This window comes from Acartia tonsa, chromosome 14 (genome assembly GCF_053477335.1).
Source record: "Acartia tonsa isolate MP-2025a chromosome 14, ASM5347733v1, whole genome shotgun sequence".
NCBI lineage: Eukaryota > Metazoa > Arthropoda > Copepoda > Calanoida > Acartiidae > Acartia > Acartia tonsa.
In genome coordinates this window covers 34792602-34863507 of record NC_137273.1, presented here as the reverse complement: position 1 = coordinate 34863507, position 70906 = coordinate 34792602, and the positions used below count along the sequence as shown (strand labels likewise).

Sequence of the window (70906 nt, the reverse complement as noted above, 5' to 3'; positions counted from 1 at the left end):
AGACCTCTTTCGTCTGCTTCTATTTTTTTTCTGCTACTTGTCTGTGTTTATATAAGCGACACCATTGGTTGATTTTCAATGACCCAATAGAAAGGTTGCACAAGGTGGTTGCGATGGGGAGATACAATTATTTAACCCTTTCTCCCTCTAGTGATTTACTCTAATGTAAATACTACAAATTGTTTCCCCCCAAAATCACAAAAAAACAGCTGAAATTACCAAATATTTTTAAAAATTAATTCTGTTGTTGGTTCTATCCTTGCATTTATACAAATTGCATTCTTAGTATTGATTATTTTGGTGTCTGCTTTTAACATAATCTGTAGATCTATTTTAAGGGCAATTATGTCCATCAGAGCTGGATCTTTAAATGTGTACCTGTTACCGTTGCTGTTGCCAGAGGTACAGCCACTAATTGGCTAAGCGTGGCCACGGCTTTAAATATTTAAATCACAACAACTTTTTGAATTTTCAGTAAAAATATGAAAAATAATTCTATTAATAATACGTAAAAACTTCAAACATTTAAAAATCCATGTTTGATTGGCAGCACTGGCAGTGGCGTCGGCTACAGCTACGGCTACGACGACGGCTATGACTACAGCCACGACTACAGCCACGACTACGGTTAAAGATCCAGCTAAGACGTAAACCAATATCAGGCTAACAACAAAGATGGTAAAAATGAAAAAAAAATGGGACAAATGTTATATTTATTGAATGCTTCTTTGTATAAGGAATTTTTTTTTTAAATCAGATACATTGATCATTAATAACAGCCTATAAAATCAAATTTACCATTTAGCTGTACATACTGTCAGCCAATATAAATTATAGAGTTACTTTACCATTAACAACAATTTATATAAGTCAAAAGAAGAAAAAAAATTGTCATACTATTAAAACGAAGCTAGTAAAAGTGGAGGCACAGATTATGACGTAAAAAAAATTAACCAATGAGAGAACATTATAAATTTTAAAATTGGTCAATTACAGTGCATACTGGCCTCTCATTGGTTAATTTTTTTGACGTCATAATCTGTGCCGCCACTCTTAATAGCTTCTATTAAAACAATCAAAGTTTTAATTTTTCATTCAAAGCAGTAAAATTAAAACTTTATTCTTTCAATTGAAATACAGATTTTAGCATTTTGTTTAATTAAGAAAGGAAGTATAGATGTAAATGAATGATACAGGGTTATTGCACTATACAAACAGACATTAGTATTAAATATATCAGGGATCTTGAGGGATAAGACAATGGCCAAAAAATTGATATACATCTCTAATGATGATCCACAAAATTATACTTCTGTAAATTACAGTTCATAGTTGAAACGTTTAGACATTCAACTTAAGAAATCAACCAATCAAAATTTAATGAAGTCCCAAACGTTGTTGAGACATCAAATAAGGAAATGTTATCATAAAACTTTGGGGACCAGTGTAATATACAGCCCAATGTCCCCTCCCTCCCTGCAGCAAATATATACTCAATGTTCTCTATGACAATGACGTAGAAATTTTCCTAACTGTAATGCTCTAGTGATCACTTTAGAAATTTACAATTGTTAACAAATCCTTTCAAATTATAGCTTAAAATCATCGAAAATTCATTTTTTTTACTAAAAATAAAAATACCAGGTTAAAGCATAAAATCATTCATGAAGTATTTTTAGCTTCTGTTAGTGGATATAAAGAAAATTTGAAATCCTTTAGTTATTAGGCTTAAAAATACCCTATTAGTTGCTTCAGCCCTAGCTTCTAGAGGAGGGCGAAGAAGAAATAAATAGCCTAAACCTAAAAGACATTTATAAAAACTCTTGTGAAAAGAATAATCAATCTCAAGTTTCCAATATTTTTAGCTTCAGACAAAAAAACTTACTACCTTTATTACAGGATAAAGTGTTTAAATAGTTTTTCATGTCCATTTTTTATAAACAAATTAAGTACAAAGTTAATATGTAGTAAAAGAATACAAAATGCATTTATAATACTCCTTATTTATAAACAGTGAAATTACATCTTTTGATAAAACTCAGATTTTTTAAGCAGCATATCTAAAATGCCTTTTTTTAATGGTTTACTTTCAACCTCCAAAAGAATTATTATCTGTTATCTATTAAGGGAGGTAAGGGACATTGCACTGGTACCCAAAGTTTTTAATTTCAATACTTTATTCGTTTGCTTAAAAACATTAGTACTTTAAGTTTGATTAAAATTGGTTAGTTCCAAAATAGTAGTGTCCAAACTTTCCAACCAACAATTTTTATCAATAGAAGGGGCAATTTGGTTTATTATCATTAGGGGTTGTACATTAATCTATATTCCATTGACTTATCCTTTAAGATCACTTTAAATTTTTTTGAATATCTCACAATAGTGTTTGAATTCAAAACCAAAACTCCAAACAAAAAGACTAAATTGACTTTTAAAAAATAAAAAGTCAGAGAGTCCTTTGAAGTATATAAATGACTGGGCAATTTAGAGAAAAAAAAATTGGAAAAAACTGGCACATTTTTTAATGTAAATATAGCTTTTTATAGGGTTCAGTAAGGATGTAGCTTCCAAAGATAGGACGTGATTTGTAAAAGCAAATTTTTATGTAATGATAATAAAACAGGTCGATTCTTCAAAACGGCAGGAATACAGTTTACTGAAAGAAAGAAATGAAAGACATGTCTGAAAGTTTTGAAACTTGGCAAAATTGATTTCTTCCTTTTGGATCATTTGTTTAATTTAATAAGACAGATGTGCTCTCCTTCAAAGTGCCCATTGAGTGCAGAAACCCCCTCTCTTTTTAAAAATGAAAATAAATGTGGGTATTGGGCTATCCATGTATTAGGCGTTACTTGCGGTGCCTCAACCCTACAGGGCTAACCTTTACTCAACATAACCTAACCTATCCCTAAAGTTAAAAACAAACAAACGAAAAACTACCACAAACCTCCTAATTTACAATCTATTTTTATATTAGTTAGGTACAAGTTAGAAAGCGAAGCAACTCTATAATTGTTACCAGAAAGTCCATATTAGGGAGTAGTGAAGGGGGGGGGGGTGACCAAAAGAAAACGGTGAGGCCATATTAAGTAATATTAAATACGTTGGTTCTCTATATTTGTTCATGTTCATATGACTTGCTTTTTATTTTGTTTAGCTTCGATTGTTTGGAAGTTCTCGTCCTTTATATTTTTTTCGGATCTACTGCAGTTCACGGTAAAATATTGCTGGTAAGCAATATTTCCAAAAATCTATAAATTTTAAAGGCTGATAGCTGCCAAACGACTGAACATACAGATCATGCCCGCACACTGTTTTAAGCGGCATAAAAAGGCCTACAAATAATCTGGAATAGCCATAAATCAATAATGCATAGTTATCTCGCAGTGCAGAGAAATGCTCGAAAAAGACCTATTTTACGCGTTTTTTCTTCAGTGAAGCTTTCCCTGTGCATCATTGGATCTTGGCTATTACAGAATATTTGTAGGCCTTCTTATGCCGCTTAAAAGAGTGTGCGGGTATGATCTGTACGTTCAGCCGTTTGGCAGCTAGCAGCCTTTAAAATTCATAGATTTTTAGAAATATTGCTTACCAGCAATATTTTACCGTGAACTGCAGTAGATCCTTTTTTTCTAACCAAGTACGCAACAAAAATAATAATTATTACAGAACACGCATAAAAAAATAATGACTTATAATGTATTTATTCTATAACATGTTCATACTACAACTTATACAATTACATATACATTTCCATGAGTAACGCAGCAATATAAGATAACAATAAAACAAGAATAACAACATCCATAAGAGCGATGAAACGAACATAACACTTAATAAGCAGAATATTATTGAATCAAGTCTAAACAAAATTGTAAGTAAATTTGATGCAAAACTTCCTAGATACAAGATACTGTTTAAGGACATACTTTAATTTTTAGGACTAGATTATAGAGATGCTTCGCTTATTATATTGTACCGTGTGGTAATATGAATCAGTATTCCAAAAATCACATGACTTACGTAATGAAGTACGGAGTTTTCTTTCTTTATGGAGATGCATCGCTTATAACATTATACCGGTGAAGGCGGCCCTTAATCAGAAAAAGAAAATGAAAAATGGTTAATACTCTTTCCTAAACATATGAGAAGCTTCACTGAAAAGGATAACCACGTCGGTTCAGCGGTTAGTGAGTTTTTTTCTGTTCACACAGACAGACTCACATCCTGTTACTTTTAAAATCTTTAATAATCTATTTCGTTTTATTCAATATTTACACAATTACCTAAAGTATGAAATTGAATATGTAATAAAAATACTTATAATACTTAAAATGTAAATAGGTCATTGTTTTATAAAATACTGCATTTATACAAGAAAAAAATACCTCAGTTTCGTTGAGGCTTTTAAACTAATAACAAAATCAATTATATCCATAAGTGGCGCACCAAAACAATAAATAATTTTTTATGGAATTGTATGGAAGAATCAAGAATCTATCTTTACATAAAATAACCACGATGACTAACTGTAGATGCCTCTAGAGGCATAACTTCGTGTACATAATATAGCAAAGATTAGTGTAATAATAATTTAATGATATGAAGATTTATAATTTTGTTGAGAAAATTTAAAAGGCAACAAATATACGGATAAAAACATATCTTACTCTGTTAGTTTATGTACATACTATAAGAAAATAAATAAAAAGGACCCAAGGAAATCTACAAAAAAAAATGGGGGGGGATTTTTTTTGTTTTGGGGGGGTTTGGGGGTGTCCCACCCCCCAAGTAAATAGCCTAAAACCACCACAGGACCAGTAGGTATACTCCCTGAAGAGTAGAATCTATACATACAGTGTGTTTTTATTTAAAAAAAAACAAAAGTATTGCTTTATTTAACCCACTTACCATTGACTTAGCATTGACTTCAAACTTAGCAGCTTGTGTTGATAGAAGAAAAATGTTATGCATTAGAATCGTCATAAAGTCTAGTTTTTGGAAATATAAGTACCATTTTTGTGCTATTTGTAATGTAGGAGCTACGTTGAAAAATGTGAAAAAGGTTGAGAAGGTTTTAGTCAGTTGGGACATTTTACCACTTAGCTTCTAATCTATAGGTAGCACAGGAATGGTTCTATATATCCAAATACTGGCTTATGAAGGTTCTAATGGTATGCATTAGATCTTTTCATGAAAATACCCTTTCTCGAATTTCATTCTTCTGCTAACCTAAAAAGTTACTTTAGGGGCCTAGAAATACATGTGCAAAATTTCAGCTCTTTATCTCTACTGGCGACCTAGCGCCAGGCATGTAAAATATCAACAGATAACGGTAGCACGGCGGTTTTAACAATATCTCAGTAATGTGCAGGTTTTAAGCTCTTCTGCATATTTCAATTTAAACACATAAGGCCAAAGATATTATATCCAAAAAATCTTTTGTCAAAGTCTACTCTACACCTAGCGCCAGTCAGTTTTCTAAAATCATGCATTTTATACCTGTGAAAAATGAAATCGCCAGCGCTTGGTGTAGAGTAGACTTTGACAAAAGATTTTTGGGATATCATATCTTAGGCCTTATGTGTTTGAGTTGAAATATGCAGAACACCTAAATTCACCTTCCAAGCCATTCTCTAAGCATTTTAATTTTTTTTATGAAATAACGGGATTTCAAAACTGCCCTTTGAAAAGGCCTAAAAAATATCTTTTTTTGTCCCTTTTTTCACTGTTTATAGTTACAACTTATTAAGATATTATTCTCAGTTAAAAAAAAATTGGCGCTTCCAGCACCAAAAACGGCACAAACAGGCAGTTAAACTTCTGTACCCCTACTTAACCCCCTAACAGACCCCCCCTCTATCTCGGCTCTTGTTACATAAAAGAGACATAAAACTTTTTTCTGGTGTTTCATGTGTATTTTTAGAGAAAATTACTTTTTCTAGTCATAGCAGTCAGACCGCTCCTTATCCGCTTTTTAGCGGCCAGCCGCTGAATATTAAAACTGCTGTAGAGCAGCCAATTTTAAAGCTAAGAAAACCAAATTTTATGACGAACTATTATTTTTTATAACAAAAAAATACGTTTTCTGATCATCGCCGAAAAACGACAAATAACGGAAACCGCCAATTTTGGCGGTAAAACGGCAGTTGGCGGCGCTAAATGATATTTTTATCTGTTTATAGTTAAAACTTATTAAGATATTATTTTCAGTTAAAAAAAAATTGGCGCTTCCAGCACCCAAACCGGCAAAAATAGGCAGTTAAACTTCTGTACCCCTACTTAACCCCCTAACAGACCCCCCCTCTATCTCGGCTTCTGTTACAGATAGAGACGTAAACTTATTTCTGGTAATTCATGTGTATTTTTAGAGAAAATTACTTTTTCTAGTCATAGCAATCAGACCGCTCCTTATCCGCTTTTTAGTAGCCAGCCGCTAAATATTTAAACAGCTGTAGAGCGGCCAATTTTAAAGCAAAGAAAACCAAATTTTATGACAAACTATTATTTTTTATAACCAAAAAAATACCTATTCTGACCATCGCCGAAAAACGGCAAATAACAGAAACCGCCAAAATTGGCAGTAAAACGGTGGTTGGCGGCGCTAAATAATATTTTTATCTGTTTATAGTTACAACTTTTTAAGATATTATTCTCAGATAAAAAAAAATTGGCGCCTCCAGCACCAAACCGGCAAAAACAGGCAGTTAAACTTCTGTACCCCTACTTAACCCCCTAACAGACCCCCCCTCTATCTCGGCTTCTGTTACAGATAGAGACGTAAAACTTATTTCTGGTGGTTCATGTGTATTTTTAGAGAAAATTACTTTTTCTAGTCATAGCAATCGGACCGCTCCTTATCCGCTTTTTAGCGGCCAGCCGCTAAATATTTAAACAGCTGTAGAGCGGCCAATTTTAAAGCTAAGAAAACCAAATTTTATGACAAACTGTTATTTTTTATAACAAATAAAATACCTATTCTGACTATCGCCGAAAAACGGCAAATAACAGAAACTGCCAAAAGTGGCAGTAAAACGGCGGTTGGCGGCGCTAAATAATATTTTTATCTGTTTATAGTTACAACTTTTAAAGATATTATTCTCAGTTAAAAAAAAATTGGCGCCTCCAGCACCAAACCGGCAAAAACAGGCAGTTAAACTTCTGTACCCCTACTTAACCTCCTAACAGACCTCCCTCTATCTCGGCTCCTGTTACAGATAGAGTTGTTTAAAAAAAATTGGCGCTTCCAGCACCAAAACCGGCAAAAACAGGCAATTAAACTTCTGTACCCCTACTTAACCCCCTAACAGACCCCCCCCTCTCTATCTCAGCTCCTGTTACAGATAGAGACGTAAAACTTTTTTCTGTTGGTTCATGTGTATTTTTAGAGAAAATTACTTTTCCTAGTCATAGCTGGTCAGACTGCTCCTAATCCGCTTTTAAGGAGCCAGCCAGCCGCTAAATATTAAAAAAGCTGTAGAGCGGCCAATTTTAAAGCTAGGAAAACCAAATTTTATGACAATCTATTATTTTTTCTATAAAAAAATACTTTTTTTGACCATCTCCAAAAAACGACAAATTACGGAAACCACCAATTTCGGCAGTAAAACGGTTGGCTGCAGCTGGCCGCTAAAAAGCGGATAAGGAGCTGTCTGACCGCTATGACTAGAAAAAGTAATTTTCTCTAAAAATACAAATGAACCACCAGAAAAAAGTTTTACGTCTCTATCTGTAACAGGAGCTGAGATAGAGAGGGGGGGGGTCTGTTAGGGGGTTAAGTAGGGGTACAGAAGTTTAACTGCCTGTTTTTGCCGGTTTTGGTGCTGGAAGCGCCAATTTTTTTAAAACTGAAAATAATATAGTTGTAACTATAAACAGATAAAAATATTATTTAGCGCTGCCAACCGCCGTTTTACTGCCAATACTTTTTCTAGTCATAGCGGTCAGACCGCTCCATATTTGCTTTTTAGCGGCCAGCTGCGGCCAACCGTTTTACTGTCGAAATTGGCGGTTTCTGTAATTTGTCGTTTTATAAACAAATAAAAATATTATTTAGCGCCGCCAACTGCCGTTTTACTGCCAATAGTTTTTCTAGTCATAGCGGTCAGACCGCTCCTTATCCGCTTTTTAGTGGCCAGCTGTGGCCAACTGTTTTACTGCCGAAATTGGTGGTTTCCGTAAATTGTCGTTTTTTGGAGATGGTCAGAAAAAGTATTTTTTTTATAGAAAAAATAATAGATCGTCATAAAATTTGGTTTTCCTAGCTTTAAAATTGGCCGCTCTACAGCTTTTTTAATATTTAGCGGCTGGCTGTTAAAAAGCGGATAAGGAGCAGTCTGACCAGCTATGACTAGAAAAAGTAATTTTCTCTAAAAATACACATGAACCAACAGAATAAAGTTTTACGTCTCTAGTTGTAACAGAAGCCGAGATAGAGGGGGGGTCTTTTAGGGGGTTAAGTAGGGGTACAGAAGTTTAACTGCCTATTTTTGCCGGTTTGGGTGCTGGAAGCGCCAATTTTTTTTTAACTGAAAATAATATCTTAATAAGTTTTAACTATAGACAGATAAAAATATCATTTAGCGCCGCCAACTGCCGTTTTACAGCCAAAATTGGCGGTTTCTGTTATTTGTCGTTTTTCGGCAATGATCAGAAAACATATTTTTTTGTTATAAAAAATAATAGTTCATCATAAAATTTGGTTTTCTTAGCTTTAAAATTGGCTGCTCTACAGCAGTTTTAATATTTAGCGGCTGGCCGCTAAAAAGCGGATAAAGAGCGGTCTGACTGCTATGACTAGAAAAAGTAATTTTCTCTAAAAATAAACATGAAACACCAGAAAAAAGTTTAATGTCTCTATCTGTAACAAGAGCCGAGATAGAGGGGGGGTCTGTTAGGGGGTTAAGTAGGGGTACAGAAGTTTAACTGCCTGTTTTTGCCGGTTTTGGTGCTGGAAGCGCCAATTTTTTTTTAACTGAGAATAATATCTTAATAAGCTGTAACTATAAACAGTGAAAAAAGGGACAAAAAAAGATATTTTTTAGGCCTTTTCAAAGGGCAGTTTTGAAATCCCGTTATTTCATAAAAAAAATTAAAATGCTTAGAGAATGGCTTGGAAGGTGAATTTAGGTGTTCTGCATATTTCAACTCAAACACATAAGGCCTAAGATATGATATCCCAAAAATCTTTTGTCAAAGTCTACTCTACACCTAGCGCTGGCGATTTCATTTTTCACAGGTATAAAATGCATGATTTTAGAAAACTGACTGGCGCTAGGTGTAGAGTAGACTTTGACAAAAGATTTTTTGGATATAATATCTTTGGCCTTATGTGTTTAAATTGAAATATGCAGAAGAGCTTAAAACCTGCACATTACTGAGATATTGTTAAAACCGCCGTGCTACCGTTATCTGTTGATATTTTACATGCCTGGCGCTAGGTCGCCAGTAGAGATAAAGGCTGAAATTTTGTACATGTATTTCTAGGCCCCTAAAGTAACTTTTTAGGTTAGCAGAAGAATGAAATTCGAGAAAGGGTATTTTCATGAAAAGATCTAGTATGCATAACATTTTTCGGGTATAGTCCTTTCCACAACATCCCTCCATAAGGAGCGATTAGTCGTATTTTTATAATATCTTTTTATAGGTTATTTTAGGTTAGGTTAGGTTATATTGTGTTAGGTGATTGCCCCACCGGGTTAGGTAATTGGCCCCGCAGGGTTAGAGCCCCCCGCAGGGGCTAGAAATAGGAGAAAAGCTACTGTGAAAAATACGAAGAATCGCTCCTTATGGAGGGATGTCGTGGAAAGGACTATACCCCATTTTTCTACTGTTAACACAAGCCACGCAGTTGAATTTTAGGAATTTACACATTTTTGGCAAGGCCTTAAATTGGTTATGATTCATTAATCTTAAAAAAATAGGCTCTTTGGAAAAACCGGATATTAAGTCAGAATTTGTTAAAAATCTTTCTGATATCTGAAATCTCCCCACTTCAATGAAGAAAGTGAGATATTGATCATCAAAGATAAATGGGTTCAATAAGGCAATACTTTTGTCTCTTTTATAAAAACACCCTGTGATTCTATATTGGCACAATCTAAATAGCACAATAATAGTTGATTTAACGTCATTGTTATAGTGTTTAAACAATGATTCTTTGAAAAATTAAACTAATATTTAGTTTTAAGAATATTGTAGTTCTCTAAATTTAAGTAAATAAGCACATTTTAAAGATTTTTTTGAACATTTTTGTACAAAATAACTACTGTACAAAATCTCACCCAGAATTGGCCTGTCACCAAGGGAGGGAGAGGACACTGGGCTATTTATTACACTGGTCCCCAAAATTTATATGTAGTCACAATTCTTATTTTTTGACTTAACAGCTTTGGGGACTTTAATTGAATTTTGATTGATTGGTTCTTAAGTTGAGTGCCGACACGTTTCAACCACTTATTGTAATCTACAGAAGGGGTAATTTTGTGTATAATCATTGGGGATGGACATAATTTTTTTTTGATATTGTCTTATCCCTTTAGATCCCTGTTGTCACCCCTGCTTCCATACTAATTTATTTTTCTATAAATCAGGTGAAAAGAAATTAGAATGTTTAAAATGGAGATATCTCCAACTGTTCGAGGGATATTATGTGTTTTTGCTGGGTTTATCATTCAAATGGTTGTAGGTAAGAATTGGAACTCCACAAGGTTTAATCAAGCAGCATTGACAAGGTTATTTTAGTCAAATTGTAGTCAAATGAAAGTAGCAGGAAGTCTATGTGTACGAAAGAATTTTGCTAACTTCTGATCCTATGTGATTCTGCTTTATCATAAGCCCTGGGGAAGTTTTAACTATTTTGAGGGAGGGTACAACCACCCTCACATGAGATGTTGCTCCTAGAAAAAATTACCACCCCTCAAACTTTTACTTATTCTTTTACAAACTAAAATTTCAATTTTGGGGAGTTGAATCCCCCTCCCCTTTTCACCATTAGTGCTCTAAGAAGCCTTCATTTTGCTTTTATGTTTGTAAGTTTGTATCATATTTATGATTTTTGCATGTAGTGCTCATTTAATTTTCAGCAATTATTTCTTTTATTTAGGCAGTTATTTTGCACTCTTTGGAAATTTTCTTCCCTATTTGGTATCTTATAAACGGCAGGTAATACCAGGCTAAAAATATATATTAATTTTGAATTTCAAAAGAGAATATTATAAATCTTCATATGCTTTAATGATTTCTAGGTGACAAAAAATAATTGCAAAATGTCATTAAGTTCATTCACAATAAGTTTTTATTTACAAATTACCACCCTTATTCACAAGAATATGCTTTGTGTCTAAGCATTTTATCATTTTCATTCATCAACAATTTAAAGAGAAAATAAAATAAAATGACATTTTTTTATATAGTGAAGCAATATTATGAGTTTACTTTTTGATTAATAAAACAATGTAAATTGTTTTGTCTAAGTTTGATGAAACTATATTAATCATTTTGTTTTAGTTTCATAAAACAATATAAATTGCATAGTGTTTGTTTGTTGAAACAATACTAATATTTTAATTTGGACCAAAGACACAATATTGAATGTTTTATTTTACAACGATGTAACAATATTGATTGTTTGTTTTAGTTTGAAAAACACAATGTTAATTGTTTTGTTTTGGATTGATGAAAATGTTTTTTAAAATAATTGTTTTGTTTTAAATCGGTGAAACAATATTAAGATAACACACTATTTATTGTTTTGTTTTAGAGTGATGAAACAATATTGATTGTTTATTTTTTAAAATATAATCGTTTTCTTTTTTAGTTTGATAACAATAATAATATATTAATTAAGTTTGATGAAACAATAACTTATGGAGAAGCTGCAATATTACTTCCTGCTGGGGGATTAATTACTGGAATATTCTCACTTCTATGTAGGTACTTCAGGGGTTTCATTTATAAAAAAATTATTTTACTTTAAATTATGAATAAGCCCCTGATATCAAATAAGGAAAGCATGTACTATAAAGCTTAGCTATCCTCACTTCATGTACCCACGTGTGTAACGTTTTGATTAATACATAAGTTGGAGTTTTTAAATATTTTTTGTTTGTTTCACATCCTATAACATAATTTTCTCCTAACTGTTTTAGATCACTATTAATTATTTACTTTGTTTTATTTAAAAATTTATGTGAAATTTTTACAAGTACAGATTGTATATAAGAGTAGGTAGGTTTGGATGTTGATATATTATAATCTTGTATTTTAAGATATAACCTAATATATAAAGTAGAAGCCTAAGATTTGATAAACTACTGAACCGATTAAGTCTCCATTTTAGGGAAGCTTCACATAGGTTCTGGGATGGTTTAAGGATATTTAATATAAAGTTTTATTTTTTTTTCATTCCTTCCACTTCAAATACAGAGCTGCTAGATGCTAGGAGCGCAGCTAACAAATAAGAAATCTAAAGTAGAACTTTTATGTATGTTTTTTTTGCACAAAATTGATTACTTTAGCTGGAAGCCTGATAATCCCGCTGGTAGGACCTAGAATCTGCCTGTTCATTGGATGCTTCATGTACACGCTCTCTCCAATACTTGGATATCTGGCTCTCGATTCCTCTATTCATCTACTTGCTTTTTGGTAAGTGTTGCTATAAATCTTTAGAATGGCTGGACAAGAGTGAATATTTCCTATATCCCAATCATTAGCGTCACACAGCTTTAAGAGGATAAATTACATCATAAGATCTCAGTTTGGTGTATCTCTAAACCTAAATCTAGCCAATAATTTCATGATTATTATGCCCTTCATACATCCATCACTTTAATTGGACAATCTTTGTCTGAAAGTCCCAACTGTACAGGGCAATGAGTTGCCCCTGTTTTTGGTCAAGACATTACCCCTACCACAATACTATAAGAAGCTATCACCTTCCAGGCAATGAATTACGCCACAGTCAGGGATTACTCCCCAAAAATACTTATTTTGCTAAATTTTATTGCTCTAGCTTGAGCTGCTCATTCTGTTTAGTTATGGAGTAGTTCCAATTGCTTCTATGAACATTGTGGCTATACCTACCATGATTTTTGCCCGTTCCTGGTTTCCAAACAGGTAGCTTCATATTTGGCAGTTGAACAATTAGAGGAAGTATAAGTGGCAAATGCCTTATGCAAATATAAAGCTAATGCAGTTAGATCTCCAGCTGCTCTCAGCTTATGCCAGAGCCGTTTGGCTTCTGGACCCTGTTTTATTTCTGGTTTAAATTTAGTTCAATCTTTTCTAGAAAAAAATCTGCTTTTAGTAGCTAATAGTTGATTAAAAATACAAGGAATTTTGATCGTCATATATCATGACGGCTGAAATTATCAGGGATTAAATATGCTTATATTCTACATATTTCCATCAAGTTTCATTAAGATTTATCTATTAATTGCGGTGCTAGATCGATTCCAAGTTTTCATGATTTTAAAAGGTTGCATGATTTTAAAGGGTTTATTGTTTTACCTATTTTATCATGTTAAATGTTTATTGTATGACACGGCTCTATTGTAATTTTTTTCCATTAATAATTTTTGAGCTTCGCTACTTATGGATGTTGTCATCATTGTTTTAGTTATTTTTCATGAAATTTAAATTTCTAGTCGGGGCACTGTAGTTGGATGTGTGATGGCAGGAATGGGTTTTAGTTCTACAGCTTTTATACCTCTACAGACATACCTTGTTAATCCAGGTATAAATATAGGCTAGGGGCAACGCACCTAGCATTTAGGGACTCTATTCTTTGGGGTAGGAAGAGAGCAGAAAATAGCATAGAACCACCATGGGACCAATGTGAAGCTTCCCTTTAATAGAAAACTATCAATTCAGCAAATATTATAATCTTAAGCTTCAGAGAAAAAACCTTACTACTTTTAAACAAATTTTTATATATAGTTTATTTAATACTTATACAAAAGTAGTAGGATGTTTGACTGTCCGTTTTTCAAGATTTTGCACAAGGTCCAGGAAAGGTTCATAACTTTATAGTGGATATTACTTCCTACCTCCCGATAAAAAGCATGATTTTTTTCTTTTTTTTTTTAAAGTTGAAGGTCAATTCTCCTTCCTCCCCACTCCTATCCCTTATGTGCCCCTTTAGGCCTCTAGGAGCAAAGCAAGTAGTTCTAATTCTTTTCTGTAATTTCAATAACATAAAAAAAAATTACTTACTTTTCTTTTTCATCTATGTGATGGTAACTACCAAAGCTGTGCTACTTAAGGAAAATAACATAATTCTCCTTGTTTTTATTTAGATAATATCGAAGCCGTGCATGGAAACGAGACAGGCTTTACATATTTCGACTCTCAAGAAGTTTTAGACAGGTATTTTCTATAAATCTATTTTAGTATTTAGTAGTTTTTATTTTTTAGTATCGGAGTTACTCTATTTTTTGTCAGAGAGAGAAAGGGGACAATGGGCTGTTTATTACACTAGTCCCCAAAGTTGATAACGTTTTCTTATTCGTTGGCTTAAAAACTTTGGGGGCTACAGTGAATTTTTATTGGTTGGTTTTTTAACTTGGTTGCTCAAACGTTTTAAACACTAATTTTAATCTATAGAAGGGGTAATTTTGTGTATCATCAATGGGGATGTATGTCAATTAATCGGCTATTGTCTTATCCCTTCAGATCTCTGATATTTCGTAATGTTAGTCCGTCTGTCTGTTAATGAATGACGTGATTTTTACGGTTGTTATTCAAGACAGACGGCTGAAATCTAAAGGGTGTGCAAAAAAATGCGGACATTTTAAAAATTGAAATTGCGCGGCATGTGTTAATAGTAGAAAATTCTTATGCATATCGTTAGAACCGTTATGAACTCTAGTAAAGAATTCTATGTAAAGATTTCCTATACGGTATTAGTCTAGTATATGGTTTACTGTCCTTTGGTCTGTCGGTCATGGTACAAAAGACCAAAGAAACGAATTTTAAACCTACAAATACATAAAACATAAAAATGTATATATCCACCTTTTTTTATAAAGAGGGGGGGGTCTTCTACTATAAAACTAAAAAGTAAATTCCAATCAATTCAGTGGTTACCAAGATCTTAAGCTTCAGACAGACATAATCGTTCTGCTTTGTACTATAGAGAAATCTGCAATGACGACAATGTGCTAAAAATCCGCAAAATCATGCTATATATTTAATTGTCATTCAGTGTATATTTGCAGTTTATTTGTTTAAAAACAGCTGTTTTTAAAAGCGAAGCTTTTCTATAATTAGGGTCGGTCCGTACGTCCGTCTGTCCGAGATAGATAGCTTTTAATAGTTAATTTAGGCATGTTAGAATTGTCCTATCGATTCCAAACTTTGCATGATGATTCCTGTAGTAGTTAGGTAAGATTTAGAAAGCGTAGCAACTCTATAATCATTACCAGAATGTCCGTATGTCCATTTTAAACATGTTCATTTTCTACTTTTTTAACAACAAATTTTTATGTGATTTAATTATCCGTTTAATCTGATTTTTGGTATATTGATTCCTGGGGAAAAACATTATTATAAGCGAAGCAACTCTATAATCAATTCCTAAAAATGTAAGTATGTCCATAAACATTATTCTGTATCAAGCAGTTTTTCAACAAATTTACTTACTATTTTGCTTCGACTCTTATACTTTTATATTCTAATTATTCAGTTTAGACACTATACAAGTGTTAATGTCCGTTTGTCCTACCTTTTCAGTGCTTCGCTTTTATGGATGTTGTCATCCTTGTTTTTCAATAAGTAAATGTACGTTTAGATGTGTTTTTGATTTGTTACAGCTGGCCGTAAAAGGACAAACGGACAAAAAAAATATAGAAGGAATGATTATTGGTTAAATAAATCAAAAAGATTAGTTGTCTATCTTTAATAAATCAGATACATAAATAGTAACATAATGTTGGAACTTTCCGACCACATTATTAGTTAGAAAGTGTACATGCACAATTTTTTTCATGCATATAGTGAGTCAGCAACAGATCTATAGTATGTATAAACAGTTAACTACCTCCCTTCCGCTTTCAATGAACTTTTACTTCTGCTACCAAATTGTTTTCTTTGCTGTATTAATTTTCCTAACACCATTGGTCAATTAACAATGACCCAATTGAGAGTCGGCACAAGAACATTGTGATGGGGAGACACAGTTATTTAACCCCTTCCCCCTATAATGTTTTACTCTAATAAGTCAGCTATAAATAATTAAATTTTTAAAGATAAAGCATTACTCTAGCAAATTATATCTTTAAAAACTTTATTACTCATATTTTGATATTGTCTGAATGACTATCTATGGTAATACATCTATTTGAATAATCAACGTTTTGCTTTCAGAGTACCAAATTCATTACTGTGGTTAGCACTCATTTATGCTGTTCTATTTGGTAATTTTATGTATAATAAGTAACAGAGCTGGATCTTTAAATAATTTTAGTGGTGAGCCAACTTTCCAACAATGAGAGCACAGCATTTTATGAAATGCCGCGCTGTGATTGGCTGAAATTCGGCTCACCCCGATCTGGCTCAACACTAAAATGATTTAAAGATCCAGCTCAGGATGTATGTCTGTCTATTTGTAGCAAAAGATTTTGCTATCCGTTGAACCGGTGTGGTTCTCCTTTATTGTAAAGCTTCTCAAATGTCAAGGGTGATTTTGTAACTTTAAAAAAATCTTTCTGTTAAAACAAAAATCAAATAGACTTCTTGATAAGAGTTAAAAATTGATTTGCCTTAAATAACAAGGTCGATTTTACAACCAATAGTATCATAGCAAAAACAGAGAGAGAAAAGGGGGAAAATTATAATAGAAGGGAGTATTTTTAACCAAACTTTAGAAAATAAATATATATTTAAATATCAATGTGCAAAAGAATAGAAATTATATAAATTATAAATAGAAATTAATCAAACATAAATAGGACAATTCTAACATTAATGACAGACAGAAGAACAGACAGACAGACAGACACGAACACTTATAAAGTAGTTTTGCATTTAAAATTTACTTATAAAAAAAATATAATTTTTAAATTGTTCCATTATGGCTTTGAAGCCTATTAATGATATCCGCTGTATTAGAACCGGTTGTTGGCCATACTGAAAAATCATATATTGCATAGTATAAATGACTATTATTGTATTTTAGCCCCTAGTCTGTTGGTCTGTACTGAAAAAGTTGAAAAGACTGAAGATACAAAGAAAGAGGAAGAAACTGCATCCAAAGCAAAATCAAAACTCAATGACATCAAGTAATATTAATATTTCAATATTATAAACTGTTCTGCCCCTAGAGGCCTCTAGAGGCTTTTGTTGGAGATGGGGAAAGAGGAAGAAACTGCATCAAAAGCTAAATCAAAACTCAATGATATCAAGTAATATTAATTTTTTTTAATATTATAAACTAGATCTGCCACTAGAGGCCTCTGACTTATAAAAGAAATTTTTTTTTGGTGTTTTTTTTCTAGGGGCAAGTAAAAGTTTTTAATTGGAGGGTGTGGGTAATTTTTTCGAGGGGCGATTTTTCTTGGTAGGGTGGTGGACGTGGTACCCTCTCTTAAAATAGCATTAAGCCTTCGCAGTTCCTCTCCTACAGATTTTCAGACAGAAAAACAGAAAGACATCCTGTTGCTTTTATAGACAATAGCGGCTTCGCCTCTAGCCTCTAGGGGCTTTCCAGACGGATGGACATCAAGCTACTTTGTATTATGGATATAGAATAGAAGATAGAATTAGTTCAGTATCGTAATTAGAAATATATGTTTTTTTGCATAGAACATATGTTTATGAGTAATGTACTATGTTTGTAGTTTAATAAAAGTTTTAGTCATTATTATCATGATATAATACACAATGTCATATATAATATTTTTAATGATTCATACTTTTTTGCTTAATTTCAATATAATACGAACATCAAAGTTTGAATTTTTCCTTTTTTCATTCGAATATGAAGAAAAAATAGCCTTAAACCATCTCATTTTTTAGCGAAGACCTAACGAGCATCCTGCATTGGTCTGTCAGTATAGCAGACATGCTTCAAAAATATAAATATTTAAATTTTTTAAATAGATATGACAGGTTTCGTGATTTTTTTCTTGATTTATATGCGTAGCTGTGTTTAGTGCCCTAGGAAAATGGGGATAGATGTCACCGCTTTTGGCCTATTTATTCTATTGACGTCATAGTAGAGGGAAAGAGAAAGGGGAGGGGGAAAGAACACCCCGAGAAAAGAGATGAGGTATATGGTATTTCCTGACGTCAATAGAATAGGTAGGTTTAAAAGCAGTGACATCTATCCCCATTTTGCAAGGGCACTATGAACAGCTATGTTATATGCTTTTTAAAGCTCTTAATTTTTTGTGCTTTGCTACTAATAGATGTTGCCATCCTTGTTTGTCAATGCTTTTTAAAATTATTACTTTTCAGGGAAGCCTTTGTGTTTTTGAAAGAGACTGGACTGAAAACTAGGGAATTATACATTCTTTTCTTGTTTAGGTAAAAAATTATAATCCTTATATGGTAGTAACAGGATGTTAGTCTGTGTGTCTGTTTCAAAAGATCTCGCTAACCGCTGAACCGATATGGTTTTCCTTTACAATTTAGCTTCTTTTAGGTCCTGTGATAGTATTACTATTTTGGGAGAGGGTACCACCACAATTCCAAGAGATTGCACCCATAGAAATAAATATCCCCTCATTTAATTTGAAAAGAATTAAATTAAAAGGGATGTACTTCAATTTATCATCCATTGTCTTATCCATTAAGATCCCTGCCACACATAAAATTTCTGACGTACTTTAATTTCTGTAAATAATATCATTAAAAGCGAAGGTTTTCTATAATTAGGGTCGGTCCGTCCGTCCGTCGCTTAGCTTTTTTCGTGTAAATGTTAGCTATTTTTGTTGATTTAGACATGTTATAATTGTCCTATCAAGTTAAAACTTTTTATAATGATTCCTATAACAGCTAGGTACAATTTAGATAGCGTAGCAACTCTATAATCGTTACCAGAAAGTCAGTAAGTCCATTTTTAATATGTTGAAATTCTTTTTTAAAGTGATGTAATTATCTTATTCATCTGATTTTTGGAATACTGATTCGTATTACAACAAGGTACAAAGTAATAAGCTACGCATGTCTATAGTCAAGTTCTAAATATGTAGGCATGTCCTTTAACGGTATCCTGTATTTAATCAGTTTTGCAACAAATTCATTTACAATTTACAATACATTTATTTTATACTTATTCAGTTTGTTTGTATGTCATTTCAGAGCTTCGCTTTTATTCATTTATTTTTTACTAGCGGCTACGCCCCTAGAGGCCTCTAGTGGCACTTTAAATTTTTTTGTTTGTTAAAGTCTATGTTAATTATTTATGTTACGATACCTAACATATGTTACGTTAAAGTCTCCTTATTTATGTTACGATACCTATCATATGTAACGTTGAAGTCTCCCAATATTAAAATTTTTTTCGATTTTTTTGTCATTTCTCTTGGGAGGGTGGTGGTACCCTCCCCCAAAATAGTTATGAACCTTCCCAGGACACATGAGAATCTACCCTGTTAAGGAGAACCCGATCGGTTCAGCGGTTAGCGAGATCCTTCGGTACAGACAGACACACAGACAGACAGACACACAAACATCCTGTTACTTTATTATAAGGATTTATTTACTAAGTATATTTGCGATAACTTTTATTTAATAGATTCTTCCAATTTTTAACATTTACAAAACAGCCTGCTTTATTGCTTCAAGATCCATGTCAGATCTATATAGGAAATAAATGTCTATAAATGAGCTCAAGTTTTCCAAGAAATAAATGTTTAAAACTCATAGTGCTCCAATAATCCTCATTAAACTCTCATTGACCAAAGCGATAAGACCTTTATTCTATTTGTTTATGGAATGAATAAAGTTTTTCAATCCATGTTGATATTTGAATTACATTGAAGTATTTAATCTTGATTTAATAAACAAAAAATATACGTTCATAATATAGAAAATCTAAGAAAACTCTGTTTTAAAAGAATTCGATTGTGGCGACACTTCCGTAGTGTTCAAATATTAAAACTAAAATTTTAATCATTTTAACCCTTTGGTGATGGTAATGTAAATAAAAAATATAATTGAAGAAATCTTTTTAAAATCATTTGAAATATTAAACATTTACTTCTTTCTTTTGAGTAGTAATGGCGAGGGAGGAAAATTTAAATAGATATGTACTTATAGAGAACTAGCCAATAGTGAGATAGTTATATCGAGCCAACTCTAGTTTTTTAATATTGTCCTCCTTCTTGTTTTAGAATACTGATGATAACTGTTGGGCCCTCAATTCTTTCTCAATGGAAATCTTTCAGGAAAAAAAGTCAAATTATAACTTACTTAGTTTTCACCAACGACGAATTTAATTTTCAGCTGTCGTTGTGGGTCAAAACATCGTAGAATTGATGACCTTTACATCTGCCAACCCCCCCCCCCAAAAAAAAAACTAATTTAGATTTATTTCGCTTGTTGGTTATACCTATTTCCTGTAACTTACAATGTACATTAAAACTAGGATTTTCACTCAAGTATCCATAAATGCCTCTAGGGGCGCGTACTCGTTAGATACATTAACAAATAACTAGAGGCTACGCCCCTAGCATATAGGGCATAGAAAATTAGCGAAAACCATCCCAAGACTAAAATCTAAACGTAAAATAGCCTAAAACCATCATAGGACCTGTGTGGAGCTTATCTCAAATGGACAACCAATCAGCTCAGTAGTTATTGAGATCTAAAGCTTCAGACAAATCCCCTATAGGATAATAATTGTTTTTTTTTGTAACAGTTTGTTATTGAGTACTGATGATAGATTACTGTCTTTAATAGGAGGTATTTTATTCTTATAATAAAGTAACAGGATCTGTGTGTACCTAAGGATCTCGATAACCACTGAACCGATATGTTTCTAATTTACATAGTAGGTCCTGGGAAGGTTTATAAATATTTCAGGGGAGGGTATCACCACCTTGCCAAGAGAAATAACCCCTTTTAAAAACTATAATTGATTGAGAGTGCGGAGGTCGACTTCTCCCTTTTCCTCAAGGGCCCTAGAGGCCTGTAGAGGCGTAGCCGATAGTTTTTGATTTTTAACAAGGACAATTTAATCCATAAAAAGCTGTATTTAAATCAATTTATCGGCTATTGTCTTTTCCCTTCAGGTCCCTGGACTAAGTGAACCTTTTTATGAGATAAGGGTCTGAAATATGATAAATTTCAGGAATTGGCGGAATTTTCACCACCGTTGGAAGATTTTTATTCAGTGCCTTAATAGATAGGTAAGATAATATAAAACAAGGATGACAACATCCATAAATGCGAAGCGTTGATACGGTAGGACAAACAAACATTGATACTTGTAGAGTGTCAGAACTGAATAATCAGACTATAAATGTATAAAAGTCAAAACAAAATTGTATGTTAATTTGTTAAAAAATGCTTAAAAACAGGATATAGTTAAGGACATACTCTTGAACTTGATTATAGAGATTCCTCGCTTATGACATTGTACTTTGTTGTCCAAGGAATCAGTATATAACAAAAAATTGTTGTGAAAAAAGTTATAAAATCAGCATGTATTACAGAGTTGCTACGTATTCTAAATCATACCTATCTACTACATGAATCACCATGCAAAGTTTGGAACCGATAGGACAATTCTAACCTTTTAAGCTAAAAAGTTAACTATCCGTGCTATTAAAAACAAAGATGATAACATCCATTGGTAGCGAAGCACAAAATCATGTGACACAAGGACAGAGTGAGTTATAGATAGAAAATACGCGATGATTTATATAACGAAACCTTGAAAAATATCTTTGTCTTCAAAGAATGACCAACAGACAGACGGACATAGTAAAAAATATATAATATCTGATACGCCCCTAGAGACCTCTAGGGGCAGTTAAGTATGGGAGAGTTGAAAAGTACACAAAGTTTTTAAGCTTCGCTACAATTGAGAAATGGTGTCCCTAACTGTACTCAAAGTAGTTTACTACGTTCTTCGTTGCATTAAAAACTTTGGGTACTTAATCAAAATTTATGGATTAGTTCAAACTAGCTATGTCAAAAAAATTTGCTCTACAGAAGGTGGTGATCTTGTTTATCTTCAATGGGGATGTATATAGATTTTATTATGCAATGTCTTATTCCTAAAATCCATGTGTTTTTTAGGTTCACGTTCAAACAAGTAATGAGTGTCCAAACTCTTGTTTTGACGAAGATTTGGTAGAAGGGGTGATCTTGTTTATCTTCAATGGGGATGTATATCAATTTTATTATCTATTGTTTTGTCCCTTAAGATCCCTGTCTTTTTAGGTTCACGTTAAAACAAGTAATGAGTGTTCAAACTCTTGGTTTGGCAGTAGATTTTACTCTTCAGAAGGGGGTGATCTTGTATATTTTCAACGGGGATGTATATCAATTTTATTGTTCATTGTCTTATCCCTTAAGATCCCTGTATTTTTAGGTTCACGTTCAAACAAGTAATGAGTGTTCAAACTCTTGTTTTAGCAGCATATGTGTCAGAAGGGGTGATCTTGTATATCTTCAATGCGGATGTATATCAATTTTATTATCTATTGTCTTATCCCTTAAGATCCCTGTCTTTTTAGGTTCACGTTCAAACAAGTGATGAGTGTCCAAACTCTTGTTTTGGCAGTAGATTTTGCTTGCATCTATTGGGTGGGATTTGCTTCTTTTCCAGGTAAATGTTTACCAGCGGTGCTACTCAACAATTCGCCTTGTCTGTCCGACATTATTGCTATGTCGTAATCTGATTTTCTCAGCTGCTATTTAAGATAGAAATTTTGGTTAAGATGTAGCCCCGCCAGGATTTGGACACCGCAGCTGGTCAGTCAAAAAGACAAAACTGTCCTCTCCCATATTTCCAGTTTATTTTAAAATTGTGTGGACGGGAGAAAGAGTAATTTATATACTCGCCATGTCCTTTGAGGGAAAGCGTTGATATCTTTGTTATAAACCAGTGTCGTGCAAAGGGGTGTGTGGAACCATTACTATTAGGGGGTAAAAAAGGCGAAGATGGTCTTTTCAAATTTCAATTTTAATAGGCGTGTTTACAGTATACAATTACATACCCCTTACTGCACTGTTTTTTTAGGATTCTGTGTTTTGATCCTGCTGGCCTACTTTCTGGTTTTCTCCTTTATATCAGCTGTTCCTGCTCAGGTTAGCCAGTGCAGAGTAATACACAACCCTCTGTGTCATACTAAATATATTAAAAAGTGTTGTGATCCGTTTGGTTCAGCTAGTTTGCGAATAAAGTTCCTTAATAACGTCATAAAAATGAGGGATGAGTAGAGGAGGAGTTCGAAAGAACACCCCTAAGGAAGAGATGGAAAATCCCTCGTCTTTATGACGTAACATGCTGATTTTTTGAGGGACTTTCTTCGTCTTCCTAGTTTGCACTTTGTATATTCAAGACATCCATTACAAAGGACTTGGCCGAATGGATGTAGAATATACGTGGATATTATGACAGGAGAAACATTGTCGATTTGGGGGATCGTTCTATTGGCCAGCTACAAGTTTTACTCTATTAGAGTACATGGTAATATGGTGTAAGATCCAAGTAATGATAAATCCATTCTTGAAAACAAATAATGGAGGGGCCGGGAGGCGTTTTGTTTGTATGTTTATTAGTTTAGGTCAGGTTGAATTAGGTTAGGTTATATTGGGTACAAGGTAGCCCCTCAGGGTTAGGACACAAGGTATTCCTTAAAATCTCTTAATTTTTACATTTCATACAAAATATGAATTTTTCCAGTATGGCCTCGAAACTTATTAATATCCGCTGGATTATAACCGGTTCTAGGCTATAATAAAAAATCATGTATCTTGTTATATCCAGTTTCTACAAATATAAAAATGTACAATCATAATATTAAAACCAGTTTTAATATTATAATTGTACATTTTTAAATACGCGAAAAGCTGTTTATAATACGATGCTAAAAATAACTATTCTAGATAATGAAACTGTTTCCTGGAAAGCATAGTGGTGTTATAATCGGGGCCGTAGGTAATGTATACTTTTTGGTGGCGAAGCTACCCTACAAATCATGTGTGTTGGTTTGTCTGTCAGTCTGTACAGTTTAGTTTACTTCCAACATTTTAGAGTTGCTGCGCGTGCTTGGTCATACCAAACTGTTACAGGAATCATCAAGTTTGAAATCAATAGAACAATTCTACCATGCATAAACTTATGAAAAGAACTAACCGTTACGCACGAAACACATACACTAATTATAGAAAAAGCTTTTTTCGTATTCATTCGAATCCGGTTTTCTCCAGCTTTCTACGAATATAAAAATGTACAATCATAAGATTAAAACCAGTTTTTTTAGCCCGTGCCTTCGGCAACTCGGGTCTGAAAAACTCGTTAATAATACGATGAAAGAAATAACTATTCTCGTATTCATTCGAATCCGGTGGATAGGAACCGGTTCTCATCCATACGAAAAAACTATGTCTTGCATCGTATTATATCCAGCTTTCTACGAATATAAAAATGCACAATCATTAGATTAAAACTAGTTTTTTAGCCCGTGCCTTCAGCACCTCGGGTCTAAAAAAACTTGTTTTCATCTTATAATTGTGCATTCTATATCCGCGGAAAGCTGTTTATAATACGATGAAAGAAATAACTATTATAAATAAATATTTAGGGTTAGGAGACACTTTTGGATTTACTGCAATATTTGTAATCAGTAAAACTTTGTTCAATGGAAACTCAGAACCTTTCCTAACTTTCTTTATAGTGTAAGTATGACGTCATACAATACAAATGACAAATGATAGACCAGTATAAATTTTACCATTGTTCATTTTAAATGAATACTGGCCTATCATAAGTCAATATAAATGTATACAGGCCTATTATTGGTCAATATAAATGAATACTGGCCTATTATTGGTCAATATAAATGTATACTGGCCTATCATTGATCAATATAAATGTATACTGACCTATCATTGGTCATTTGTATTGTATGACGTCTTTTTTTTATTGGCACTATAAGCTGCCTCTGTTAGTATACTTTTAAAGGGCAATCTACTCTACAACTAGGGCATGTCCGACTATCTTCCGACCAAACTACGGTCAGCAAAACCACGTACTTACATATGAGAAAAAAATATTAACAAGGATGACAACATACATAATAAGCGAAGCACCCTTCATACATGTTCTTCATATAATTTAACAGACCAACAGACCAAGTAAATTACATATTAGAGGCTCATTGGTAAAGCAAATCTTCACAAAAAAGCATCCAAGCAATTTTCATTTCCCCCATAGCGCTAAAGATTTGAACTACTGTCGGACATACAAAGTGATTTAGTAAATAGCATCGCTACTAAAAAATTCCTTATTACGCTATACGGGCGGACCGAACCTAATTAAAAAAAGCTTCGCTTTTAAAAATTTATTTCTATTTTTAGGTTGGCACTTATAACATTGACAGCGGCAGTACTCTCTTTATTTGTTAGAGAATCCAGCTCTACTGAAAATATTAACAAAAATCAACATGAAAAAATGAAAATTGAAACTAAAGATGCAGAAAAAAGTCATCAAAATTCTGGCTTTGAAATGGATAAACCTGTATGATTTAGTAAATATTATATAAAAAATAAAAAATAGAAAATAGAAATTCTAAAAATCTTTGTTTTTAGGTAACTTGACAAAGTGACTCAAACATCAGCCATGTAACGTTATAAAAATCAGGGAGATGAGAGGAGAAGTGGTGAAGAAAACCTCATTTCTATGACGTCACATGGCTGATTTTTTGAGAAACTTTGTCCAGTTACGTTTTTTCAACCACTTTGCAGAATAAGTGATTGAGTTGTTGTCCAACTTAATTTAAAACAGCGAAGCATCTCTACAATAAAGTCCTAAAATGTGTCTATGTTCTTACACATTACTCTGTATTTAACAGTTTTGCATCAAATTTACTCACAATTTTGTTTTGACTAAATACATATTCTTCTTAATAAGTCGGCAATTCTACTAAGTTTTGCACCCGCCCCTCTCCCCAAACGACATCTGAAAATCATGTATAGGTTTCGTGTTTTTTTCTCGAATTAATTACGTTGTTGGTATAGGCTGTATAGGGACAAAACCATTTAAAATGGCAATTAATTTATTTCGGAAATTTGTAAAGGCGAAGCTTTTCTTCAACTATGTAATCAAAAGGTAGGACAAACGAACATAATCACTTGTAGAGTGTTAAAACTTGATTAGAATAATATATATTTTATATAAATTTGAAAAAAGATTATATTTGATGGACTGATTATAGCTTTTAACAGTGTATTTTGTTTATTATTGGACAATTCTAACATGTCTTAAAGATAGGATTAGTTAAAGAATTTAGAATTTCTGACGGACAATACCAAATATGGAAAAGCTTTGCTTTTAAAAAACAATTAAAATAAGTAAATAAAGATACCAAATTTATTTATTTTGTTGAAATTACTATTAGTAAATAATAGTTATTTACCTCATCGTATTATAAACAGCTTTCCACGAATATAAAAACGTACAATTTTAAGATTTATACCAGTTTTTTAGCCCTGAGATGCCGAAGGCACGGGCTAAAAATCGTTTTCATATTATTATTGTATATTTATATATTCGTAACTGGATATAATACGATGCTATACATAATTTTTCAGTACGGCTTAGAACTGTTTTCTAATCCACGGGATATTTACCGGGTTAGAATTGATACTGGAAAAAATAATAATCATATATTAAGATTCAACATTGTTTCTTCTTTCTCCAAGGATCTAAAAATATGAATATTAGTTTACCGTTAATTATTATACTTATCATATAATAAAAAATAGCGGCTATGCATCTAGAGGCCTCTAGTGGCACTTGAAGAAGAGGTGCAATTTTTTTCTAGGGGCGATTTGGAATGGTGATGGTAAAAACCTTTCCATGACCTAAGAAAAGCTACCCCGTAAGGAGAACCCGATCAGTTCAGTAGTTAGCGAGATCCTTCGGTACATACAAAGATCCTGTTAATATATCATAATGATATATAAAACAAGTATGCCAACATCCATAACAAGCAAAGCACAAAAATCTGAAGAATACGATGATTTAATGAGCAGGTGTTCAGAGGTCATAAATCAAGAATATGTTTATTAAAAAATCTTATGAAAACTTGCACATGTTTTTAAAAGCAAAGCTTTTCTATAATTAGGGTCGGTTCGTACGTCCGTCTGGAACGGATAGCTTTTTTCGTTAATTTAGGCATGTCAGAATTGTCTTATCGATTTCAAACGTTGCATGGTGATTCCTGTAATAGTTAGGTACGATTTAGAAAGTGTAGCAACTCTATAATAATCATTACCAGAAACTCCCTCCGTCCAATTAAAAATGTCGATTTTAATTTTTTAACAACAGATTTTAATATGATATGATTATTCGATTGAACTGATTTTTAGAATCTAATTTCTAGGACAATAAAGTACAATGTTAGAAGCAAAGCATCTCTATGATCAAGTCCTAAAAATGTACGCATGTCCTTATCACATTATCTTTATTTCAGCAGTTTTGCAACTAATTTAATTAAAATTTTGTTTATACGTATACATTTATATTCTGATTATTCAGTTTTGATACTCTATAAGTATTAATGTTAGTTTGTCCTACCGTTTCCGAGCTTCGCTTTTACGGATGTTGTCATCCTTTTAAAAAAATATTTTTATATTTATATTATATAGCATGACTGTTAAACTCAAATTATATACTGTTTGCTTATTGGTAAAAGAAATCTTCACTAAAAATCAACCGTCTAACTTGAATAGCAGGCTAAAAATCATTTTTCCCTTAGCGTTACGGACTGACGGACAGACAAATTGAATGATTTAGCTTTGCTACTAATAAAATTAATTTAATTTTTCTTTTCCATTATGGCTTTGAAACTGATTAATATCCGCTGGATAGAACCGGTTCTAAGCCATACTATAAAATCATGTATAGCATAGAATTACAGGCAATTTTCGACGATTATTAAAATAAAAATCATACAATTTATTAGCGCGGATCTTCGGCCTCTTTGGGGCTCACAAAACTAGTTTTAATCTTATTTTTTTTCTTTACTGTCCGTGGAAAGCTGCCTATAATACGATGCGATAAATAACTATTACCACATTCTTGTTTGAATTTGTTGACAAAATATGAGAGTCATGATTGTTAGAGTAATCACCATATCTATTTTTCTGAAAATATACAAAATATGAGAGTTAGGTATGATTGTTAGTGTAATAACCATATCTACTTTTCTGAAAAGATACAAAATATGAGAGTTATGATTGTTAGAGTAATTACCATATCTACTTTTCTAAAAAAAAATACAAACTATGAGAGTTATGATTGTTAGAGTAATCACCATATCTACTTTTCTAAAAAGATACAAAATATGAGAGTTATGATTGTTAGAGTAATTAACATATCTACTCTGAAAAGTTAAAAGATATGTAAATTATTAAAAAAAAACAAGGATGACAACATTCAAAATAGCGAAACTTTGAATCGGTAGGAGAAACGAACATTAACACTTGTAAAGTGTCAGAAAAAAGCAGAACAATAATTTCTAAGCCTAAACATAAATTTCATGCTATATTGTGGAAATATGCATAGGATATATATGTACAGTAAATGGACTTACTCTCATTTTTAGGATTTAATTATTGAGTTGCCTCGCTTATAAAACTATACCATGTGTCATAAGAATCATTATTCCAAAAATCAGATGAATACGATAATCATATCATAAAAAACTGAGGTGGATTCTTAGAAAAAATTTGCCCAACTAATCGCTTAGTGGGGCAAAATTGTTTTCGTAAAAATCCACCAAAATCACATTAAAAATCTACAAAAATTAAACAAAATCATAGAAGGGTTATTAACATAAGATTTAATTTAATTTTTGTAGATTTTTTATAAGCGATTAGTGGGGCAAATTTTTTCTAAGAATCCACCTCTGTTGTCAAAATGTAAAAAAGACAGAATGTTACAGGAATCATTATGGACAAAGGGACCGATCCTAATTATAGAAAAGAAAAATAAACTACTGTCTTTCTAGATACTATTGTCTAATCGATATGAAAACTTGGATGTTGCACTATGTTTTCATGTTCTCTAATAAGTAATACTCCTAGCTGGCTAAAATAATGATCCATCCCCTTAACACCATCTAGTCCTCTCCTACTGGATAAAGAAACTAACCATTAAATTAGGTCCATATTAGCACTGTCAATAATCAATATATTCACGTATACTGTATTCATTTCATAGCGGTTACGCCCCTAGAGGCATATAGGGGCACTAGAGGAGGGGGAGTTGAATTTGATAACCCAATATTTATTTTTTAGATTTAAGAAGAAAAAGTAAATTTAAAAAAAAAATTTGGAGGGAGTGTCCAATAAGTATATACACTACCTTTTTTGAAATCATTTGAGTGGTCTAAAATTTAACAGTGTAATGTAAGTTCGACCAGCAGGTCTTGCTGTGTTCTCTATTAATAATTGTGAAACTTACAGCTTTATTGATCAGAAGCGTGCAAAAGGGGGATGTAAAATTTTTTAACCGAACAAAGTATCTAAAAATTAGCCATGTAAAGTCGAAAAAAATTGTGGAGATCAGAGGAGAAGTGGTAAAGGAAACCCCGAAAAAAAGAGATGGATAATTCCTCATTTTTATGACGTCACATGGCTGATTTTTCAGACACTGCACTTTGTCCGGCTTAAAGATTTGTGCGCTTGGCGCATCAATTCACCAATTTAGGGACGCATTTTGCCTTTTTATTAGTTGGGTGGACACCAAGGGGGGTGTCCAACCCCCTGACATTAAAACAAGGATGACAACATCCATAAGTAGCGAAGCACAAAAAATCGTCGATGGGAATACGTACAGGTAGATTTAAAAGGTTTTTACTAAAATCAAGAATAGATTTATTGGATAAAATAGACATGAAAGCTTGTTTTATTTTGCATGATGACGATGGTCAAAGTAAATTATATTAAAGATGCTCATAACAATGGGAAAAATTATTTTGATACTGATATCCCATAAAAGTTTGAAAATTGCATCAAAATAAACAAAGATATGGGGAAATATGTAAAACATATAAAAATAGCCAAAAACCTGATAAAAGGCAGTCTGGCCGCCATGGTTGTTTTATTAAAACGTCAAAATATTTTAATTTTTAAATCCTTAACTTAAAAATTTGGAAAATCGGACCATATACACTGAAGATATGGGAAAAAGTGTTAAATATATAAAAATAGCCTAAAACCTGCCAAAAAGGCAGTCTGGCCGTCATGGTTATTTTGTTTAAAAGACGGGAAATTTAATTTTGATATCTATAACTGAAAAATTTTGAAAATCGGACTATAAACACTGAAGATATGGAGAAAAATGTTAAATATATAAAAAAAAACAGCCTAAATCCTGCTAAAAAGGCAGTCTGGCCGTAATGATTGTTTTCTTTAAAAGACGGGAAATTTAATTTTGATATCTATAACTGAAAAATTTTTGAAAATCGGACCATAAACACTGAAGATATGGAGAAAAATGTGAAAAAAATAAAAATAGCCTAAAACCTGCTAAAAGGCAGTCTGGCCTTCATGGTTGTTCCTTTAAACGACGGGAAATTTAATTTTGATATCTGTAACTGAAAAAATTTTGAAAATCGGACCATAAACACTGAAGATATGGAGAAAAATGTGAAAAATATAAAAATAGCCTAAAACTTGCTGAAAATCGGTCCGAACGCCAATGATGTTTTATAGTCAATTGTGCTCCTTAATGATGGGAATGTTGTCAAAAAATTTCAGCATTCTATCTTTTATAGGAGCTGAGTAAATCCCATATCCCCCATAGCGTTACGGACGGACTGACTGACTGACTGACGGACGGACGGACAAAGTGAATTATAGAGTAGCTTCGCTACTAAAAATACACCAATCTTTTTGTTTACACCCCCTATACCCCACTTGATTATGTCAAAATTTTATGATTTATTAAGATAAAAAACTCATTTAGGTAAGGCTAAGTAGGGATCTACAGTAATAAGACAAAGGCTCATAGATTGATGTAAATCCCCAATGATGATACATAAAAATACCCCTTCTGTAGATTAAAATTAGTGGATGCCACGTTTGAACACTAAACTTGATCAAGAATCACCAAACTAATTACAGCCTCTTACCTTTTATTTGAAAACAGTCAAAAAATCCATATTATTTATTTATCGCATCGTATTATAGACAGCTTTCCGCGGTTATTAATATGAACAATTATACGATTAAAACCAGTCCTATTAGCCCCAATGCGCCGAAGGCCTGGGCTAACACAACTGGTATTAATTTCTTATTTTTATATTAATATTCGTAGACAATTGTCTGTATTACGATGCAATACATAATTTTTTAGTATGGCTGAGGACCGGATCTAATCAAGCGGATATTAATCGGTTTCCAAGCCATAATGGAAAAGAAAAATATTTAAATCAAATCATACCAGAAATAGCAAATCATTTAATTTTCTTGTTAACGGATCTAATTGTCTCCTGGATGCTACTATTGAATCCACATCTATGACTAAAAATATAACCAATGATTATCAGAATAACTGAAATTTTAGCTTTCCGCGGATATTAAAATGAAAGATTATAAGATTAAAACCAGTATCGTTAGCTCGAAGGGCTTGAAGGCACGGTCTAACAAAACAGGTATTAATTTTCTATTTTATTTTCATATTCGTGTGTATTTCATATCTGTAATTCAATGCTATGCATGATTTTTCAGTAAGGCTTCAAACCGGTTCTAATCCAGCGGATATTAATCGGTTACAAAGCCATACTAGAAAATGGAAATAATCAATAATCATTGTCCATATTCCTTTGTTTTGAACTCTGACAACATTTGTCTGAGGAACAATGTTGCCAGTATGTCTCACAACAGACATGTTGCCAGTATATCTCCCTCCAGAGATGTATAAAAGCAGAAAAAATGCTCCAATCAACAAATAGACCTTTAGTTATAACATTAATTTGAAACTTTTGATTTTTTCCACTAAAATCAACCAATCACAAATCCCATTTCAAAAATTCATCCACCATATTAATTTTTCGAGGGGTATTTAGATTTAAGTACTCAATTTGAAAAGACTTATACATTCCAAAATAATGTAACCAGGTTTTTATAATTATTGGGTACCAGTGTAATTTACAGTCCAATGTCCTATTCCTTTATGGAGAAATTCAAATCTATGTCATCCCTTTATCTTTTCTCTATCTAACATTTGCTTAATATTTATCATTTTTATAAAACATAAATATTCTCTGAAATATAATGTTAAAGTTGTCCTATCGATTTCAAACATTGTATAAAGATTTATAATATAATTATTTATATGCTACTTAGTTATCCAAAAGTGGGACAAAGTGACTCAAAAAGCAGCCATATGACGTCATAAAAATGAGGTAGATGAGAGGATAAGTGGGAAAGAAAACTCTTTAAATAAGAGATGGTTAATCCCTCATTTTTATGACGGCACATGGCTGATTTTTTGAGTCACTTTGTCCCACTACAGTTATCCATTTTAACCATGATGATTTTTAGCAATTTAGACAAAAAATTATTGTCACTACAGAATTATGCTGTATTTCACCTTTCAAATGGGTAAGGTAGTCGGCATCCCACTTTCAATTTAAGTTTAAAAAGAAAAAGTAAATAAATATGGGGGGGGGCGGGGGGATGGTGTAAACTCCCCCAAAAGGGTTGTACACCTTTCTAGGACCTATGAAAAGCTACACTGTAAGTAAAAATGATAACGGTGCAGCGGTTAACAAGATCCTTTGGTACAAACAGACAGACAGACATGCTGATACTTTAAACAATTTTGAACACATTATTCCAGTTGGCGTTATTTGCAAAAACTGTGAATACAATCAAATTATTATAATGATATGAATAATTGCGCAGGAGGATAGGGGATATGATTATGATATAATAAGTTTTCTCGTATTCATTCGAATCCGGTGGATAGGAACCGGTTCTCATCAATACGAAAAAACTATGTCTAGCATCGTATTATATCTAGTTTTCTACGAATATAGAAATGTACAATCATAAGTTTAAAACTAGTTTTTTTAGCCGGTGCCTTCGGCACCACGGGGCTAAAAAACTAGTTTTAATCTTATAATTGTACATTCTATATCCGCGGAAAGCCGTTTATAATACGATACGAGAAATAACTATTCTATTCGTTGGCTTCACAACTATGGGGACTTTCATTGAATTTTATTTTGTTGGCTTATTAGATTGAGTGTTCAAACGATTCAACCACTAATTGTAATCTACAGAAGGAGTACTTTTGTTTATCATCATTGGATATTTATATAAATTATCGGCCATTGTCTTATCCCTTAAGATCCTCGAGGGTTGGTTCTTGTTTCGAGGACAGAAACCTGATCAGGGATCTACAGGGATAAGACAATGGTCGATAGATCGTTGTACATACCCAATGTAGATTACAATTAGTGGTTGTTGAGACGTTTAAACACTCAACTTAATGAACCAATCAATAAAAGTGCCCAAAGTTGATAACCCAGCGAATAATAAAACAATAATATAAAACTAGTGTAATAAACAGCCTAATGTCCCCTCCCTCACTGCGCTAGGTACTTAAAATAGTTCATTATAGGAATAAGATCATTTCGATCAAATCAACAGTAAGGTTTAAACTTTACTGAAATGTTTAACTATAAGACAACCAATGTGCGCGCCAACGCGCCACGGTCTTGCTCACTCTCACTTTTTTACTTTTTACCTTGGTGTACTTTCACCACACCTTTTTTTTCTACCATTTTTTCTATCTTCTATACAAAATAGTGAGTTCCTTAAGACAAATTTTCTAAAGCAAATATTTTTCTTTGTACACATTAACCAGAAAGTTTCTCTTTTTTATATCTAGTTTTAAATTTTAAATTTAAGTGTAATTATGAAGCAAAACTTTAGAGTGTAATTTTGGAATTTTTGAGTGTAAATGACTACAATTAGACTAACTTAACTTAACTTAACTTTTCTTATTTCCTTTAGAAAATTTGTATCCTATATGAACTTGGCTTGGCAACTAGGTGGAGACGAAGTTCGGCCAATTCCATGCTAGGTACCTAAATAATTGTTATTATGCAATTCTCTATATTATTTTGTTCAAACTCGAAACCACATCAGAAGAACCAAACCAAACAAAGCATAGTAACCTTTAAAATACCATATATCAAATAAAAATATGTTGTACCTTTGAGGAAAATAAATCTTATCTTATCTTATCTTAGGAATATTTTGAACATAATCAATGGAAAATTAACCCCATCTAATTAAATTTGTGGTTGTAAAATCATTTAGAAAACATGGATGACAACATCCATAAAAGCGAAGCATATCATAATATGTAGAAGATCAGACAAACAAAAACTTACATATGTATATGTAGAGTAACAACGTTTTTAGTATTCGCCTCTTTAAATATGGACTGGATATCCAATGAAGATGATTAAAGTCCCTCCACAGATTATGACGTCATACGATAGAATAACAAATGAGAGGCCAGCATAAATTTTACCATTGCATTGGTCAATTACAGTGTATACTGGCAGATAAATATACTTACATATCCAATGATGACACACAAAAGTACCCCTTCTGTAGATTGCAATTAGTGGTTGAAACGAAACGTTTGAACACCAACCAAGAGAGGTGGTGTAGGAGGGTGGACACCTAGGGAGTGGTGTAGAAGGGTGGACACCTAGGGGGTGGTGTAGGAGGGTGGACACCTAGGGAGTGGTGTAGAAGGGTGGACACCTACGGGGTTGTGTAGTAAGGTGGACACCTATGGGTGATGTGGGAGGGTGGACACCTGGGTGGTGGTGCAGGAGGGTGGACAGCTAGGGGGTGGTGTAGGAGGGTGGACACCTAAGGGGTTGTGTAGGAGGGTGGACAGCTAGGGGGTTGTGTAGGAGTGTGGACAGCTAGGGGGTGGTTTAGGAGGGTGGACACCTAGGGGTGGTGTAGGAGGGTGGACACCTAGAAGTGGTGTAGGAGGGTGGACACTTAGGGGGTTGTGTAGGAGTGTGGACAGCTAGGGGGTGGTTTAGGAGGGTGGACACCTAGGGGTGGTGTAGGAGGGTGGACACCTAGGGGGTGGTGTAGAAAGGTGGACATTTAAGGGGTGGTGTAGAAGGGTGGACAGCTAGGGGGTGGTGTAGAAGGGTGGACAGCTAGGGGGTGGTGTAGGAGGGTAGACAGCTAGGGGGTGGTGTAGGAGGGTGGACAGCTAGGGGGTGGTGCAGGAGGGTGGACAGCTAGGAAGTGGTGTAGGAGGGCGGACAGCTAGGGGGTGGTTTAAGAGGGGGGACAGCTAGGGGGTTATATAATTATACACCCCTTGATTTTGCCAAACATGAACCAATCCTAAGACTCTCTGATATGTATATATTTATATTGGTGAAGTGTCAATATTTGAAATATATCTTTTATATTGAAGTGCAGCTTCCCTATAACTTAGGTATATCTGTATGTCCGCTTGTCCGACCAAATCATTTTGGAAGTTGACTGTAACATTAATATTTATTGGAGAATTAGAAATAAATTTGAAATAGTTTTTTTGGATCATGTAAAGAAAACGAAGTAGTGGGTTACTTTGTATTTTCACTGTAGTTTTTGATAGGTTATTTTAGTTAGGTTGTGTAAATGTTAATGAATGCTACGCAGGATTAAGAAATTAGCCACACAGGGTTAGAACCCCCCCCCCCCCCCCCAAAGGCTAGAAATAGGAGAAAAGTTACGACGAAGCTCGCTACTTAGTCAACTAAAGTTAAAAATAAACACATGATTAACTCCACTGCCACCCCCCTTTTTTTCAATTAATTTTTAAATAGGGAGGATCGGTTTTGTCCTCGACTAGGCACTTTTTTAAAAATAAAAAATGTGAGGAAAAAATTAGACACCTAATTTAATTCTCATATTTTTTTTGTGATTATGATACGACAGACATACTGACATGGATACTTATTGAGTAGATTTAAGTCTTTTGTCCCTACTAGCATCTACTAGAGGCCTCTAGTGGCACTTAAAATGTTTTCTTGAAATATCTAATTTGAGAAATAATTTCTCAGTGTTAAGATTAGATGTTTCTTATTCACTTTTTTTACGACATTGCGGGAAATTTAAATTTACCACCCCCCCTCAAAAAAAAATTAAAGCTTGGACGTCCTTGAATATATGATATAAAGATTACCTCCCCCAAATGAATTTAAGGGGGCCGTAGGCACACATAAAATTTTGAATTTTGAATTTTTTTTTAATGATACATTTAAAAAATCGTATCGGCGTTGATGATATCATCACCAAGAGAGAGGAAAGTGGAATGGTAGATTACGTTTTTAAGAGGGTCAAAACCGTAATCATAGATTATATTTATGCTTCTATAAAAGAGGGTGAAAAGGGATCTTCTTTAAAACAACATCCATAAAAGCGAAGCTCTAAATTGAAAAAGTAGGTCAAACTTAATAGTAGTGTCAGAACCTAAAAAGCAGAACATTAAAATGAAAACTAATACCAATTTTATGATTTTAATTTTCTGTGCTAGAAATGTGACAAATAGGAGAAGTTCTCTTGTCAGTCTTCAGAATGAATTTCAGAACTATTGTGCCATCCCTATATCCTTGATATAATATATTTGTTCACACAGCAAAATCATTAATATACTCATTGATTCCTGCTGCTACATAATAATACAAGGATGACAACATCCATAAGTAGCGAAGCTCTACAATCAGAAGGATGGACAAACGAACAATAACTCTTGTTAAGTGTCAGAACATACATACTTTCCTTTTTAGGATTTTTATTGTGTGTTGGGGGGGGGGGACATTAAACTGTAAATTACTATACTGCCCAAAGTGCTATCTTATTCGTTGGCTCTAAAACTCGGTTGGGTACTCGGGATATTGAAATTTGATTGGTTGGCTGAAAACTAGTAGTATTCAAACATTTCAACCTCTGCATAGTGGTATGTAGTGTATATCAACTTATTTTTCATTGTCTTATCCCTAGGAATGATATGCTAGGATTGGTGATTGTACTTTGTTGTCCTAGGAATCATTTTTCAAATAATCAGATAAGGATAATTATATCATACAAAAAGTTGTTTTCAAAAAGTAAAAAAATCAGCATGTTTTAGAGGATGTAAGGATTTCTGGTAACTATTATAGAGTTGTTATGCTTTCTAAATCATACCAAACTATTAGAGCGATCACCTTGCCAAGTTTGAAATCATTAGGACAATTTTGACATGTCTAAATTTCGAAAAGAGTCAACCGCTACGGACGGAATGACCTACCCTGATTACAGAAAAGCTTCGCCTTCAAAAAGAATATATATGTATAATTATGACGACATTTATTTTAACGAAAATATTCCAAAACTATTAAGGTATTATTATTTACTAAGAATATGGACAAAGAGATTTAAAGAGCATAAAATTTCAATGAAAATAATAATTTCAATTCATTAGAAAAATATCACGTAACCTCTCCCATGTATTTTTTAAGTTTTTAATATTTATATTTTGACTGTCAAAGTAAATTACAAAAAAATTCCGGATTTGATGAAGCACGACTTCACTGCGTGCCGTCAAAAATCGCTGCTTGGCTCATTTTGCCCCCTCAAACCCTCACCTCGTGCCTTTTTTCTGTGTAAAGATTATAACTATAATCTTTTGCGTAAGTCTGAATATATTTCCTAGACCTCACAAATAACCAGACTTAGGTTGGGCAAAAGGTCCCGTGAGATTATGAGGCCGAAAACAGCAAAAAATGGCCTAAAAATTGACCAGCCTGTCATTTCATCAAAGAAATCCATCAAAAAATCACAATTTGAAATTTTAATTATTTAATAACTTTTTTCTCATAAGAGATAATGACACAAGACTTTCACTTGGTGAAAATTCAGCATTGTGGGCCGCCTAGACTTTATATTTGGTGACCCTGGGGTGACGGGTTCAGTGCCCCCACACCTACGAAGTGGGCATACTTTTGAAAATCACATTTTTTCAGTTTTTCCCCTTAATGGAGGGGAAGGAGTCGTTTTAGAGACTTCAAGCATCTCTTTGATGTTGAACAACTTTTTGTGGCGGACATTTCTTTGTTTATGGTTCATTCGCCTTCGGCTGACCATTTAGCCGTTATTCGCCGCCGAAGGCGTGATTTTTGGCGATTTTTGCCGTTTCCGAGGTTTTAATGGACAATTAGGAGGGGAAAGAGTTGTCCAATCAAGTTGATTATAAAGTCCATTTTTGTAGGCAATTGCATTGGCTGAATTTCATGTGAAGTAAAATTTTTTGTACCTCCAACCGGTTTTGCTCCAGCTGAATCGATTTACAGATACCCTCTAAAAACCGGAAAAAACCGTTTTTTTTTATAAAATCCGGCTCAAATTTTGCATGGAGTCATCCTTTGATATTCCCAACAGTTGATACTTGACACAGCAAGATCCCAAAAAAGTGTGGTATATCTACCCCCCCTCCCCCAACGATATTTTAAGATCCTGTTAAGATCTTTTATAGTATACCAGGGATAATATACTGGCCTTTAAATTTATGTACATCCCCAATGATTATTTACCAAATTACCCCTTCTGTAGATTACAATTAGTGGTTGAAACGTAAGGACACTCAACTTAATAATCCAAGTTAACACAAGTAAACTATGAGTTTGTTGAAGAATAACTGATTAGAAATTCTTCGGATAAATTTTTATCAACTGAAAATTAATTGCCCATTTCTTCTCTAATTTCCGAAGTTGTACAACAGATAACCCAATTATTGCAAAAGCTATTTTTAGCTACTCCGGTCAAAGGAAAAAGCGATATGTATAAACGATTTATACATTCAAAATTTAAATTTTTTTTGGAAGTTTGAATATTTTTTAGCTATTAGTAAATATTGAGATATGATGAGGGTGCTATGTACACAATCGGAAACTAAGATTCAGACTTAAATTTTACTACTTGGGCACAAAACTGGATTTGCATCACTTTCTGTCTGTCTGTCTCTCTCCCTCTCTCTCTCTTTCTATCTCTCCCTCCCTCTCTCTCTCTCTCTCTCTCTCTGTCTCTATATCTCTCTTTCTCTCTCTCCCTCCCTCTCTTTGTCTTTCTATCTCTCTTTCTCTCTCTCTCTCTCTCTCTCTCTCTCTCTGTGTCTGTATCTCACTCATTCTCTCTTTCTCTCTCTATCTCTCTCTTTCTCTCTCTCTCACTCTCTTTTTCTCTCTGTCTCTTACTCTCTCACACTTTCTCTACCTCTCTCTCTCACTCTCTGTTTCTCTCTCTGTCTGTATCTCACTCATTCTCTCTTTCTCTCTCTATCTCTCTCTTTCTCTCTCTCTCACTCTCTCTTTCTCTCTCACTCTCTCTTTGTCTTTCTCTCTCTAGTCTCTCGAACTTAAATCATTAATCATTTGTTCTCTCTTTAGTCTCTCTCTCTCTCTCTCTCTCTCTCTCTCTCTCTCTCTCTCTCTCTTTCTCTTCCTCTCTCTCTCTTTCTCTCTTTCTCTCTCTTACTTTCCCACTCTCTCAATCTCTTTTTTTTTCTCTCTCTATCTCTCTTACTCTCACACTCACACTCTCTCTTTCTATCTCTCTCTCTGTATCTCTCTCTTTTTCTCTCTCTCTCTCTTTTTCTCTCTCTCTCTCTTTTTCTCTCTCTCACTATCTCTCCTTCTTTCTCTCTCTCTTTCTCTCTCTCACACTCTTTCTCTCTCTCACACTCTCTCTCTCTCTCTCTCTCTCTCTCTCTCTCTCTCTCTCTAAATCATAAAATGCAATCCTATAAATAAAGTTATGTAATCAACTGTAAAAATATTAAAATGATTTATTTGCTTTTTTTCTTTAAAGAGAAAGGCTTCTTTATATCTAGGGTCTTTATGTCTTTAACTAAGTGCAGGTTTTTTGCATTTAAAAAAATTATGATCGTTGTGTAGCCTATCAAATAATAATTTTCGGTGCTTTTCCTCAAAGTGCTTAAGGATCACTGAAACGCCTCTCTTACTTTTGCCCTTACCCAGCGGGGCTATCCGCACCTAATATAACCTGACTAAACCTGACCGAAAGTAAGGGGGGATGGGGTTCTGTGTTCAAGACAATTGGATTTGCTATTATGGATGTTGTAATCCTTTTTTAAGCACTACTCCTAGCTTACCATAAGAACCTACGATTCTTAGGGATATGACAATGGAAAATAAATTGATAGAAATACCCCATATAATTATACAGGTTAAGAGAATAGGTTGAAAAGCATTTTAGTTTTGAACCAACCAATCAAAATTCAATAAAAAGTATACAATGATTTAGAGCTAACGAATAAGATAACTATGGATAAAACCAGTGTAATTTACAGTCCAATGTTAAATCCCTCCCTGATAAGACCTGTTCTGAAAATATAATTAATCAAAAGAGTTATATGGGGTATTTGTTATAGATAGGCATTTTCACACAAAGTGCTCCATTAAACACTGTTAACCCCTCCCCCACCCTCCCTCCAACACTTATTCTTTAAAAAAATTGAAAATTTGGAAGAAAATTTTTTTTTAAAACCAGCGCGCAGGACAAGTATATTTATTTTCTGATAAGCACAACATTTCAGTTTAACGGTTACCAACATCATTTTTGGTGGGGGTTAGGGGTGTCCTACCCCCCAAGAAAATAGTTATAAACCTTCCCGGGACCTATGAGAAGCTACCCTGTAAAGGAGAATCCCATCGGCTCACCGGTTAGCGAGATCCTTCGCTACAAACAAACAGACAGACAAACAAACAGACATCGTTCTACTTTGTAGAACAATTAATTTTACAAAAATTTGTCTTAATAATTCGCAACGTTTCTTCTCTCTGATGTCTTCTCAATTCTAAATGTACATTCTTAAAAGGAATTGTGGGAGACAATTCTCCCATGAATTGTATTTATGGCGGTCAAATTGCTTTTAAACAGCTTTTTATCTTTTTTTCTTCAGAGCTTTTCTACTCTCACACGACAAAATTCTGATGTCCTCTACTTACACTTTTACTCTAATACAATTACAGTCTTCTGAATCAAACATGAATAAATTCTCAGAAACTCTTTTGTACATATGCTTTTACACTTTTATAGTTTTCTAATTCTCATAAGAACAATTTCTGAGGTCCAGTTTTACAGTTTTTTTTAAATCTGACATAACCAAATCCTCAAAAACTCTTTTGTGTATACGCTTTTACTTTTTTTTTACATTTTTATAAATGTCATATGACCAAATTAAGGTCCTCTAATGTTTTTTTTACTCTGCTACAGTTTTCTAAATCTCATATGACCAAATTCCGAGATCCTCTACTGTTTATTACTCTCATACAGTTTTCTAAATCTCAAATGACCAAATTCCGAGGTCCTCTACTGTTTATTACTCTCATACAGTTTTCTAAATCTCAAATGACCAAATTCCGAGATCCTCTACTGTTTATTACTCTCATACAGTTTTCTAAATCTCAAATGACCAAATTCCGAGGTCCTCTACTGTTTAATACCATCATATAGTTTTCTGAATCTCATATGACCAAATTCTGAGGTCCTCTACTGTTTATTACTCTTATACAGTTTTCTAAATCTCATATGACCAAATTCCGAGATCCTCTACTGTTTATTATTCTCATACAGTTTTCTAAATCTCATATGACCAAATTCCGAGGTCCTCTACTCTTTATTACTCTCATACAGTTTTCTAAATCTCAAATGACCAAAATTCCAAAGGTCCTCTACTCTTTATTACTCTCATACAGTTTTCTAAATCTCATATGACCAAATTCCGAGGTCCTCTACTCTTTATTACTCTCATACAGTTTTCTGAATCTCATGTTGTGACCAAATTCTAAGGTCCTAATTGTTTAATATTCTCATACAGTTTTCTGAATCTCATATGACCAAATTCCGAGATCCTCTACTGTTTATTACTCTCATACAGTTTTTCTGAATCTCATATGACCAAATTCTGAGGTCATCTACTGATATTTTACTCTCATACAGTTTTTCTGCATCTCATATGACCAAATTGAGGGAAATTACTGTACACAAATTTTGACTATCATACCGTTTTCTGAATCTCATATGACCAAATTCCGAGATCCTCTACTGTTTTTCACTCTCATACAGTTTTCTGAATCTTATATGACCAAATTCTGAGATCCTTTACTGTCTTTTTACTCTCATACAGTTTTCTAAATCTTATATGACCAAATTCTGAGGTCCTTTATTTCCTTTTTACTATCATACAGTTTTTCTGAATCTTATATGACCAAATTCTAAGGTCCTTTACTGTTTAATACCCTCATACAGTTTTCTAAATCTTAAATGACCAAATTCCGAGGTCCTTTACTTCCTTTTTACTCTCATACAGTTTTCTGAATCTCCTATGACCAAATTCTGATATCCTCTATTCTACACATTACACACACACACACGCACACTTTTTACTCTCTCTCTCTAAGATTTGTACAATTAGGTAATTCAGAGCAACAAAGCTATGTTTAAGAGCAAGTGAGTCCATGAAGAGGAATGGGGGGGGGGGGGGTTGGAGGGGCGGATATATTCAACAACATTATTCATTTCTCTTCCCCCTCTCTGTCATCTATAATTTCCTTAGGGGGGTTGGGGGTGGGGGAGGTTGATATAGGCTAAAATATTTTAGTTAACATACGAGGATTCCAACAAAAAAATGGTTTTAAACTTTATTTTAAAAATACTAATATTAGTTATCTATAAATTAGCCGTTTTCTTAAAGTGATTCTTTACCTTTTCTGAAATTCATAATTTGTATTTATCATTTAAGATGCGTAGCATATCTATAAGTATCCGCTTCCGTCACTTACTCATTAGGAAATGCTGTACATATAGCTATATACCTTTGGGTATAGTCCCTTACGTGACAACGCCTCTTAAGGGGCGTTTTCTTGTATTTTTTACTTTAGTTTTTTAGGTAATGTTAGGTTAGGTTAAGTTAGGTTAGGTGATTGCCCCGCAGGGTTACAATTGGCCCTGCAGGGTTAAAGCCTTCCGTAGAGGTAAGAAATAGGGTAAAAGCTACTGTGAAATACGATCAAACGCCCCTTAAGAGGCGTTGCCACGAAAGGGACTTTACCCCCAACCTTTTATATTTGTTTAGGTAACAAACTTTCAATATTCTCTTTTATGAAAAAATACTATTTTATACTTTCAAAGATTGTATATTTTAAATTTTTGATCAATATTTTATTTTTATCCCAGAATGGAGAGGAATACGAAAATTACAAAAAAACTCCCTCTTTCTCTCTATGAATGTGATATATATTATTCATTCTATGTTATTGTTAAATCTTATAAAATTTTTAATTATACATATATCTAGGCATTTGAAATGAAATACAACAAAATATTTAGATTTTCAAATTAAGTTTTTATATCTGTTCTAAAATTCTAGTTAAAAAGTTTAATTTTAAAATTTAATTTTAAGAAATAAATTTTGATTCTATACAAGGGAACAAGACTTTGAATTTCATGTGGGGGTGGGGGTAAAGGGTAAAATATAAAATATTTTCATAAATTTGAAGGTGCCGTAGGGGGGGGGGGGGGTTCTTATCATTCCCCTCTTGGACGTCCCTGGCAGCATCTATAATTAAGAAACAAAGCTTAATTATGTTACCTAGAAAACAAAAGCAGCATTTTCTCTCAATTTAAAATTTTGATAACTTTGATCTAAGGGGTATGACAATAGCTGATAAAATTAGTTACATCCCAAATGATGTTACACAAAATACACCTTCTGTAGATTTCAATTAGTGGTTGAAACGTTTGGGCAATCTACTTATTACACCAACAAAATCAAAATGAAAAAAGTCGCCAAAGTTGTTTAGCCAATGAATAAGATACCTTAATTATAAAACTTTGGGGACTAATGAGTCCGATGTCCCCTCCCTAACTGGATAAATGTTAACAAATATATAATACGTAGATCTATATAAGATAAAACAAATTTTATTTTTTGGAAAATTTTATATTTTAGTTTTCAGGAATCTTAAAGATAGGACAAAAAATGATGAACAGCCCAAATGATGATAAACAAATTTACCGTACTGTGGATTAAAATATTGGTTGAAAAGTTTGGACAATACTAGTTTGGAACCAACCAATCTCGATTCAATAAAAAATACCCAACGTTTTTGAGCTGACGAATGAGATAACGTGGTTATAAAAGTTTGGGTACCTCTGTCAAAATTAACATTCTAATATTCCCTACCTCCCTGCTTTATATTAACCAGAGAGGGAGGGGTTATTGGACTGATTATTACACTAGTCCCCAAAGTTTTATGATACCGGTTTTTATTCGTTGGCATTATAACTTTGTGGTCTTTTATTGAATATGTTTAGTTAGTTCAATAAGTTTAATGTTTAGACGTTTCCACCCCTAATTGTAATTTGCGAAAAGGGTATTTTTGTGTATCATCATTGAGGGGCTGTACAACAATTTATCGGCCATTGTCATATCCCTTTATACCTCTGAACTTAGACTCGATCAATATCATACATCTGGAGGTTAAAGTTGAGAATACAGAGAATAATTAAATTCAGCCTGTGCTTTTTTTTCTCTTTCCCATTTACAAAATATAATGTTGTATGTGCTAGTTAATTGTACGGGGCGTAGTTATGGGGTGGGGTGGGGGAGAAGCGGGGCTGATTTTCGAGGATTTAAGTACATCCTCTTCCAAGGATTATTAATTCCATGTGTGAGAAGAAAGCAATAACTGCAGAGCTAGAGAGAGAGAGAGGGGACAATTTGGGCTGTTTATTACACTAGTCCCTAAACTTATAATAACGTTTTCTTATTCGTTGGCTTAACAACTTTAAGGACTTTGGTGAATTTTGATCGGTTGATTCATTAAATTGAGTGTTCAAACGTTTCAACAACTAATTTTTACCTACAGAAGGGGTATCATCATTAGGGATGTACATCAATCTATCAGCCATTGTCGTATCCCTTTAGATCCCTGCTTATCTTACTCTGAACTGTGAAAATCAGAGAGATATTTGAAATTATATATGAAACCAACAAAAGTTTTAGGATTTGTAGACAAGGATGACAACATCCACAATAGCTAATTTTCAAAACAAGACTGTTGTACAAACAGACATAACAACGCAAATTATAAATTGTAGTAGGACAAAGTGACTAAAAAATCAGCCATGTGACGTCATAAAATGAGGGATTATCCATCTCTTTTTTAGGGGTTTTCTTTCCTACTTCTTATCTCTCTTATTTTTTTATGACGTCGCACGGCTGAATTTTAAGTCAATTTGTCCCACTACTATAAATCAGAGGTCTAAACAAAATTATATGTAAATCTGTTGCAAAATTGTTTAATTTACATTCAGGACTTGATTAAAGAGATGCTTCGCTTATAACATTGTACCTAGTTGACATAGGAATCCAAAAAATCAAATTGGATAATTTATATTATAACGCAAAGTTTGAAATCGATAGGACAAGACTTACATATAAAAATTATTAATAAAAGCTCTCCGACACGAACGCAAAGTCGGACAGACAGACGGACATAGTAACAGTATCTGAGTGACGGATAATATCTATCTATAATCTATATAGCCGCTGCACTATTGAAACAAGGATGACAACATCCATAAGTAGCGAAGCTCAGAAAATCATGGATAGACAAGCGGAAAAAGTGAGTTATGATAAGTGGCCATAAAAAAAGAGGGAGAGAAAAATAATAGTTATTTCTCGCATCGTATTATAAACAGCTTTACGCGGATATAAAGTGTACAAGTGGGCCCGTGCCTTCGGCATCTCGGGGCAAAAAAACTGGTTTTAATCTTATGATCGTATATTTTTATAGACATAATTTTTTCGAATGGATGAGAACCGGTTCTAATCCACCGGATATTAATCGGTTTCGAACGAAAACGAAAAAAATAAGGATAAGTTAGAAATATTAGAAAATCACGAAACCCTTGCATATCAAGATAAAAATTTGTAGCATGAACGACAAACCGACGGACAAAGTAAGTTCAAACTGGTTGGTCTTTGGTAAGGAGTATCTTTACAAAAAAATTTAGTAATCTATTTTAAAAAGCAGCCGAGAAAATAACATTTCCTCCATACCGAACGAATGGATAGAATATGCATTTATTGCACCGTATTATAGACAGCTCTCCGTGGATAGTAAAGTAAAATTACATGACAAATTAAGGCCCGGTCTAACATAACTAGAATTAATTTTGTGATTTTCACTTCTTCATTCGTAGAAAGGTGGTTTAAAAACGATGCGATACATGATTTTTCAGTATGGCTGAGAAGAACCGGTTTTAATCCTGCGGATACTACTAGAATGACTATTAATGGTGACTGCATATTTCAGATGACACTGGGTACGAACTCAACCGACAACCAAGCTACCTCCTCAGGCATTACAAATATTTCAATTAAAACTCACCTTGGAAGCTGTTTATATAGTGCCTTTAAAAATGACGTCATGCTCATACTCACCTACCATTGGTCAATTAAACTACATACTGACCTACAATTCGTCAATTAAACTGTATCATGGCCTGCCATTGTATTGGGCTATCAATGGGCATTCGTATTGTATGACGTCATTTTTTTAATAGGCAGCATAAGAAGCTTATCATTTTTTTTCACCAGCTAAAAAACGTCCGCTTTATTTTAAGGAATTTTTAAATCTTTATTCGGAAAATTCAGCCGTACATCTCGGATAGCACCCAAGTAAATTATTTATGGCCGTCAGAGCATTACCGACAGACGGACAGACCAAGTAAAATAAACAGTAAATGCTCATCGATCAGGAAAATATTTACTTGAAAAAAATCAGCCGTCTATCTTGAGTAGCAGACAAGTAAATAAATTTTTTTCCATTACAAATTAAATGACCGTCAGAGCATTACCGATAGACTGACGAACCAAATGAATTATGTTCTAGATGCGCATTGGTATAAATTTCAAAAATAATTAATCGTCTATCGTAAATAGCAGCCAAGAAATTTACGTTTCCAACGGAGATTTAAAATCTACGATATGATTTAAATTTCCCCTTTTACATCCCCTTTTCTGTTAAAACGAACCGTGAGAAAACTATCCGAATTCTGAAAATGATTCGCGTTTTTAAAAAAAAATAGTCTAAAAGCTCAATTTTGTAATTATAAACTCTATCTCGTTTTCTTTAAAAACGCGCGAAATGTCCCTAAGAAAAGGGTGATTTAAAAACAATTTCGCGATTGCAACTTAAAATCGACAAAACTCAAAAAATCATAAAAATCGCTAGAAATTATGATCTTATATGATAAAAATATTGAAGGAAAAATTTTGAAATGGCATTATTTCCACAAATAAAATTTCGTAGACATTCGTAATTGGGCTCTCGCAACTTTAGTTGGCTCAATATCTCTCCTCCTGTTCAGCAGGGACTGATTAGTGCTGTTTGTGCTTGGTGCGATTTTCACTGTAGGTGGTATAGGAGCTTATTTAGAACACATACTTCTCTAGCAGACTATAATTGAATAATTATAGATTTTGTTTATTTAAATTTTAATTTACAAAAAGATTTAGAATTAAAGATGAGTAATAGCTCAAACTACAGATAGTCCCCTTAATTCGTTTTTTGCCTAAACAGGCCAAAAACGAAGTTTGCCTCTGTACCCCTCAGGTCTCCTAACTATCATCATTTTGCATAGCTCAATAAATCAATTTAATATTTCAATAATAACTATTTTATTTGATAAATTAATTTATATGTAAATTTAGGAGATAATTATGGTTAGTGCTGGAACAGAAAATTCCCCTGATTCGTTTTTTGACTAAAAGGGCCAAAAACGAAGTTTGCCTCTGTTCCCCTCAGGTCTCCTAACTTTCATCATTTTGCATAGCTCAATAAATCAATTTAATATTTAAATAATAATTATTTTATTTGATAAATTAATTTGTATGTAAATTTAGGAGATAATTATGGTTAGTGGTGGAACAGAAACTTCCCCTGATTCGTTTTTTGACTAAAAGGGCCAAAAACGAAGTTTGCCTCTGTTCCCCTCAGGTCACCTAACATTCATCATTTTGCATAGCCCAATATATCTATATAATACTTGAATAATAATTATTTCATTTAATAAATTAATTTGTATGTAAATTTAGGAGATAATTATGGTTAGTGCTGGAACAGAAACTTCCCCTGATTCGTTTTTTGACTAAAAGGGCCAAAAAACGAAATTTGCCTCTGTTCCCCTCAGTTCTCCTAACTTTCATCATTTTGCATAGCTCAATAAATCAATATTAATATTTAAATAATAACTATTTCATTTAATTAATTAATTTGTATGTAAATTTAGGAGATAATTATGGTTAGTGCTGGAACAGAAACTTCCCCTGATTCGTTTTTTGACTAAAAGGGCCAAAAAACGAAATTTGCCTCTGTTCCCCTCAGGTCACCTAACATTCATCAATTCTCATTTAAAACAACACATTTATGTAATCTAATAATTCAACTATTATTTTTACATTTTACTAATTAATTTTAAATTTAAATGTTATAATGAAAGTGGTTTCTGCTTGTTCAATTAGTTCCCCAGATTCATTTTTTCCCTAAAGTGGCCCAAAAACGAACTTAGGCTCTTTTCCCATCATGTCTCCAATAATCATCATTATATAAGTCACATTAATCCAATTAATTATATATCCAAATTATTAATAATTAATTATGCTTATAACTTTATTTATATTTATTTACAGATGATTATGGTTTGCTTGCACTTGAGCAGATAGTTCCCCTGATTCGTTTTTGCCTAAAAAGGGCCAAACACTTAGTTAGCCTCTGTGCCCCTATAACAAATTAATCCCCTGATTCGTTTTTTGCCAAAAAATGCCAAAAACGAAATTATGCTCTGTTCCCCTCAGGACTTCAACATTCATCATTCCACAAGTGATGCAGCATCTAAAACTGTATAGAGTCAGGCTATGGTATTGTTTCTACTTGTAGATAGTTCTCCTGATGTGGTATACCCTCTTATGGTCTCTTGTGGAACTTGCCTCTGTTCAAACATTTATTAAGACCAATGCCTCTTTGGCCCATTGATTCAGTTTTAGGCTTAAATGGCCACAACCATTGGATCTTCAGGATTTACCACAAGAAAAACAATTATAATGAGCAAGACTCAAGATGAATACCTAATTCTCTTTATTTTCAGATAGTATGATTAATTAAGCATCATAATCATCTAATAATGTCATGATCAACATTTGAAGAGAAGGGAAACACTCATTTGCTATAACCTTAATAGAAAAACCCAGGCAGATAATGGTAAAAAAATTTTTTTTTTAAAGAAAAAAGATGACAAAATTTAGTAATTTTTAAGAAAAAAAAAATATTTTTCACCTGAAGAGTTATGTAGTGTCTAATATTCGTTTTTTGGTATTAAAAAAGCATATAAACAAATTTGATTTTTTTTTGAAATTAAAAAAAAATTCTTACCTAGGTAGCTATACTCTGTCATAGATTCGTTTTTTGCATAAAAAGACAAAAAACGATTTTTCTGTATGTTTCACATATTTCACCTAATTCATAAAGCTTGTAAATCAATATTTTTACAAACATTAAAAAAAATTTCAAAATTAAAAAAAAAAATTTTAAAAATATTTTTTACCTAACGAGCTATACTGTGTCAAATATTCGTTTTTTGTCTAAAAAGGCAAAAAACGATTTTTGTCTATGTTTCACATATGTCACCTTTCTCAATGCTTGCAAATTAATATTTTTGAAAACTTTAGAATAAAATTTTTTAATTTTTGAAAAAAATTTAAAAAAATATTTTTTATCTATAAGGCTATACTGTGTCAAAGATTCGTTTTTTGTAAAAAAAGGCAAAAAACGATTTTTGTCTATGTTTTACACACATGACTCTTCTTAAAGCTTGCAAATTAATATTTTTACAAACATTAAAACAAAGTTTCAAAATTTTAAAGAAAATTTAAAAAAAATATTTTTTACCTAAGAAACTATACTGTGTCAAAGATTCGTTTTTTGTATAAAAAAGGCAAAAAACGATTTTTGTCTATGTTTCACACATATCACTCTTCTTGAAGCTTGCAAATCAATATTTTTACAAACATTAAAAAAAAATTTAAAATTAAAAAAAAAATTTTAAAAATATTTTTTACCTAACAAGCTATACTGTGTCAAATATTCGTTTTTTGTATAAAAAGGCAAAAAACGATTTTTGTCTATGTTTCACATATGTCACCTTTCTCAATGCTTGCAAATTAATATTTTTGAAAACTTTAAAATAAAATTTTTTAATTTTTGAAAAAATTTTTAAAAAATATTTTTGATCTATATAGCTATACTGTGTCAAAGATTCGTTTTTTGTAAAATAGGCAAAAAACGATTTTTGTCTATGTTTCACACATATCACTCTTCTTAAAGCTTGCAAACTAAAATTTTTACAAACATTAAAACAAAATTACAAAAATTTTTAGTAAATTTAAAAAAAAATATTTTTTAACAAGCTATACTGTGTCAAATATTCGTTTTTTGTATGAAAAGACAAAAAACAATTTTTGTCTATGTTTCACAAATGTCACCTTTCTCAATGCTTGCTAATCAATATTTTGGAAAACATTGTATTTGTATGAAACAGCTACATACCAAATATTCTTAGTTTATCACCATTTATAAATTGAAATATTTACTATTAATCAGAGCTTGAAGAAGGCCCTTGGATTTGTGAAGTTTGTGGGTCATCCTGTAACTCTCATAGACATTACGGAGGTAATGTTTACATGATATTTTTTGTTGACTTAAATAACCTGGGTTGTTGCGAAGGGATCCTAGAAATAAGTGTCGTATTTTATTGTTGCTTAATTAAATTAAACATTTTAATCAAAATAAGAAGATTAGTAATGATATCGGGCGTTTTCGTTAAAATTTTAATAATTAAATATTTTTTTTGTAAGCACCCTAAGTGTTCAATAATAGCGATAGATAGATAGATCTGAATTATTACAGTATGGCACGTAAGTAGATTTTGGTAGCTAAAGCGAAAATTCTTTGTATTAAACTCGTGATAATTTAACGATCTATTATATAATGAGTGGAAGTTTAATTTATCTAAATTTTTAAATTAGTTTTTATGAAAGAACCTTTTCCGCCTTATTGTTAAAAAAATACATCTTTATCTTACGCAAATTAGAGATATACTTTTTTTCCGGTTTCAAATTTATTACAATCATGTTACCACTTTAGTTTACCAAATTTATTTTACGGGCCATACTGACAATTATTTAGAAAATCGATTAGGAGATTAAATAATCCCTTTTTAACATCCACCAAATTTGTTAATTTTCCCCTCCCTACTTTTTATTGAAAGGAGGGGGGGGGGTTGTGGGGGGGGGGGCAAGGGGTTGGATTGGATAGGATATTTGGAAAGCTCCAGAAAAACTGGTTTTAATCTTATAATTTTTCATTTTAATATCCGCGGAAAGCTGTTTGTAATACGGTGCGACAAATAACTTGTTACATATTTAGTTTCCTAATACAAATACTAGCGGTTTCGCCCCTAGCTTGTTTGGGCTTTGCCCCAAGAGGTTTGGTCAACCTAATTTTTCGCATGTTAGATTTAAAAGAAAAATTTAAAACAGGTTTTTTTTTGGGGGGGGGGTAAGTTGACCCCACTATTTTAATTTTAATTTTATTAATTGTTGTTATCCTTGTTACAAGCGAAGCTTTTCTATAACTAGGGTGGGAATCGTCCGAAACGGATAGCATTTTTCGTTAATTCATGCATGTCAAAATTGTCCTATCGATTTCAATCTTTGCAGGGTGATTTCTGTAGTAGGTAGGTACGATTTAAAAAGCGTTGCAACTCTATTATCGTTACAAGAATGTCCGTACGTCCATTTAACAAAATTTTTTTTTATGTTACATAATTGTCCTATTGATCTGATTCATAGGACAATCAGGTTCAATGTCATGCAACAAAATTACTTACAATTTTGTTCTTGATCATTCAGTTCTGACACTCTACAATTGTTAATATTCGTTTGTCCTATCGTTTCAGAGCTTCGATTTTCTGTATGTTGTCAACCTTGTTTGTTTTATTGCAGGTAGTTGCTGTTATGCGTGTCAGGCGTTCTTTAGAAGAACTGTTGTTCAAAATTTAGTTGGTATAAACATTTATAAACTCACTAGCGGCTGCGGGCCTAATATCTAGGAAACTCTGTATTTAATGGTGTAGATAAAGTAAGGGGAAAAATAGCCTAGAACCATCCCAAGGATTAAATATACTATTATAATAGCCATGACCTATGTTAATATTCCCTATAAAAGATTACTCAATCAGTTTAGTAGTTATTAAAATCTTAGGCTAACAGATAACTACCTCCAACCCTTTTCCAAGGACCTTTTTCGTCTGCTACCTAATCATTCTCTGCTACTTGGGATGGGGATAACCAGTTATTTATACAGAGCTGGATCTTTAAATCATTTTAGTGGTTAGCCAGATCGGGATGAAACAACTTTCTACCAATGAGAGCACATCATTTTATGAAATGCCGCGCTGTGATTGGCTGAAATTCAGCTCACCCCGATCTGGCTCACCACTAAAATGATTTAAAGATCCAGCTCAGTTAATAATCCCTTCCCCCTCTAGTGTTTTACTCTAATATGCAGTGCACGCATCTGATTGCCAGTCTATATGTTTGATTATAAAAGTTTATTTGAAATTTAATTAATCTAGTGAACAAAAATTTACATCTAGAATAATTGATTTTTGTGGCGATTCCCTGGCACATTTGGAATAAAATAACAGACTGATTCTTGACTGTATAATATATTCTCAAATATCCTTATATAAAAGTAACAGGATGTCTGTAGATTTCTACAACCACTAAACTAATTTAGTTCTCTTTTATACTATGCTTTCTTATTTTAGGGGGGGTTGGGGGTGTCTTACTCTCCAAGAAAATAGCCTAAAACCACCACAGGACCAGTAAGTATATTCCCTGAAGAGTAGAATCCAATCGGTTCAGTGGTTACCGAGATCTTCCACTTCCTACCATGTAAAAGAGCCCAAAATTTTTTTTTCTCTTTCTTTATGAAACTAAAATTGAAAGTTCAGTGCCGACTTATCACACCTTCCCCTTCCCCATCAACTTAAGTGTCACTAGAGGCCTCTAAGGCAGCCACTTGTACTTAAGCTGCTCTACTAGCATACAATCATAAATGTCCGTGTTTCAGTAGGTCTACGATGTCGCATATCCGGAGGTAACTGTGTGGTGAGCACCAAGGACAGGAGCTGTTCATCCTGCAGGTTCCAGAAGTGTCTGGCCATCGGCATGGATGCAAAAAATATCTGGGTCAGGTTTCTTTCTCTCAAGGAAACAGCGAATAGTGACCAATAAAAAATTTCGCCATAGTATACAAATGACCAATGATAGGCCAGTGTACGTACATTATAATTGACCAATGGTAAATTGTAGACAGGCCTATAATTGGTCATTTGTATTTATGACATTTTTTATTGGACAAAATGCGCCGTTTTTTTCTAGTTGCAAAGCTACACTATTAATAACTTTAGCTGTTCGTCCGCCAGTATATAACCCTATGGAGGTAAGTGTGATGTTCTCGACTGCTATTCAAGATACAAAGCAAATTTTTAAAATCGAAGCTTTTCTATAATTGGGGTAGGTCCTTCTGTCCGTCCGTAACCGTTAGATCTTTTCGTTAATTTACACATGTTCTCCTATCGATTTCAAACTTTGCATGATAATTCCTTTAACAGTTAGGTACGATTTATGAAGCGTAGCAACTCTATTATCTTTACTAGAAAGTCCTTACGTCCATTTAAAACATGCTGATTTAAAACTTTTTTGACAACAACTTTTTGGAACCTTGGTCTGTCAGTTATGCTTGAAAATATATAAATATTTTTTTTTATTTATGAAGGTTTTGTGATTTTTTAAATTCATTTTATCATTATGACCACTTAACATCTGCTCTATAACCATTTGTCCATTATTTTTTGTGCTTCCGCTGCTTAGAAATGTTGTCATCCTTGTTTGTTTACTATTTCATCTTTCTGAATGGACGATAAATTGATGTACATTCCCAATTACGTTAAATTAATAATCAATAATCATTAATTAAGATTGGAATTATTTTTTCAAAAAATTATACACTGATAATTTGTACCAAAAAATTAAGATTTAATTAAAGTCCTTAAAATCATCAAGCCAATTATTGAAATAACTTGTTTTTTAAAACTTTGAGTACTACATTCGGGTACTAAATATATTAAGGGCACTCCAAGAATTTATGTTTTGCCTAGGGCCGGAGGGCCAAGAGAAAACAGAATCTGGTAAGAGTACAGAATATGGCAGAACAGGTATTCGGTTTTTCAAGTATGGTTTCGAAACCGATCAATATCCGCTGGATTAGAACCGGTTCTCAGCCATACGAAAAAGTCATGTATTGTATCGTATTATATCCAGTTTTCGGCGATTATAAAATGTACAATCATAATAGTATTACTAGTTTTGTTAGACCGTGCCTTCGGCATCTCGGGGCTAACAAACCTGGTTTTAATCTTATAATTGTACCTATTTTATCCGCGGAAGCCATAGAGAAAAAAAAAGAGAGGAATCGAAGCAACTAGAAGACGAAAATAGGCAGTGGGCCTAGAGGCCTACTCAGCGCTTTTGCCGCGCTAAAATTTATTGCTATTTCACTACTTTTCAAATGGGAGGATTAAAAATTATTTTAAAAAATATTTTTTTACTTTTTACTATTTCCATATTTAGGGCAAGAATATTAGATTAGATATTTTCGTTTTAATGTTTTAATTAAAAATTACATAGAATTTTATTTTTATTTAAAAAAATTTGTTCATGAAAGATGAATCCTTCTATTTCTAAAAAGGGGGAAATTTTTTTCATAATGAACATTCAGCTGATTCTGACCGCCCACGGCTGTTTGCTAAATATCGCTTTTCTTTTTATTCACATTATTATTTATGATTGACTTACAAAAAGCCCTGGGCGGCTTTTGATTTTCGTCTGCTTCTAAATTTAGGGATGGGGAAGTATTATTTTACCATGAAAAAGGGGTGAGTATTCATCCTCTTATCCTTTTTCCTTATGGCGGAAGCCAAAGAAGAAAATAAGATATTGATTATATATTTCTGTCAATGGTAAATGGGTTAGATTCAGTAATACTTTTGTCCCTTTTAAAATAACAAACACTGCATATATACCTACCCTTGAAAACTTAACCTAATGTGATAAAATTAAGGGCTTAAAGGACGCCTGCAAGAAATACCACGCTTAAACTGATGAAAGACTGCCACAAGTAGACCCAATACCTCAAATTTAAAGCCTTCAGCTTCAATAACAAAAAAGTTCTAGGCATTTCAAAAAAGCATTTTATATACAATGGAAATTTTAAAAGATTTCCGATGCTCATAAAAGAAAAAACAATATTAAATTACGTTGCCTAGACACAAAATTATAACCTTATCTTTGTCAGAAATTTAGATTGCCGGTAACTGATTACATTTTTACAATAAAAACACCACATTTCATAGTCAAAATCTATGAAAAAAATTCAATTTAAATTGCATTTTTAAACAAAAATCATAGCGGAAACAAAGGGGGAAACTTCTGCAAGCTCAGCTGTGATTGGTTGCTTAGCTGATTCAGCCTTCTGATTGGCTACAGACACTCGGTACAACGCAAGTTAAACTTAATTTTTTTTAATGATTTTGACTATAAAAATGGGTATTTTTATTGTAAATATATAATTAGTTACTGGCAATCTAAATTTATGACAAAAAGTAGCTTATAATTTTGTTTCTAGGCCACGTAGTTTAATTTCAAAATTTCTAACATTAGCATTCAAATTCTTTCAAACTTTTCATTGTACATAAAATGTCATTTTAAAATGCCTGGAACTTTTTTGTTATAGAAGCTGAAGGCTTCAAATTTGGGGTATTGGGTCTACTTGTGGCAGTCTTTCAGCAGTTAAAGCGTGGTATTCCTTGCAGGCTTCCTTTAAGGAGCCAAACAAAAATTGGGGGGGGGGGGGGTTGCAAGGGATTTTTGCTTACCTAATGCACCTAATTTACAGGGATCTAAAGGGATAAGACAATGGATTACAATTAGTGGTTGAAATGTTTAAACACTCAACTAAATTAACCAATAAATCAAAATTTAGTAAAAGTCTTCAAATGTTTAAGCCAACGAATAAGAAAACGTTATTATATAACTTTTGGGACTAGTGTAATAAACAGTCCAATGTCCCCTCCCTCCCTGCCAAAGTTATGTGATTTCAGGCCTCAAGCTCGGATTCCTCCTCTGTCACCTCTGCAGAATCACCAGGCACAGCAGATTTGAAATAGCAGTAGGAATATCTGCAATACAAAGTAGAACGATGTCTGTCTGTCCGTCTGTATGTCTGTCTGTTCCAGATATATATTTACATATATTATCTAATTCATAGGAATCTAAATATTTTTAAACTTTAACTTAATTGATAAAAAAAAAAAAAATTTCAATTTAATTCAAACCTTACTAAATAAATATATTTCATAATCAAACCCAAATCGTTAATTAAGGTCAGAAATTTATAACATTTAATAAAAACAATAAGAGTATTTATATAATTTTAAAAAAATAATAAAAATTAATATATTAAGATTGAAAATTTTTCTCATCAACAACCAATTAGATTAACAGTAAATAATTATAGTGTGAAAATATTCACTAAAACATTTGACTTTAAAGGACGCCTGCAAGAAATAACACGCTTTAACTGCTAAAAGACTGCCACAAGAAGACCCAATACCCCAAATTATAAGCCTTCAGCTTCAATAACAAAAAAGTTCTAGGCATTTCAAAATAGCATTTTATGTACAATGGAATTTTTGAAAGATTTCCAATGCTCATAAAAGAAAAAACAGTATTAAATTACGTTGCCTAGACATAAAATTCTAACCTTATCTTTGTCAGAAACTTAGATTGCCTGTAACTGATTACATTTTTACAATAAAAACACCACATTTCATAGTCAAAATCTATGAAAAAAATTCGATTTAAATTGCATTTTTAAACGAAAATCATAGCGGAAACAAAGGGGTAAACTAATACAAGCTTAGCTGTGATTGGTTGTTAAGCTGATTCAGCCTTCTGATTGGCTACAGTACATTCGGTACAACGCAAGTAAAACTTAATTTTTGTTAATGATTTTGACTATAAAAATGGGTATTTTTATTGTAAAAATATAATTAGTTACTGGAAACCTAAATTTATGACAAAAATAATCTTATAATTTTGTTTCTAGGCCACGTAGTTTAATTTTAAAGTTTTCAACATTAGCATTCAAATTCTTTCAAAATTTCATTGTACATAAAATGTCATTTTAAAATGCCTAGAACTTTTTTGTTATAAAAGCTGAAGGCTTCAAATTTGGGGTATTTGGTCTACTTGTGGCAGTCTTTCAGCAGTTAAAGCGTGGTATTTCTTGCAGGCTTCCTTTAACTATGTAGGTGTGTTTGTCTTAAATTTTGGGGATTTACTTTCGCACACAAAATGATAGCAATCCATTTTTCATTTTGATTTACTGTGAAGGATTAACACCAGTCTCTATGGTGGATGTACAACCCTCCCTGACAGGTGCAGGAGTCCACTTGGCGGGTGTACAACCAAACCTGGTGGGTACAGGACCCCGAATGGAGGGTATAACACCACCCCAGGCCAAGTATCTCACAATAACATCTTCAACTACCATAAACTCAGGTGAGGATTTTCAAGAAAATTTAATCGTTGCCTGCTGCCAGTTTCACTTTATTAGAGTACATGACAATCTGATGTTGGACAAGTAATAAATAATTGTGCCAGTAGAAAATAGTATTTCTTTTTCTATTATACAGTATTATACATTTTGAAACATTAATCAGTATTGTTAAAAAAAAAAATTATTTTCAATTTTCTTTAAAAAAATCTTCCAATAATTAAGTATATATCTTCAAAAAAAACTTTTAAACTTACAAATTTTTAGTTCATACTTTATTACCACTATTTCTATTCAATTCAGAATTTATTTTAGGTTCCTTCTCTCCCCCCGTACCTTCTAGCTGCAGATCAAAATGTCTGCCTTCTATAACCTACCAAAACCTTACTGGCCAATTTTTGGCCAGGCTTGCCTCCTGTACCACCAGCTCCAGCCATAGCCTGCCTGCTGGCCTGCCACCCAACAACCAGTTCTGGACCATGCTATTCCCTCCCTCCAGGCCCCATGGTAGTGGTCATATCAACCAGCATTGTCCAATTAATCTTTTAAATGTTGATACAGCTAAAACCAGGACTTATTCCCATCTTACAACAACCCAAGGCGTTACCTCATCTACATCATTAATTAATGCAACCTCAGCAGGTCTTGAGGCAAGATACTCGGCAATGCATGCCTCTGCTTTACCCAAACCTGTTTCATTATCAACAACTACATCGACATCTGCTGCAAGCCATTTATATCCATCTTCATTAGCTCCAGCTACTCAAGTAACCTCACCGTTTATACTACCTCAGATTGGAGATGCTGTTCATACAGCAGCTACTAATGAAACTTTACCTGAAACTTACCTCGAAAAGTACAGAAAATTGAACGATCTAATGGATCAGCTTGCTGCCTTCAAGTCAAGGTCCAAAGAGTTGGCAGCTGCTAAACATTGTGGGGACTCTCAAAGCCAAGGTGATCTTGAATCATCGGCTGCTAGTTCCAGCACTTGTGGCAGAATATACTTCCCAATTTTGGAGAATTCAACCAAGACTGACCATTTTGCTACCAAGGGTACAAATTAATTTATTATTTTCATTTTGGGAAGGGAGGGAAATTTTTTTTTCTAGGGGCGATTTTTCTTTGGAGGGTGGTGGTACCCTCCCCTAAAATAGTTGTAAACTTTCCCAGGACCTATGAGAAGCTACCCTGTAAAGGAGTACCATATCGGTTCAGCAGTTAGCGAGACCCTTTGGTACAGACACACACAAAGACATCCCGTTATTTTATTATAAAGGATCATTTGTTTTTAGAAGTTGAATGTAGTACAAATTATTTTGATGAAGGTGAATATGTTGATGATTTTCAACCCATCATAGACGAATCTCTAAGGTAAGAAAGAAAACTATTTACTTGACTGCTATTCAAGATAGACAGCTACAAAATGTTATGATTTCAACCCTTTGATGTCGAATCTCTAAGGTAAGACATAAAAAGATTTACTCGGCTACTATTCATGATAGACAGCTAGAAAATGTTGATGATTTTCAACCCATCATAGACGAATCTCTAAGGTAAAAAAGAAAATTATTTACTCGGCTGCTATTCAAGATAGACAGCTAGAATATGTTTGATTCCAACCCTTTGATGATGAATAACTAAGGTGAGTGAGAAGATAATTTACTCGGCTACTATTCATGATAGACAGCTAGAATATGTTTTGATTTTTAGCCCTTTAATGATGAATAACTAAGGTGTGTGAAAAGATAATTTACTCGGCTACTATTCATGATAGACAGCTAGAATATGTTTTGATTTTTAGCCCTTTAATGATGAATAACTAAGGTGTGTGAAAAGATAATTTACTCGGCTGCTATTCAAGCTAGACAGCTTAAAATGTTATGATTTCAACCCTTTGATGATGAATAACTAAGGTGAGTGAAAAGATAATTTACTCGGCTACAATTCAAGATAGTCGGCAGTACACAAAAGTAATAGTATATTATTATTACTATTGAGCTTATATGTATGGTCATAATTGTCCTTGTTAAAAGCACTGCTTCTCTATGGAATATGTATTATGTATATATAAATTTAACTCAGAAATAGTCAGGTATAAACAAAACACCCACACACATACCTAAAACAATGATGACAACACCCATAAAAGTGATAAAATACAGAACATACTTACATTTTAAGGACTTGTTTATCCTAATATATAAAGTAGTAAGCTTTTTTTGTCAGTAAAGAAGGATCTCTCTAACTGCTGAACCGATTAGGTTCTCCATAGTAGAGAACCTTCACATTGGTGCAGGGATGGTTTTAGGCAACTTTATTTATTTTCGATTTAAGTCTTGGATTGGTTTTAGGCTATTCTGCTCTTTTCTACCCATTTAAATAAAAGTCCCTAGAAGCTAGGAGCACAGCAGCTAGTAAGTTAAAAAGCAACATGTTTTAAATGGACGTAAGGACTTTCTGGTAACGATTATTGTTGTTACGCTTTCTAAATCGTACCTAACTGTTATAGGAATAATCATGATGCACAGTTTGTAATTGATAGGACAATTCTAACATGTCTAAGTTAAAGAAAAAAGCTAACCTTTTGGAACTTACGTCCGTTCCGACCGACCCTAATAGCACATATGGATGAAATTCTTCTTGTTTAGATCTGTGACAGCTGTGATCAGATCACTAGTGGGAGAATTACCAAACTATCTGTTTAGATCTGTGACAGCTGTGATCAGATCACTAGTTGGAGAATCACCAAACTATCTGTTTAGATCTGTGACAGCTGTGATCAGATCACTAGTTGGAGAATCACCAAACTATCTGTTTAGATCTGTGACAGCTGTGACCAGATCACTAGTGGGAGAATCACCAAACTATCTGTTTAGATCAGTGACAGCTGTGATCAGATCACTAGTAGGAGAATCACCAAACTATCTGTTTAGATCTGTGACAGCTGTGATCAGATCACTAGTAGGAGAATCACCAAACTATCTGTTTAGATCTGTGACAGCTGTGATCAGATCAATAGTGGGAGAATCACTAAACTACCTGTTTAGATCTGTGACAGCTGTGATCAGATCACTAGTTGGAGAATCACCAAACTATCTGTTTAGATCTGTGACAGCTGTAATCAGATCACTAGTTTGAGAATCACCAAACTATCTGTTTAGATCTGTGACAGCTATGATCAGATCACTAGTTGGAGAATCACCAAACTATCTGTTTAGATCTGTGACAGCTGTGATCAGATCACTAGTTGTAGAATCACCAAACTATCTGTTTAGATCTGTGAGAGCTGTGATCAGATCATTAGTTGGAGAATCACCAAACGAATGCCAACAGTTACCAGTAAGTACATGATTAAAATGTAGGTTGTGGAGCAGGTGATGGGTTTGATTCGCGGATTAAACCACGTCATAACAAATGCCGTTAAAAATTATCCATGTATTGAAGGCGCCTGTATTTTTATTAATGGTTAGATTATGGGGATATTCACCTTATTATCTTCCACTCAAATATCCGTTAGTTTATATTTCTAAAAATTGTATTTAATTTGAGAGAATTTAAACTACCAAAGGTAGAACATTATTTCGACGGTTGGAGAGAGGGGTCTTTTTGGTATACTTGTTGGGGGTAAACTTAGGAATAAGGTATAACCAACAAGCGAAATAAATCTAAAGTAATATTGAGGGGGGGGGGGGGGTGCAGATGTAGAGGTCATCAATTCTACGATGTGTTGGCCTCCAATGACAGCTTAAACTACGTAAAGGTTTCGTGATTTTTTTCCGAATTATTTTCGTTGTTGGTATAAGCTGGGGTAAAAACATTTATGTTTTTACTCTGAATGAAGTCTAGTTTGGGGGTAGAAAGGAAGGGAACAATGGACTGTTTATTACACTAGTCCCCAAATTTTGTATTGACCTTTTTAAATTCATTGGCTTACCAACTTGATGGACTTTTAATGAATTTGGATTGGTTGATTCATTAGGTTAAGAGTCCAAACGTTTCGACCAATAATCGTAATCACAGAAGAGGAAATTTTGTGTATCATCAATTTATCGTCCATTGTCTTATCCCTTGAGGTCCCTGGGTTTGGGGGTAGAAATAAAAGGAGTTTGTTTGCAAGAATACTGGTTCCTTGTCCACAGAAAATACAATTTTTATAAGTTTTACGGAAAATATTTTTGAAAAGGAATAGAAAAAACCTATCCAAAATTTTATTTTTTTATTACAGGAACCTCCTCCACTTATACCTATCAGACACAAAAATAACGAAGGTAAGTTTTTTAGTATTTCTATATTATACTACTAGCGGCTACGCCCCTAGAGGCCTCTAGTGGCACTTTGAATGTTTTTTTTATTTAAAATATCTAATTACAGAAACAATTGTTTTATGTTTCGTTTAAGTCTCTTTTTCGGGAGGGGTAATTTTTTTCTAGGGGCGATTTCTCCTGAGAGGGTGGTGGTACCCTCCCCCAAAATAGGTATAAACCTTCCCGGGACTTATGAGAAGCTACCCTGTTAAGGAGAACCCGATCGGTTAAGCGGTAAGCGAGATCCTTCGGTACAAACACACAGACAAACACACAGACATCCTGTTACTTTAGTATAAGGATTTCTATTCAGGAGCTGCTATTTAGCTAATTAATTCCATTTGTAATTACCGAAAATTAAATATTTTGTTGGAGTAAAACTTGTTTTTCGGTGTATCTGAAAGGGAAGTTGGTAAGAGGGGAAGAAAAAAGGAAAGGGGGTTGAGGGTAAATTTTCACTTAGGATTGTTTGTCAGAATCAACTTCCATTTTCCCTGATTTCTCTTTAATTTTAAACAGGCAAAAGTTTCTATGAAAACTAATAATGTTATATATTTCAGATGAAGTAACACATTCAAAGGAAGCCCTATCATTTGGATTTAAAAACTAGAGAGAGCGGACATTGGGCTGTTTGTAACACTAGTCCCCAAAGTTTTATATAAATGTTTTCTTATTTGTTAGCTTCAAAACATTGTAGGCTTTAAAAAATTTTGATTGGTTGATTCATTAAGTTGAGTGTCCAACGTTTCAACTAATAATTTCAATCTACAGGAGGGGTAATTTTTGTGTATCACCATTGGTGATGTACACTAATTTACTGGCCATTGTCTTATCCTTTTAGATCCCTGTATAAACTACCTAATATAACGTCTTCGTGCAAGAGGACTTACTTATGCTTCCTATAAAAACAAGGATGACAACATCCATAAAAGCGAAAGTATACCTATAGGCCTATCAAATAAAATCATAAATAAATAAATTATCATAAAGAAATTCTATATCAAAAATACTTGAATAATACAGAATACATTTTAGACTTAATGGAGTTTTTACACAAAGTGCCGGTTGAAAATAACGGAAGAGGGTAGTGTTCTTTATCCGATGCGTAACTCTCCCGGGGGCCTTAGCCTCGCAGGGCGTCTATCTGTGGTTACTTAATCCTGCAGGGGTACCCAACATAACTTTACCTAACCTGACTAAATTAAGTAAACAAGGAAAAACCTAATTAAAAAAATAAGTGGGGGGTAGGGGTTTAGTGTTCAAGTGCCGACTTTATTATAGAGATGCTTCAAATGATGGCTGTGTCCCTGTGTACAGGTAGACTATATGGAGGAAGGTATGGATCTATCTCTGGTCCCCCAGATCCAGCTACATCTGCCAGCAGCTGAGAAAAGTTTCTTGCAGGATATTAGGAAATCTTACCTCACCTTCCAGCTTCCCTATTATCACAGAGGTAGGAGAAACAAACAAATACTTTTACACAAACTACCTGTTGTACACTGAAATGTCCCTAAAAAATGGAGGGTGGGGGTGGGGTTGTAGTTTCTTTTATATGTCTAACTCCTGTGAGGCTACCCAGTACCCAACTGTCCCAATATGTAATGAATAATGACCAACCTGGTCTAAAAAATGAGGAACTACCTACCTTGTTTCAACTTAATCTAAATATAAGGAGGTTATTAGTGGTAACTGTTAACCCTATATTTTTCGAATTCTATAAGCTCAGGCGCTTCGCTGATAGACTGATAGACAATATACGTATTAATACAGAAAAAATAAAACAGGTGTCTTGGAATCTCTAGTGGACCTGGTGACTAGTGATCGTCCTGATGACTTATGTGCTGTGTGCACTGGTCATCACCTTAATAACTGCACTCTTGGCTGTTCTGGTAACCTCCCTGGTGACTCTTCTGATGACCAGCCTGATGACCGCTGTGGTTACCGTACTAATAACCGCTCTTATGACCGCTGTGTCTCCCGACATCCTCTCAGCTCCGCCCACCACAAGTATTACAAGTCCCTACTACTATCTTGCCAGCCTCAGGCCAAGGCATTCTGGGCATTTTTCCTGCAGCTGCCACAATTTCAGGTATGTATAATTACATTTTTATCATGCGCCTTTTCCCAGGGAGGGAGGGGACATTGGGCTGTTTATTACACTAGTCCCCAAAGTTTTAATACGTTTTCTTGTTCGTTGGCTTATTAACTTTGAGGATTTTTAATGAATTTGATTGGTTGATTCATTAAGTTGAGTGTCCAAACGTGTCAACCAATAATTGTAATCTACAGAAGAGGGAATTTTGTTTATCGTCATTGTTAATGTTTATAAATTTATTGTCCATTGTCTTATCCCTTAAGATAGGTTTCTAGAACCTTTTATTTTAAAGTCGAAGCTGTATTTTTTCCATAAAATATCTAATGGGCCATATAAATGAATAATTTTGCTTTATGATAATAAAATTATTACAAATTTATCTTTAGAAACTCAGTAGAAAAGCTCAACTAACTCTAGCTAAGGTAATAACTTTTATTAGCGAAGCTATTCTACAATTTACTTTGTCTGTCTGTTCGTCTATCAGTATGTCAGTCACTAACGCTATGTGGGAAATGTGATTTTCTCGGTTGCTATTTAACATATCCTGCTGACTCTATGTAATGATACCCCGAGTATGTAAATGGTTTATGTTTTTAGTAGCGAAGCTACTCTACTATTCACTTTGTCTGTCTGTTCGTCCAACAGTCCTTGAAATAGGGGAAATGTGAGTTTCTTGTTTCCTACTAGGGGCACTTGAGGAGAGGGGAGTTGAATTCTATAACCCCAATTTTTATTTCCTAGGGGGGTGTGGTAATTTTTTTCTAGGGGCGATTTATCTTGGGAGGGTGGTGGTACCCTCCCCCCAAAATGTTATAAACCTTTTCAGGACCTATGATAAGCTACCGTGTAAAGGACAACCCTATCGGGTCAGCGGTTAGCGAGATCCTTTGGTACAAACAGTCAAACATCCTGTTACTTTATTATAAGGTTAAAAACGATGCGGCTGACGACCGCTAAGGATATCTTCCTTTTGTTAAAACAAAATTAGTTTGAGTTTTGTCTTTCTCGTGGTAGCAAAAGATCTCACTAACTGTTCCAATTATTTTTTGTTTGTTTTCAGTTAAGATCCTGTTGTAAATCCAGGGAGGGAGGGGACATTAAACGTAAATTATTATACCGGTACCCAAAGCTTTATAAACATAATCTTTCATTCAAAACTTTGGGTTTTTTTCTCTCCAAAAATGTATCGGGTTGTGTCCAAACTTTTCCGCCAATAGTTTTAATCTGCTTATGGGGTTATTTTGTTAGCGCTAATACATGGGAGCGTAATTCAATTTATCGTTCATTTTCTTTTCCCTTGAGATCCTCTCTAAAGAAACCAATATATTAATTAATTGGATGTTGCACCAGGTTTTCATGTACTCTAATAATCTAAAACTCGCAGCTGGCTAAAATAATAATACCCCTATCCGCCAACTTAACGTTCGTCATGTTGGATGTACGAACTGACCAAGAAATGAGGTCCATATTAGCAATTATCCCCTGTCAATATATCCACGCACATTCTATATTCATTTCTGTAGATTATCCTTGTAATGATAGGCGTCCAAGGGGGGGGGGGTAATGGGGCGATTACCCCCCCCCCCCAAACGAATTTGGGGGTGCCGTAGGCACCCCCAAAATTTTTTTACATTTTGGGGGGGGGGTAAAACAAATTTGCGGCGCGCTTCGCGCGCCATTTTACCCCCCCAAAACCGAATTACCCCCCCCTTAAAAAAATTTTAGCCCCCCCAAAATAAAAAGCTTGGACGCCCCTGCTTGTAATGATAATCCGTATTAAAATATCTTTTTTTGTATTTGTAACAAAATTTCCTCAATATTTTCATTCTAACGAAATACATACGACGTATAGATTATTCCGGTAATGATAATCCGTATTTGAATTTTAAAAGCAAAGCTTTTCTAACGTTAGGGTCGGTCCGTCCGTCCGGAGCGAATAGCCTTTTCGTTAATTTAGGCATGTTAAAATTGTCCTATTGATTTCAAACTTTACATGGTTATTCCTGTAATAGTTTGGTACGATTTAGAAAGCGTAGCAACTCTATAGTTGTTACTAGAATGTCCGTACGTCCATTACACACATGTTTATTTGTTTTCTTTTTTTAACAACTTTTTATTTGATATAATGATCCGATTGATCTGGTTTTTGGAATACTGATTTCTAAGACAACAAAGTACAATGTTATAAGCGAAACATCTCTATAATCAAGTCCAAAATAATGTAAGTATGTCCTTAAACATTATCCTTTATTTGAGCAGTTATTCAAAAAAATACTTACAATTTTGTTTCGACATTTATACATTATATTCTGATTATCCAGTTCTGACACAAGTGTTAATGTTCGTTTGCCCTACCGTTTCAGAGCTTCGCATTTATGGATGTTGTCATCCTTGTTTGTATTTAAAACAAAATTTTCTCTGTAATTATATTCTATTGAAATACGTAATTATCAAGAATTAATTTCCTTGTATTTCTACATTACATCAAATTACAGAATTATTTTCATTTTCAACCAGAATTATTCAGTATCATTTAAAAGAAGTAACAGGATGTCTCTCCGTCCGTGTGTAGCGAAAGATCTCGCAAACCGCTAGACTAATATGGTTCTTAATAACCATAAAGATTCCTAAAGGTCCCTTTAGAAGATTAATATCTATTTTTAGATATAGCCGTAGATATCTCTGTACGAAAGTAACAGGATGTCTGTCTGTGTGTAGCGAAGGATCTCGCTAATTGAACGGCCGAACTGTCACGGGAAGGTTTAAAATTATTTTTAGTAGGGGAGGGTACCCCAACCATCCTAATAAAAATCTACCCAGGAAAAATCCCTCTCTCCATAGAAACTTTTGGAAAAGAAAATAGTGGTTTTCGTCGTATTTTAACAGTAGCATTTCTCATATTTCAAGCCCCTACGGGTGGCTCTAACCCTGCGGGGCCAATTTCCTAAACTATCGGGGCAATAATTAACATTTACCCAACCTAAAATAACCTATCAAAAGCTACTTTGAAAACACGGCGAAACCCGCTACTTCATTTTCTTTCCATAATCCAATTTTTTTCCTTTTTTTTTTGAAACACAAATTAAAAACTCTCCCCTCCCCCTTTCCTCTCAAGTTCATCTAATGTCCTCTGGGGGACGCTGCTAATGTTTAAAGATAATTAGTTTCCAGAATAATTTCATATAAATTGAAGAGCCAATATTCATTCCTAGCTTCATTATTTAATATTTTCTAGTAAAATAAAAAAAAATTATTCATGATAATTTTTATTTAGAGAGGTTTTGAAATATTTTTTATATTTCTTGTATTCATTCGAAACCGATTAATATCCGGTGGATTAGAACCGGTTCTCATCCATACGAAAAAAACTAAGTCTAGCATCGTATTATATCCAGTTTTCTACGAATATTATTGTACATTTCATATCTGCGGAAAGCTGTTTATAATATGATGTGAGAAATAACTATTCTTTTACTTCTTTCTAAAGGTAAGGGCGTGCAACCAAATTTAGTTCGGAGGGTTGAAAAGGGTCAATAAAGATGTATCCCTTCTTGTATGCTCACCTACGGCTCCCAAAAATTAATTTTTATGGGAGGCGGGAGGGGGGTAATCACCCCATTACCCCCCCCCCCCTATTGGACGTCATATTTAAATTATTTTTCTGTGAAGTGTTTATGGAGGTTGGTATTTGTGTACCGGCCCTCACCCCTTGAAATATAATCCTCCCCTCTCATGTGGATTCCTATTCCTACGGTTTCCCAAACCTATAAATTACCTAATCCCAGCCCCTTTTTTAAAAGCGAAGCTTTTCTATAATTATGGTCGGTCCGTACGTCCGTTTTTCCTATAATTATAACCAAAAAGAATGTTTGTCTATATGCTTCTTAGGACAACAAGGTACAGTACTATAATCAAATCCTAAAATTAAAGTATGTCCTTTTACTGTATCCTATATTTTGCAACAAATGTATGTAAAATTTCGTTAAGACTTAGAAATCAATGTTCTACTTATTAAGTTCTGACACTCTACTAGAGTTATTGTTAGTTAGTCCTTCCTTCTGATTTTAGAGCTTCGCTTTTATGGATGTTGTCATCCTTGTTGTGTTTTAGATGAATGTGTCCATATGCCAGGATGTGGCCCTGGCTGATTTTTTCTTTGGACACTCGGCTAACAACTTTGTAGAACAGGTGAGCCTTTGTCTGTATGGCTTCGAAACCGATTAACATCCACTGGATTAGAACTGGTTCTCAGCCATACTAAAATATCATGTATCATATCGGGTTATATCCAGTTTTCTACTTATATATAAAATGTACAGTCATAATATTAAAAACAGTTTTGTTAACCCTTTCCTTCGGTATCTCTGTGTCCAGCAACTTTTGGGGGCTTTAAAATGTTAAAGTAAAATTATATAGGTGGCACGATCTATATGTATCTCTACCCACATTGAGTGTACAAACGTTTCAACCACTAAATGTATCTTCAATGGGTATGTCCATTTATTTCTAGACCATTGTCTTATCCCTTCAGTTCCCTAACTATATATTTTTATTATTTTGTTAGGAAGCTCAAACATCATTGTTCGGAATCCGAGACCGATTTCTGGAGCTTGGCATGGCCTGGACTAACCTCCCCCCGCCAGTCACCTATCAGTTCATCTATACAGATCCATCAGATATCAGCACTCACGGACTGGGGTAGGTATCAGAGAAAAGACAATGGCCGATAAATTGATGTACATCCCAAATGATGATTTACAAATTTACCCCTTTTGTAGATTAAAATAAGCGGTTGTAACTTTTAGGGATCTAAAGTGATAAGACAATGGCCGATAAATTGATGTACAATGTACAGTACATCCCAAATAATGATTCACAAATTTACCCTTCTTTAGATTAAAAACAGTGGTTGTAACGTTTAAACACTTGTAACGTTTAGAATCTATGGCGGTCGGACTGCTTTTAAGCAGAGTTTTAGCCTCTGGTTAAATTGCTATTAAGATACCAATCTAATTAATTTTCATGTAATCTATGCATATTAGTGTGATCATATATTAATTTTCTTATTATTAAGAGAGAAAGAAGTGAAACAGCTAGCAATCAGAAAGCACCATTACAATATGTACAAAAATATTGGAAATTTTTTCAAAGGTAAATATTGAAACAATGTCATATTATCCACGTTTATTGTATATCCATTTCTATAAACAATGTCCAAAAATGCAAATATTAAAACAACCGTTTGTTGTTGAGGTTAGGATATTTTTTTATTTTGTAAACCTCGTCATACATAAAGATAGAATGATTGAAGACTCGTTGCTTAAAGTAAAATATTTTTTTCTTCTATTTTTTATGTCTATAAGTTAATAAGCCATCAAATAAGAATGGGGACCAGTGTAATTTATAGGCCAATATTCCCTCCCTTCCTGCCGTCAGTGGTTAATAGGATCTCTGCGGACAGACAGACAGACATACAGACAACAGACATACAGACAGACAGACAGACAGACAGACAGACAGACAGACAGACAGACAGACAGACAGACAGACAGACAGACAGACAGACAGACAGACAGACAGACAGACAGACAGACAGACAGACAGACAGACAGACAGACAGACAGACAGACAGACAGACAGACAGACAGACGGACAGACAGACGGACAGACAGACAGACAGACAGACAGACAGACAGACAGACAGACAGACAGACAGACAGACAACCTACATTCTTGAAACAAAAATCAATCTTCCAGGACTGGATAGAAGTTTGGTTCCCTTGTTGATCTATATTCACCTGTTTACCATCAAGAAGGAATCAGCCAATGAAATACCAATTCAAGACTTGCAAATTATAAATGAGGTAAGCAGTTTAATTGGCCCTAATTATTGAGCAGCGGCGCATTAATTTCAATGGTCTCTAAAAAAAATTGTCCCTTTTTATGAAATTGTTGCAAAGTGTGACCATTTTTGTGTGACTGTCTGTATAAAATTTTGCTTAATTTAAATATCTAAATAATTGTTTTTTTTTATTTGGGAGGGGGCAAAATTATTTCGGGAATTTTCCCCCTCTCCATCCCTATCTTCTTACCCTAGGGGTAAATTAACATAGAACAACATTCTAACTCCTATCATTATTTAGACTCGGAGAGAGCTGAAAGAATTGTTGAAACGGTGTTTAAAATGTGATGTCGGGGCTAAGCGTGCTATGCACTTACTAGCATGCATTGAGGATAATAGTAAACAACTACAACAGTTCTACACCTTGCTGAGTCAGTATGGCTTGTAACAGGTAGAACTTCCAGGAATTATTAACTCTATAGTTCTACACCTTGCTGTGTCAGTATGGCTTGTAACAGGTAGAACTTCCAGGAATGATTAACTCTATAGTTCTACACCTTGCTGTGTCAGTATGGCTTGTAACAGGTAGAACTTCCAGGAATTATTAACTCTATAGTTCTACACCTTG

At 33.6% G+C, this 70906-nt stretch overlaps 5 protein-coding genes across 5 annotated transcripts; 4 read left to right on the top strand and 1 right to left on the bottom strand.

Moving 5' to 3' along the window:
* Positions 1-10530: 10530 nt before the first annotated feature.
* LOC145305515 (uncharacterized) lies at positions 10531-25743 on the top strand. The gene is made up of 18 exons (XM_080147142.1): positions 10531-10687; positions 11105-11163; positions 11849-11930; positions 12519-12645; positions 13036-13116; positions 13647-13735; positions 14298-14367; positions 16366-16415; positions 17177-17279; positions 18457-18525; positions 20337-20390; positions 20864-20907; positions 21296-21353; positions 22689-22780; positions 23195-23262; positions 24064-24115; positions 24762-24855; positions 25537-25743. The coding sequence occupies exons 1-18, from the start codon at positions 10609-10611 to the stop codon at positions 25700-25702; spliced, it is 1437 nt and encodes a 478-aa protein (XP_080003268.1). The 5' UTR covers positions 10531-10608; the 3' UTR covers positions 25703-25743.
* Positions 25744-26535: 792 nt separating this feature from the next.
* Positions 26536-32449, bottom strand: LOC145305513 (uncharacterized). Its single transcript, XM_080147141.1, has 5 exons — positions 32395-32449; positions 32013-32148; positions 31631-31712; positions 28255-28326; positions 26536-26883 (listed from the first exon to the last, which is right to left on the bottom strand). Exons 1-5 carry the CDS (start codon positions 32429-32431, stop codon positions 26848-26850), a joined length of 363 nt encoding a protein of 120 aa, XP_080003267.1. The 5' UTR covers positions 32432-32449; the 3' UTR covers positions 26536-26847.
* Positions 32450-49132: 16683 nt separating this feature from the next.
* On the top strand, positions 49133-56643 carry LOC145305439 (nuclear hormone receptor family member nhr-111-like). The gene is made up of 6 exons (XM_080147056.1): positions 49133-49175; positions 50952-51020; positions 52355-52414; positions 53487-53605; positions 54577-54633; positions 56578-56643. Exons 1-6 carry the CDS (start codon positions 49133-49135, stop codon positions 56641-56643), a joined length of 414 nt encoding a protein of 137 aa, XP_080003182.1.
* A 1235-nt stretch (positions 56644-57878) lies between these two features.
* LOC145305798 (uncharacterized) lies at positions 57879-59106 on the top strand. Its single transcript, XM_080147611.1, has 2 exons — positions 57879-58039; positions 58350-59106. Exons 1-2 carry the CDS (start codon positions 57889-57891, stop codon positions 59099-59101), a joined length of 903 nt encoding a protein of 300 aa, XP_080003737.1. The 5' UTR covers positions 57879-57888; the 3' UTR covers positions 59102-59106.
* A 4561-nt stretch (positions 59107-63667) lies between these two features.
* LOC145305438 (uncharacterized) lies at positions 63668-70726 on the top strand. The gene is made up of 8 exons (XM_080147054.1): positions 63668-63794; positions 64126-64430; positions 64823-64858; positions 68547-68624; positions 69001-69134; positions 69511-69587; positions 70194-70300; positions 70580-70726. Exons 1-8 carry the CDS (start codon positions 63668-63670, stop codon positions 70724-70726), a joined length of 1011 nt encoding a protein of 336 aa, XP_080003180.1.
* The last annotated feature ends 180 nt before the right edge of the window (positions 70727-70906 follow it).

Coding starts and splice junctions, on each gene's coding strand:
- LOC145305439 (XM_080147056.1), top strand. CDS start 49,133: ATGCTCTGTTCCCCTCAGGACTTCAACATTCATCATTCCACAA. Junction 49,176..50,951: donor CAACATTCATCATTCCACAA/GTGATGCAGCAT, acceptor ACTATTAATCAG/AGCTTGAAGAAGGCCCTTGG. Junction 54,634..56,577: donor TACAGAATATGGCAGAACAG/GTATTCGGTTTT, acceptor ATGTGATTTCAG/GCCTCAAGCTCGGATTCCTC.
- LOC145305438 (XM_080147054.1), top strand. CDS start 63,668: ATGGAGGAAGGTATGGATCTATCTCTGGTCCCCCAGATCCAGCTACAT. Junction 63,795..64,125: donor GCTTCCCTATTATCACAGAG/GTAGGAGAAACA, acceptor AAAATAAAACAG/GTGTCTTGGAATCTCTAGTG. Junction 69,135..69,510: donor ATCAGCACTCACGGACTGGG/GTAGGTATCAGA, acceptor CTTATTATTAAG/AGAGAAAGAAGTGAAACAGC.
- LOC145305513 (XM_080147141.1), bottom strand. CDS start 32,431: ATGATAAATATTAAGCAAATGTTAGATAGAGAAAAGA. Junction 32,149..32,394: donor AATGTTAGATAGAGAAAAGA/TAAAGGGATGAC, acceptor TAATGTTATAAC/TAAAGGTCTATTTGTTGATT. Junction 31,713..32,012: donor GTTGTCAGAGTTCAAAACAA/AGGAATATGGAC, acceptor GGTTATATTTTT/AGTCATAGATGTGGATTCAA.
- LOC145305798 (XM_080147611.1), top strand. CDS start 57,889: ATGGTGGATGTACAACCCTCCCTGACAGGTGCAGGAGTCCACTTGGCG. Junction 58,040..58,349: donor TTCAACTACCATAAACTCAG/GTGAGGATTTTC, acceptor AATTTATTTTAG/GTTCCTTCTCTCCCCCCGTA.
- LOC145305515 (XM_080147142.1), top strand. CDS start 10,609: ATGTTTAAAATGGAGATATCTCCAACTGTTCGAGGGATATTATGTGTT. Junction 23,263..24,063: donor TATCAGCTGTTCCTGCTCAG/GTTAGCCAGTGC, acceptor TAACTATTCTAG/ATAATGAAACTGTTTCCTGG. Junction 24,116..24,761: donor TGTTATAATCGGGGCCGTAG/GTAATGTATACT, acceptor ATAAATATTTAG/GGTTAGGAGACACTTTTGGA.